The 71579-nt window shown below is 45.0% G+C and overlaps 3 protein-coding genes and 2 long non-coding RNA genes across 7 annotated transcripts in view; 3 read left to right on the top strand and 2 right to left on the bottom strand.

Moving 5' to 3' along the window:
* The window catches only part of LOC118218824 (protein bicaudal D homolog 1-like), a 17864-nt gene extending 16560 nt beyond the window's left edge, over positions 1-1304 (top strand). The window contains exon 9 of the mRNA XM_035401529.1: positions 837-1304. The gene's annotated coding sequence lies outside the window, so the exon portion shown is untranslated. The remainder of the gene's footprint in view (positions 1-836) is intronic.
* Positions 1305-1667: 363 nt separating this feature from the next.
* LOC118218725 lies at positions 1668-7630 on the bottom strand. Its single transcript, XR_004763532.1, has 3 exons — positions 7498-7630; positions 3559-3651; positions 1668-2965 (listed from the first exon to the last, which is right to left on the bottom strand). It is a non-coding gene; the product is annotated as an uncharacterized LOC118218725 (long non-coding RNA).
* On the top strand, positions 4324-9790 carry LOC118218726. Its single transcript, XR_004763533.1, has 3 exons — positions 4324-4383; positions 4786-4846; positions 9494-9790. It is a non-coding gene; the product is annotated as an uncharacterized LOC118218726 (long non-coding RNA).
* A 27272-nt stretch (positions 9791-37062) lies between these two features.
* LOC118218659 (ubiquitin-conjugating enzyme E2 H) lies at positions 37063-43327 on the top strand. The gene is made up of 7 exons (XM_035401235.1): positions 37063-37337; positions 39318-39394; positions 39973-40047; positions 40990-41029; positions 41517-41569; positions 42152-42280; positions 42556-43327. Exons 1-7 carry the CDS (start codon positions 37285-37287, stop codon positions 42678-42680), a joined length of 552 nt encoding a protein of 183 aa, XP_035257126.1. The 5' UTR covers positions 37063-37284; the 3' UTR covers positions 42681-43327.
* A 24833-nt stretch (positions 43328-68160) lies between these two features.
* Positions 68161-71579, bottom strand: part of LOC118219386 (kxDL motif-containing protein 1-like) — a 5166-nt gene continuing 1747 nt past the window's right edge. For 2 of the 3 annotated variants that reach the window (XM_035402530.1, XM_035402531.1), the window contains exons 2-5: positions 70925-71027; positions 70470-70622; positions 69817-69863; positions 68161-69579 (exon numbers count right to left, since the gene is read on the bottom strand). In XM_035402530.1, coding sequence (XP_035258421.1) covers positions 69341-69579; positions 69817-69863; positions 70470-70622; positions 70925-71027 — 542 coding nt within the window. In that variant the 3' untranslated portion in view covers positions 68161-69340. Of the gene's footprint in view, positions 69580-69816; positions 69864-70469; positions 70623-70924; positions 71028-71448 lie in introns of all 3 variants that reach the window. The other variant, XM_035402532.1, reaches the window with a different exon arrangement.

Raw genomic sequence — 71579 nt, 5'->3', positions numbered from 1 at the left:
TTATGCGGCGGGGAAGAATCAGTACAGGTAAACCAGCAAGATTAAGTCTGAGGCACTGTGGTTTTAATCGATGTTTAAAGATGGTAGGGAAACACCCAGGTGGGTATGACAGTGTGGCATGGCTGCGACGATTGTACAAGTTATTATAATGTAAACTGCAGGAAAGTAAGATGGTATTGAACGTTATTTCAGAATTAGGAGTTTCTTTTTTTTGTAACTTTGCTTGGTTCAGACCAGAAGAAGCAGTAACTATTTGACATGAAAGTTGGATTTGTTTGTATGCAACGGGACTATATGTGCACGGATGCATCTGAGGATCAGTTGAGGTTATTTTAACGACCAGCAGAGGGCAGTAATGAGCCTGGAAGCGTTTAAAATGCCAGAATCATACAAAGAGAAGAAGAAACTGAAGCGTCACTCAAAGCGGTGTAAAGTAATTAGTAATTTTTGGACACAACTAATTGGCCTTACATGATTATTAAAAGAATCCATGTAAAACCCAGGTATTAGATAAATCATGTTTTTTTTTAACCATGCAGACGCTTAATCAGAATATTGTTTAAAACTTATTTTCGGGGTGTTTGTGTGCACGTTGCTGTAAATCACCTGCATGTTAAGGATTAAGGTTAGTCTTCACTTTTCCAGGGTAGCAGACGCGCACACACATTTCACTGGTTTACCTCTGTTTAGTGTGTGACTAAAAACTAAATTACACAGCCTAATATGTAGATTGTACTGTAGATTGTAATGTAATGCATCTCACTTCACATACATTGGTTTGATTATCAATTCATCTTATTTTTAAATGCTTTTAAATGGTCCTTTCTGTTTTAAAGGAGCTGAGCAGACTCGGGGAGTGCTTCAGAGGCATCGGTGCTGGGCTTCATATGTCCCCTGGTTCAGAATGCTGCTCCCCGACTCGTCTTCAACCTTCCCAAGTTCTCCCAAGTCACTCCTCTGCTGAGTTCACTCCACTGGCTCCCGGTCGCTGCCAGGACCAGGTTCAAAGTCCAGATCCTCGCCTACCCTGCAGCCAACAGGACGGCCCCCGGCTACTTACAGGACATGATTTAATCCTACACGCCAGCTCGACCACTCCGCTCTGTGGAAACAGGGCCACTTGCACCCCTGCCATTCGGATGAATCTGGGATAATTTTTATCACTTAAATTCTCCTCTTTTATGCTACACATATACCCCCTGTGCCAATTTCATGTTACCTGTACCGCCATCCAGCACTTATACTGTACTTTGTATCATTATCTTGATGTTGTAGCTTGTCATGCCTCCTAGTTTTACTTAGCAGAGGTTAGGTCAGAGTAATTTTTAATGTGTGAACTGGACTTAATGTGGCCATGGCTATGAATAACTGTTACAAAATGAGTATTGTGCCTTATTGGATCTGTGTTTTGTAGTTGTTCCAATGACCTTTATGCACTTATTGTACGTCACTGGATAAAAACGTCTGCCGAATAATGCAATGTAATGTCAGGAATTTGCCTCCCTCTGCTGGACAGAAAATGGCATTACAGCAGAGGAAATCCGATGAAAACAATGTTGTAATGTACAAGTCGATTTTTTGTATGGTTATCAAATGTATGTGGATTTTAATGCTGCACACAAGTTGCCCTCTGGGGATAATAAAGATCTACTGAAACCGAAACTCGCTGTTCTTATTGTGCATTATTTTTATTCAGCAATGGCAGCACAACTTTCAAGACTGAAATGGAATTGCAGAATAAAATTCCAAAACACAATTAATTTCATTTCATTATTTAAAAGAAAATAAAATGCATTTACAAGCCCTGTCCCCAATACATATCCACTGCAGTTTATAAAAACAGAATATGAGTGTTCTCCATAGTACATTACTGGCTAGATTAAATCTAATTTTTCATCCTTGTGAAAGAAAACATTCAAAGGCATAAAAAATATAATCACTTTCATGCACACCTATAAGATGCAACAACATTACACCTTTAATTAGGTCATCTGTTTGAACGGGACTTGTCAATCACCTGTTGTTCTAATTATAAATCACAAATGCAAAGGAATTCCTTCGATGAATCAAAAGCTTTATTTAAAGAAGCCAAAATATGTTAGGGTGTCAGTTTATATTTTGCCACAGTTTCTTAGAGTTCATTTTCGGAGAGCACCTAATTGGATCTGTATGATTCAAAGCTGAGCTCTTACTGTTTATTTCTGATGGGTCTGAGAATAAGTTCACTAATGAGCACCCAGGAACTCTTGAAGGGTTTTGTGGCGCAAGACAGAGTACCCTGTTCCACGAAGCCCAAGGTAGCAAGTTCAATCCCCTGTCTGTCTGGCTCTTCCCCTATCTCACCTCTCTGCTGTGGCTCTAAGAACCAGCTGTAAGACACAGGTAACAAGGTTCATAGCCTTCAGGTCTGAAGTTAGTAGATGAAGGCAAAGTTTCTGTTATATCAAAGTCTTATATCCACTGAATCAGCCTTCAAAACAACAAAACCACTGTGGTGTAGTGGTTAGTGACTTAGTCTCTGGACCAGAAGCTCGAGGGTTCAAGTCCCGCATAATTTTATTAACGGTAGCGTTTCTCATCAGCTTCCGGTCACTGCATCACACCCAGCAGATTTGAGCCAGCCACGGCTGGGGGGGTTCCAGCTTTTTTTTTTTTTTTGGGAAATATTTCTGTTGCGTCATCTTCTTCTACCCACAGAAGAGCCGGCCGATTCACAGAAGAGAAGGTGGCACAACGGTATTGTCTTTGCCTACGGACGCAGAGGTTGGGGGTTCGAGCCCCCCTTTGTCTTTGTTTCGCTTATACTTGGGTTGTCTCATCATCAGGCCACTGCTGCAACCGCGCAACCGCTAACACGATGGTGGCATAAAGGTATTGTCCAATGCTTGGCACGCTGAGCTTGAGGGTTCGAATCCCGGTTCGTCCCTTCAGTTTCTACTTCTGAGGTCTGACTGTCTTCATGTCACTGCAGGAAAAAAAAAAAAAAAAAACATCAAAGTTACAGTGGTGCAGAGGAATGGTTCTCGTTTTCCACTACCAAGGTCAGCGGTTCAATCCCTGCTTTCCCCTTTTCAGTTTGCGCAGCTTTTGTCCGTTGTGCTGTGTAAGTGCACAAAAAAATGAGCGATAAATGCGAAGGAGTATGTGGCGTAGGGGGCTGAACCGATCCTCAGGAGGTAGAGGTTGATGGTTCGAGTCCCCGAGACCGCACCTGAGCAACGTCGGTGGTCCCCAAGGGTGGGGGAGGTGTGTGTGTGGTGTGAGTGGACGGGCAGGCAATCTGGCCCCCCGGAATTTCCCAGAATACAACATGGGGGTTATAATATTTTTTTGCAAATTCAAAATTTTCGGAAGGTAAAAAAAAAAAAAATTTTTGACAGGGGCCCCACTCTCCATTAGTGCATTACTACTGACAGTCCGCCATACTACTACGCAATCAAATGAACTCATTTGATTGCAGAAAGGTAGCAGTATGTAAGACTGGCAGTAGTAATGCACTAATATACACCAAATGTGGTGCATAGAAACAAAAACAAACAAAACCAAACTCATGCTTACACAGTGCCTCCATCTGGGGACTTCCTGCATGGTCAGCCCATCTGTTAGACAGCCACAGTGCTACCCTGATCAGCTCGTTGGGCTGCAGACAAGCTGGAGAGAAAAAAGGGGGGGATGCTTAAAATCACCAAAATTTGTTACATATGAACATACATTATGTAAATGCAACAGATGCATGAACATCTTTGTTCAAAGGGAGTTGGAAGGACTGCATAGGTGGAATCAGTGTATGGTGCCACACTTTAAAAGCCTTTAAAAAATAGACTTTAATGTTATGGTGGAGTTCTGATACTTGCTCTGCTGTAATGCCATTTTTTGTCCAGCAGAGGGAGGCAAATCCAGGTGAAGGAAGTGCGTGTGCATACATACATATATGTATATTGTGGAGTTTTGCAGAGAAAAACGACTGGCTTGGGTTTCAAGTATGCAAAAATAACTTTATTCGAGCAGATCACTCTGGAAAACATGCAATCAGACTGCCACGTCAGGAAGCTCTGCTCTCCCTCGCTAAACCCCCGGCTTATCTCTCCCTCCCGGCTGACGCGTCACCTGTCAGGTGAGTCTGGGAACGTGGGCGTGTTGCCACAGGGGATTCTGCCTCTCTCCCCCCAGTGCTCACTACAATATATGTGCGTGAGAGAGAGACAGCAAAGACTGTGCGTGTGAATTCTACACCCAAAACCTTATAAACAATTCGCTTGTAACAATTATCAGACGCAATCAAATGCGCGTGTGCCCGCACGCTATCACGCAAACCGAGTTTGTAATGGCGCTAATCGCATTCGCCTTGAACATTCCGATTCCGTCAAATTGTTTTTCTCCTCGGTAAGTTTCAAAAGTTCAATTCTGAGTTAGCTAACATTTTATGTGTATTTACTAAGCTGTCTGTTAAGCAGGATTAGCTGTGTGTTGCCTTGGTGGACTGAATGGCTGTTTTTAGCTTCTCAGGCAGGCATCACATCAGAAACTGTGTAAATCAGCTGAAATTAAGCGAACTTTAGCAGCCAGTAACTGTTAGCGCACATAAAGCATAAACCTACAAGCCACATTCCTCATGAGAAAAACTAACGTTGAACGGACGTTAACTTCTTGTGGAAGCGGCCGCTTTCCCGTGTTTTGTTCGGAACACGATGAGTTTACGTTTGTACAATAAGTGGAAGATATCTAAGTAACTTGGATAACTGGCAGTTTTTAGTTAACTTAAGCTCATTTTGTTCATTCATTCAGAGTATCAACAGTCAGTTTTAACAATGAAGAGGAAGAGGACCCTAAAATATTTATTTTTTTGGTAAGTGTGGTCGCTTTGCTTAAAAAAAAAAAAACAGTAATGCTGAATAGGAATGAAAACAAAGACAATATTAAAGCTCAAAGTCATGTGTAGAATAAGAGACTCCCCCGCCCCCCCCCCCCCCCTCCTAAAGGGACAGGGGAGCTGCATGGCCCCCCTCCTCTCCCCAGGCACAGGAGAGCTAGCAGAACTGGGGACAGTGAATCTGGGACTGTGTACAAACTACAACACCCTGTATGTACTATCTCTGTGCATGTTCCACCGTGAGTGTGTGTGTGAGAGAGAGAGAGTGATAGAGAGAGGACAGACTGTGTCTGTGTCTGTGTGCGTGTGTGTGCAATGCATGTATGTGTGTGTGTGTGTGTGTGTGAGAGAGAGAGTGAAAGAGAGAGAGACTGTGTGTGCGTGAGAGAGAAAGAGAGAGGAGAGTCTGATTGTGTGTGTGTGTGTGTGTGAGAGAGAGTGAGAAAAAGGAGAAACTGTGTGTCTGTGTGCGTGTGCGCAATGTGCATATATATGTGTGTGTGAGAGCAAAAGAGAGAGTAGAGACTGTGTGTGTGTGCGTGGATATATGTGTGTGTGTGTTTGCGAGAGAGCGAAGAGACTGTGTGTGTGCATATATGTGTGTGTGAGAGAGAGGTAGAGGCTGTGTGTGTGTGTGAGAGAGAGAGGAGAGACTGACAGTGTGTGCGAGAGAAGGGACTGTGTGTGTGTGAGAGAGAGGAGAGACATTGTGTCTGTGCATAGAAATATGTGTCTGTGTGTGTGTGAGAGATATATATGTGTGTGCGAGTTTGTGTGCATGTGCAATGCATACATGAGTGTGTCTGTGTGCGAGAGAGGAGAGACTATGTGTGTGAGAGAGGAGAGATTGAGTGTGTGTGTGTGCGCATGTGCATATATAGGTGTGTGTGTGAGACAGAGAGAGAGAAGAGACTGTGTGTGTGCCTATATATATATATATGTGGGTGTGTGTGTGCATATATGTGTGTGTGTGAGAGAGAGGAGAGACTGTGTGTCTGTGTGTGTGAGAGAGAGAGGAGAGACTGAGAGTGTGTGCGAGAGAGAAGGGACTGTGTGTGTGTGAGAGAGAGGAGAGACATTGTGTCTGTGCATAGAAATAAAAATGTGTGTGCGAGTTTGTGTGCATGTGCAATGCATACATGAGTGTGTCTGTGTGCGAGAGAGGAGAGACTGTGTGTGAGAGAGGAGAGATTGAGTGTGTGTGTGTGCGCATGTGCATATACAGGTGTGTGTGTGAGACAGAGAGAGAGAAGAGACCGTGTTTGTGTGTGGTGAGAGAAAGAGAGAGGAGAGTCTGCTTTTGTGTGTGTGTGTGTGTGTGTGAGAGAGAGAGAGAGGAGAGTCTGCTTTTGTGTGTGTGTGTGTGAGAGAGAGAGAGAGAGAGAGAGAGAGGAGTGTGTGTGTGCACATGCATGTGCATATATATGTGTGTGAGAGGCAAAGAGAGAGAGAAGAGACTGTGTGTGCGTGAGAGAGAGAGAGAGAGAGAGAGAGAGAGAGAGAGAGAGAGGAGTGTGTGTATGCACATGCATGTGCATATATATGTGTGTGAGAGACAGAAAAGACTGTGTGTGTGTGTGTGTGTGACAGAGAGAGAGAGAAGAGACTGTGTGTGTGCATATAAATATGGTTGTGTGTGTGTGAGAGAGAGGAGAGACTGTGTGTCTGTGTGTGAGTGTGTGTGCGTGCGTGTCTGTGTCAGACAAAATTCATAAAATAGGAAAACATTTCATATAACAATCCACAAGTCTCAATATCTACAAATGGCATAATTTCACATCCATTTAATCTACATTCAGGCATGAAACAGGGCTGTCTGTTGTCACCACTACTGTATGTACAACATACACTATACGTACAATACTTACTGTATACATGACTACAATAATAATAAAGTCTGGAACATTAAGATGGAATAACGCCTGACACTAAAGATTTAAATTTACCTGCTAATCTGTAAGTGTACTGTAAACTAGTAACAAAAATGTCAGACCAATCAATTCAGCCAAGGCAACAAGCTAGATATTGCTGCTAACAAGTGGATCACTGTACACACGACCGCTATACAATTTATAGAAATTTTAGGGACAGTCAGAGATAGCAAACATGCCGACCATCAGGTTGAGTTAGCTAAACGGACAGTGGCTTATAACGAGAGAGTTATTTAAGCAACACAAATAAATAAAAATAAATAAAATCTCGCTCAAAAAAAAAGAATCGAAATGTTTTTTTTTTTTTTTCTAATGCTAGCCAACAGATGTTGAAATAATAGAACAGGTGGCTGGAAACAAGACACATTTATGATGGAGTATAACGGAACTTTGTCATAGAGACTTGCAGACTTCACGACGTGAGGAGAAGCATTAAATATTAGCCACATTAACAGGAGGGGTGTGGCATACCTGCTTATAACAAACTAGTTTGCTTACGTCAGCTAGCTTGTTTGCTATCTAGTTAATGGTATCTACAGCTCGCTAGCTTGTTAATTTATTGATGCAAACTGTTTCTCGCCAGTTGGGTTAAATGTATGGACATTATCGGACATCACCGCGAAGTGTATTTCCAAATAAAGTTAAAGTTAACTGGCAATCATACATTAACTTCGGTGCGACAAAAAATGAACCTACCTTTCGGTCGCGCAGTTGTGTGGAAATATTTACAAGTTTCAGATGGCACCGCATGGCGTTTCGACAATGGCTTTTTCGGGAAATGAAGTCCAACGCCAGATCCGATTCAGCAATCACAACTACTTATTGACTACAAATCCCATAAGCGCTTTCAAAAATACAAAAATTGCGTTACGGTTTGTCAAACCGTATTTATTCGAATAAAGGGGAAACACTTATTTTATTTACCTTCTCAGTGCATTTCATGTACTGGAGCTACATTGCGGTTTCCGCATAATTTTGAACGGATGAAAAAAATGGATTAATTTTGTAATTAGATCAAGATTAGACTATGGAAGTATCGTATATGGATCAGCAGCAAAATCTGTGCTGGCGGACCTAGATGTTATACAAGCTCGGGCTTTACGAGTGTGTTTAGGAGCAGTTAAAACTTCCCCAGTGTGTGCACTCCAAGTGGAAGCAGGTGAGATGCCACTGTGGTTGTGTCGGAAACAGCTGGTGGCTAACTACTGGGTTAATCTAAGGGGGCATGGAGATAGTCATCCAACAAAAAGGGTACTGCAGACAAGCTGGGAGAAGGAGAGGATGGAAAAAACAAGTTTTGGATGGGCAGGAGATCAAGTGGCAAGAGATATGGGAGTATATGATAAAGAGTTTGGTGAAACTGTGGTGTGGCCTGTTAGACCTGTCTGGGAGTTAGAAAGTGTGGGGGTAGATCTGGAATTACTTAAGATTAAGCATAGTAATAAGAATGCGGACTTAGTTAGTGAATATTATAACTATAGGGACTGTAAGTATAAAGGCAGTGTTCAGATTTTTACAGATGGATCAAAGGATCCGCAGACAGATGCGACAGGGGCTGCAGTTGCTGTGCCTAGTTACCAAGTGGGAATTAGCAAGAGAACATCGGATTGTTTAAGTGTGTATGCTGTTGAATTGTTTGCCATATTGATGGCATTAGAATAGGCTGAACGGGGAAGGGTTAACAAAATAGTAATATGTAGTGATTCTGTGTCGGCCATTGCAAGTATTAAGACAGGTACAGCCAGAAATCACCAGGATCTGCTGTATGAAATCTTGTTTGCCAATTCAAGAGTGGTTAGGCAAGGGAAAAATGTTACATTAATGTGGGTCCCAGCACATTCAGATATCCCGGGAAACGAGAGAGCAGATACTTTGGCAAAAGAAGCAGTCAAAAAGGAAAGTGTTGAAATCAATATCAAGTTATCAAAATCAGAGGGAAAGGGCATTTTGTGGGGAAATATCAATAAAGAATGGTAGCAGCACTGGGATCAGGAGAGAAGGGAGAGACATTTACATCTGATACAAAATAGAGTAGGCAGTGTAAGAAAGAGGGGAGGAAACAGAAGAGAGGAGGTTGTAATATCAACATTAAGAATAGGACACAGCAATTTACACAGCACGCTTCATCTTATAGGTAAACATCCAACCGGTCTTTGTGAAATCTGTCAGGTACCAGAAACTGAGGAATGTACTGGAGTGTGGTGCTAGTGGGCAGGGGAGGAGATGTTTTATTAACTACCTTCGGGGAACGGGACTGTAAATGAAAGTGTGACAGTCAATAAGCTGTAGGAGTTAACTTACTCCGACTTAAGTTCGCATGTCTGTCCTTTCCCTCTCACGCGCGCACACACACACAGTCTTTCCTCTCTCTCACTCACAGTGTGTCCTCTCTCTGACGCACACACATACACACAGACATAAGTCTCTCCTCTTGCACAGTCTGTCCTCTCTCTCACACACACAGTCTCTCAAATTCAAATTTATAGGCATGAAATACATTTGTAGATATTGCCAACGCGTACACATAGAAATAAAGAAATGAATTAGAACATGAACATAAATTGAACCGAACAATTGTTATATCTAACTCAAAAACAACAGACACTATGATGATGATGATGCCCAACCACTGTCCCTCAGATTGTGGCAGGCAGAGATGTACTTTGCTGTTTCAACCCCTTTTTCACTCCAGCTTGTCTGCAGCCCCACACGCAGCTGTGGTCCTCATCTATCAGAGCTGACCATGCGGAGGAGAAGCTGTGTACATATGAGTTTTTTTTTTTGTTTTTTTTTGCTATGCACCACGTTTGGTGTAGATTAGTGTATTACTACTGCCAGTCTTACATACTTACATACTTACCTTTTTGCAATCAAATGACTAAAACTCATTTGACTGCATAGTAGTATGGGGGATTGTCTGTAGTAATGCACTTATGGAGAGCGGGGCCTGGACAATTTTTCCATTTTTTTTTACTTCCCCAAAATCAGGACCCCACACCAAAATAAAAATAATACAACCCCCGCTGTATGTTCTCTGATTTTTCGGGGCGGGGGGTAAGTAGGTATAATGAGAAGTATAATTAGAAGTAAGTATAATTAGAATTAGAAGTAAGTATAATTAGACGTATAAGTAGAAGTAGGTAGAAGTAGGTATAATTAGAAGTATAATTAGAATTAGAAATAAGTAGGTATAAGTAGAAGTAAGTATAAGAAAGGCAGGAAAGGCCTAAGTAAGCAAGTCAGTACTTGCATAACCCCTTTGTTTGAAGACCCAGGCACACATTGGAATCAGGCCCTGGTCTTAAAAAGCCACAGTCTCTGCTGGTTTTTGTTTTCACCCTCAAATCAGTACCCGTTTCAGACCCAAGCAACCAGGTGAAGTGAGCATGGTTCATCATTGTGCAGGAAAACATCATTCAAAGCAAAGAAATCTTCAACAAAGAGAATCTCCTTCATGCGCAGGTGAAGGTGACCAAGATAAGGTGGAATGACCTGGAGAAGTTGGCCCAGAATCAGATGCAGTGGGGAGGACTTATGCATGGCCTTTGCTTAGTGGGGGATGACAGGCCTAAGTAAGCAAGTCAGTACTTGCATAACCCCTTTGTCTGAAGACCCAGACACACGTTGGAATCAGGCCCTGGTCTTAAAAAGCCACAATCTCTGCTGGTTTTTGTTTTCACCCTCAAATCAGTACCCGTTTCAGACCCAAGCAACCAGGTGAAGTGAGCATGGTTCATCATTGTGCAGGAAAACATCATTCAAAGCAAAAAAATCTTCAACAAAGAGAATCTCCTTCATGCGCAGGTGAAGGTGACCAAGATAAGGTGGAATGACCTGGAGAAGTTGGCCCAGAATCAGATGCAGTGGGGAGGACTTATGCATGGCCTGTGCTTAGTGGGGGATGACAGGCCTAAGTAAGCAAGTCAGTACTTGCATAACCCCTTTGTTTGAAGACCCAGACACACGTTGGAGTTCAGGCCCCTTTCATTAGTTTGTACACTCTTGCCATTGAGAGCCCTTGTCCATTCCTGTGCTCAGCTGCCGGTCTGCTATAACCTTAAAGCCACACCCAAGCGCCCACACACACATTCACGCACGTGCCAAAGAGCGAGCTACAGCTTTAAAACACACCAAAGAACTCAGACTCATTCTATCGTAACAGTTGTTATGCACTGGTGACGTTGCAACCCCTACTGGTGATCCTGTGCCTTTCTCTCTCCCTGGTGATTTGGTGCCACACCCTGATTAGTTGCTGATGGCCTAATTGCCCCCACCTGCCTTTGGACCAACATTGAGAAGGGAATTCTCATCTGTCGAGTAGACATTGGTGGCTGTCCTACCATTTCAGACAGACTGTTTTATGGCTTAACTGTCGGTGGTTTCTGTGTTAATCTGGTGCTGCTTCTTTTATGGTGTTTCCATGTACCTCTAATGTTCAGTTTCTTTTTATTTTTTTATTTTTTTTTTTTATGTGCGCTTTTGTTTTGGTTGCAGATTAGAGCCAGAAATCTGCAGAGGACCCACCATTTTGTTTATCCTCGGGAGCAAGAATAACTACTATAGGGGTTCATTCCAAACATTTTTTTATTTTTCAAATCCCTGCTTCTTTTCCTCGTGTCCCCTCATTGCTGCATAGCTCCAGCTAATGGAGGACATGAGCAAGAGATGCATGGTTGAGATATGACGACGGAGGAATCGAGGGAACAGGTATTAGGTCAGGGGTCTGTAACCCTGGTCCTGGAAAGCCACAAGCTCTTCTGCGTTTTTGTTTTCACCCTAAAATCAGTACCCGTTTCAGACCCAAGCAACCAGGTGAAGTGAGCATGGTTCATCATTGTGCAGGAAAACATCATTCAAAGCAAAGAAATCTTCAACAAAGAGAATCTCCTTCATGCGCAGGTGAAGGTGACCAAGATAAGGTGGAATGACCTGGAGAAGTTGGCCCAGAATCAGATGCAGTGGGGAGGACTTATGCATGGCCTGTGCTTAGTGGGGGATGACAGGCCTAAGTAAGCAAGTCAGTACTTGCATAACCCCTTTGTTTGAAGACCCAGACACACGTTGGAGTTCAGGCCCCTTTCATTAGTTTGTACACTCTTGCCATTGAGAGCCCTTGTCCATTCCTGTGCTCAGCTGCCGGTCTGCTATAACCTTAAAGCCACACCCAAGCGCCCACACACGCATTCACGCACGTGCCAAAGAGCGAGCTACAGCTTTAAAACACACCAAAGAACTCAGACTCATTCTATCGTAACAGTTGTTATGCACTGGTGACGTTGCTACCCCTACTGGTGATCCTGTGCCTTTCTCTCTCCCTGGTGATTTGGTGCCACACCCTGATTAGTTGCTGATGGCCTAATTGCCCCCACCTGCCTTTGGACCAACATTGAGAAGGGAATTCTCATCTGTCGAGTAGACATTGGTGGCTGTCCTACCATTTCAGACAGACTGTTTTATGGCTTAACTGTCGGTGGTTTCTGTGTTAATCTGGTGCTGCTTCTTTTATGGTGTTTCCATGTACCTCTAATGTTCAGTTTCTTTTTATTTATTTATTTATTTTTTTAATGTGCGCTTTTGTTTTGGTTGCAGATAAGAGCCAGAAATCTGCAGAGGACCCACCATTTTGTTTATCCTCGGGAGTAAGAATAACTACTATAGGGGTTCATTCCAAACATTTTTTTATTTTTCAAATCCCTGCTTCTTTTCCTCGTGTCCCCTCCTTGCTGCATAGCTCCAGCTAATGGAGGACATGAGCAGGAGATGCATGGTTGAGATATGACGACGGAGGAATCGAGGGAACAGGTATTAGGTCAGGGGTCTGTAACCCTGGTCCTGGAAAGCCACAAGCTCTTCTGCGTTTTTGTTTTCACCCTAAAATCAGTACCCGTTTCAGACCCAAGCAACCAGGTGAAGTGAGCATGGTTCATCATTGTGCAGGAAAACATCATTCAAAGCAAAGAAATCTTCAACAAAGAGAATCTCCTTCATGCGCAGGTGAAGGTGACCAAGATAAGGTGGAATGACCTGGAGAAGTTGGCCCAGAATCAGATGCAGTGGGGAGGACTTATGCATGGCCTGTGCTTAGTGGGGGATGACAGGCCTAAGTAAGCAAGTCAGTACTTGCATAACCCCTTTGTTTGAAGACCCAGACACACGTTGGAGTTCAGGCCCCTTTCATTAGTTTGTACACTCTTGCCATTGAGAGCCCTTGTCCATTCCTGTGCTCAGCTGCCGGTCTGCTATAACCTTAAAGCCACACCCAAGCGCCCACACACACATTCACGCACGTGCCAAAGAGCGAGCTACAGCTTTAAAACACACCAAAGAACTCAGACTCATTCTATCGTAACAGTTGTTATGCACTGGTGACGTTGCAACCCCTACTGGTGATCCTGTGCCTTTCTCTCTCCCTGGTGATTTGGTGCCACACCCTGATTAGTTGCTGATGGCCTAATTGCCCCCACCTGCCTTTGGACCAACATTGAGAAGGGAATTCTCATCTGTCGAGTAGACATTGGTGGCTGTCCTTCCATTTCAGACAGACTGTTTTATGGCTTAACTGTCGGTGGTTTCTGTGTTAATCTGGTGCTGCTTCTTTTATGGTGTTTCCATGTACCTCTAATGTTCAGTTTCTTTTTATTTATTTATTTATTTATTTTATTATGTGCGCTTTTGTTTTGGTTGCAGATTAGAGCCAGAAATCTGCAGAGGACCCACCATTTTGTGTATCCTCGGGAGTAAGAATAACTACTATAGGGGTTCATTCCAAACATTTTTTTATTTTTCAAATCCCTGCTTCTTTTCCTCGTGTCCCCTCCTTGCTGCATAGCTCCAGCTAATGGAGGACATGAGCAGGAGATGCATGGTTGAGATATGACGACGGAGGAATCGAGGGAACAGGTATTAGGTCAGGGGTCTGTAACCCTGGTCCTGGAAAGCCACAAGCTCTTCTGCGTTTTTGTTTTCACCCTAAAATCAGTACCCGTTTCAGACCCAAGCAACCAGGTGAAGTGAGCATGGTTCATCATTGTGCAGGAAAACATCATTCAAAGCAAAGAAATCTTCAACAAAGAGAATCTCCTTCATGCGCAGGTGAAGGTGACCAAGATAAGGTGGAATGACCTGGAGAAGTTGGCCCAGAATCAGATGCAGTGGGGAGGACTTATGCATGGCCTGTGCTTAGTGGGGGATGACAGGCCTAAGTAAGCAAGTCAGTACTTGCATAACCCCTTTGTTTGAAGACCCAGACACACGTTGGAGTTCAGGCCCCTTTCATTAGTTTGTACACTCTTGCCATTGAGAGCCCTTGTCCATTCCTGTGCTCAGCTGCCGGTCTGCTATAACCTTAAAGCCACACCCAAGCGCCCACACACACATTCACGCACGTGCCAAAGAGCGAGCTACAGCTTTAAAACACACCAAAGAACTCAGACTCATTCTATCGTAACAGTTGTTATGCACTGGTGACGTTGCAACCCCTACTGGTGATCCTGTGCCTTTCTCTCTCCCTGGTGATTTGGTGCCACACCCTGATTAGTTGCTGATGGCCTAATTGCCCCCACCTGCCTTTGGACCAACATTGAGAAGGGAATTCTCATCTGTCGAGTAGACATTGGTGGCTGTCCTTCCATTTCAGACAGACTGTTTTATGGCTTAACTGTCGGTGGTTTCTGTGTTAATCTGGTGCTGCTTCTTTTATGGTGTTTCCATGTACCTCTAATGTTCAGTTTCTTTTTATTTATTTATTTATTTATTTTATTATGTGCGCTTTTGTTTTGGTTGCAGATTAGAGCCAGAAATCTGCAGAGGACCCACCATTTTGTGTATCCTCGGGAGTAAGAATAACTACTATAGGGGTTCATTCCAAACATCTTTTTATTTTTCAAATCCCTGCTTCTTTTCCTCGTGTCCCCTCCTTGCTGCATAGCTCCAGCTAATGGAGGACATGAGCAGGAGATGCATGGTTGAGATATGACGACGGAGGAATCGAGGGAACAGGTATTAGGTCAGGGGTCTGTAACCCTGGTCCTGGAAAGCCACAAGCTCTTCTGCGTTTTTGTTTTCACCCTAAAATCAGTACCCGTTTCAGACCCAAGCAACCAGGTGAAGTGAGCATGGTTCATCATTGTGCAGGAAAACATCATTCAAAGCAAAGAAATCTTCAACAAAGAGAATCTCCTTCATGCGCAGGTGAAGGTGACCAAGATAAGGTGGAATGACCTGGAGAAGTTGGCCCAGAATCAGATGCAGTGGGGAGGACTTATGCATGGCCTGTGCTTAGTGGGGGATGACAGGCCTAAGTAAGCAAGTCAGTACTTGCATAACCCCTTTGTTTGAAGACCCAGACACACGTTGGAGTTCAGGCCCCTTTCATTAGTTTGTACACTCTTGCCATTGAGAGCCCTTGTCCATTCCTGTGCTCAGCTGCCGGTCTGCTATAACCTTAAAGCCACACCCAAGCGCCCACACACGCATTCACGCACGTGCCAAAGAGCGAGCTACAGCTTTAAAACACACCAAAGAACTCAGACTCATTCTATCGTAACAGTTGTTATGCACTGGTGACGTTGCTACCCCTACTGGTGATCCTGTGCCTTTCTCTCTCCCTGGTGATTTGGTGCCACACCCTGATTAGTTGCTGATGGCCTAATTGCCCCCACCTGCCTTTGGACCAACATTGAGAAGGGAATTCTCATCTGTCGAGTAGACATTGGTGGCTGTCCTACCATTTCAGACAGACTGTTTTATGGCTTAACTGTCGCTGGTTTCTGTGTTAATCTGGTGCTGCTTCTTTTATGGTGTTTCCATGTACCTCTAATGTTCAGTTTCTTTTTATTTATTTATTTATTTTTTTAATGTGCGCTTTTGTTTTGGTTGCAGATTAGAGCCAGAAATCTGCAGAGGACCCACCATTTTGTTTATCCTCGGGAGTAAGAATAACTACTATAGGGGTTCATTCCAAACATTTTTTTATTTTTCAAATCCCTGCTTCTTTTCCTCGTGTCCCCTCCTTGCTGCATAGCTCCAGCTAATGGAGGACATGAGCAGGAGATGCATGGTTGAGATATGACGACGGAGGAATCGAGGGAACAGGTATTAGGTCAGGGGTCTGTAACCCTGGTCCTGGAAAGCCACAAGCTCTTCTGCTTTTTTGTTTTCACCCTAAAATCAGCACCCGTTTCAGACCCAAGCAACCAGGTGAAGTGAGCTAACTGTGTAATCAACTGCGCTAATTGATTAATTAAGTGCAGAATCTGTGGCTCTCCAAGACCAGGGTTACAGATCGCTGTAGTAAGCAAATGGAACATCCCTGCTCGATCAAGCGTCTGTTTGAGGTGACATCAGTACCTAATGACGCGTTGCGCCGCTGTATCACCTGTCACCGGGCTGGTATCAGATTGTAAAGTTATTTCTTTGCATTATTTTCAATGATTTCCGCCCATGGAACGTGACAGATGTGAAAATAAAATTAGAAATAGCATAGATGTTGTCCTTCAATTACCCTGTATCTAAGGTGTTCGACTAGCACTGCCTCAATAAAATAGATAAAATAAGCGATTGAAATGAATCCCTGGTCTGAGTAGTCTTCTTTAGGCTCAACTTTGGTCCACTCCTATCACACCCAGTGCCTAATGACTATTTGTATGCATTTTATATTGTTGTGTGTCACTTTGAAATAAACATGTTTGGGACGGCACGGTGGTTAAGTGAAACTTAAGTGGTGTGTGGGCCTGCCTTGCAATGGATTGGAGACCTGTTGAGAGTACAATCCTGCATCTCACTCACTGCATGCTTGGATAGGCTCCAGACCGCGCCCGCCCCAAGGAATGTCTAATCACCATCATGCGCACCTGAAAGCGTTTCTGTGTTCTGTGTTCGTTTCCTGCATCTCATTCAGGTGTGTCTTGGGTGTCTGTGATCTCATCTTCTTCTACCCTCTGAAGCAGCCGTGTGTCTACGACGATGTAGGTGGCGCAACGGTATCGCCGTTGTCTTTCAATGCCAAGGTTCCCGGTTCGAGTCCCGGGTCCCCTTTATGTTTGTCTTGGATGTTTCACACTGTACGCTTTATAATGCTGAATAAGAGGTGGGTAGCTTGGGTGCTGGAGTGGCTCAGCGGGTAAGTGTGCCGGTCTCAGAAATTCAGAAATTCAGAAATTGTGGGTTCAAGCCCCACTCCTGCAATGTGCCTTTGTCTAATCCCTGTTTCTCATCCACAGGTCCTGATGCGTGAGCAGATCCAGACGGTGTCCGAGAGGGTGTGGCGGCGGCGGCAGCGGAGGCGGAGAGGTAAGTTGGGGGGGAGGGGTAGAAGGGGGGCGCTGGCCCCCCGGAGGAGTGGAGGAGGAACGGTGGGGGTGTTGGAGCAGGGGGGAAGAGAGAGGGGGGAGTCTTAGTTTGCTGGCCGGGCCGGCCCCCCTATATATAAAAATTATATAATATAGGGGGGCCGGCCCGGCCAGCCAGCAAACTAAGACTCCCCCCTCTCTCTTCCCCCCTGCTCCAGCACCCCCACCGTTCCTCCTCCACGCCTCCGGGGGGCCAGCGCCCCCCTTCTACCCCTCCCCCCCAACTTACCTCTCCGCCGCCGCCGCCGCCGCCACACCCTCTGGGACACCGTCTGGATCTGCTCACGCATCAGGACCTGTGGATGAGAAACAGGGATTAGACAAAGGCACATTGCAGGAGTGGGGCTTGAACCCACAATTTCAGAATTTCTGAGACCGGCACACTTACCCGCTGAGCCACTGCCGACCTCTGGCTCCAGGGCTGCAGAGGGTAGAAGAACCAGTGAGACCAAAGAGGCCCAAGAAAAACCAAATGGAACACGCGGGATCGAACTCACGAGCTTCGCATTCAAAGACATCGACAGTACCGCTACGCCACCAGTCAGGCAACAGAACCAAGGGTGCTGCATCGGGTAACAGAAGATGAGAACCCAACAACACAAGAATATCTAAAGTAGACGCGAGATTTGAACACCGAAGCTTGGGTTCCAAAGACGGCGACAGTACCATCGCGCCACCCGCAATCGAGCCGAGGCAGAGGCGTTTCAGATGGTAGAGGAAGATGAGAACAGAGAACCGCAAGCGAAAAAGAGGCCAAGAACAAGGCTCGAACCCTGAACGCGCTGCATCGCGAACCGAAGACGGCACCACTAGGCCACGGCGGCCGTTACGCTCGCGCCAGATTTTTAAATATTTTACTGTGCAGAACTGGAGTTCTTCCACAGGAGGGGAAGGTGAGACGCATTACAAGTGACACAGCCTGCTTCAGTTTTCATCGCGCAAAGGATTTCAGTTCTTGAGATGATGTGGTTAGCCTGCTTTTTCTTCTTCTACACATAGACATTTAGAGTCTTGGTTTGTAATGTTGTGTTGTGAATTATAATTTCTTTTTTTTCTTCACAAATGAGGTCTGAGTCATTTAGAAGTTTTAGGCAACAGTGAAGCAGAAAAACAATCTTGGGCTCCAAATGGCAAAGGGCGTACCATCCTACCCACACGAGGTGCAACCTGTGGCCCCAAATTATTTAATCTAAAAACAGGTATATTTAATTATTGTGCACTCTTAGCCATCTAATTAATAACAAATTGGGAGTTCCCCGCTCAGGGTAGTAAACATGTACAGGCAAACAGGCATGGTAGAGAGGGTGTCCCTATGTCAGATGATCAGACCGCTGTCACATCGCATCATATTGTGGTTGCGGCAGAGAATTGACTTATCCCCCTTTGTTTTGGCAATTTACAGTTCTTTGACAAAACGCCAAAAAAGTTATCAGTTTCCAAATTGTAATGCTTACAAGTTGTCCTTTGCACATGTTGGCATACACAGAAAATAGCAGGCAATCACATTCGTGGGTCGGTGATGATAAACAAAATGCATTATGGGTATCTAATCTGTACAGACACATCTTGAGGACGACACATAAAGGACTACACATTGGAATTCAGGCCCCTTTCATTAGTTTTTACACCCTTGCCATTGAGAGCCCAAGTCCATTCCTCTGCTCAGCTGCTGGACTGCTGTTACCTTAAACCCATAACCAACCAACGCACACACGCACTCACAAAAGAGCAGGCTACAGATTTAGGCTACAAAAACGTACTCATCCTGTGATCACAGTTATGTAACGGCGACTTTGCTACCCCTACTGCTGACCCTGTGCCTCTGTCACTCCCCGCTGATTTGGTGCCACACCCTGATGAGCTGCTGATGGCCTAATTGCTTCCACCTGCCTTTGGTCCAACATTGGCCCTGCTTTAGCTGAAGAAGGACATTCTCATCTGTCGAGTTGACGCTTGAGACACACAGTTTTCTGGCTTAACAGTTGGCGGTTTCTGTGTTCGCAACCTGGTGCGCCACTGGCTCGATTTACTGTCCATCTCATGGTTCATCATTGTGGAGGGAAACATGACTCAAGGGAAAGAAAACTTCAACAAACGAATCTCCTTCATGCACAGGTGAAGGTGACCAAGATGGGGTGGAATGACCTGGAGAACTTTGTCCAAAACCAGGTGCAGCGGGGGGGGGGCTTGTGGATGGCCTGTGCTTAGTGGGGGATGACGGGCCTACGTAAGCAAGTCAATACTTGCATAACCCCGTTTGTTTGAAGACCCAGACATACGTTGGAGTTCAGGCCCCTTTCATTAGTTTTTACACTCTTGCCATTCAGAGCCCAAGTCCATTCCTCTGCTCAGCTGCTGGACTGCTGTTACCTTAAACCCATAACCAACCAACGCACACACGCACTCACAAAAGAGCAGGCTACAAAAACGTACTCATCCTGTGATCACAGTTATGTAACGGCGACTTTGCTACCCCTACTGCTGACCCTGTGCCTCTGTCACTCCCCGGTGATTTGGTGCCACACCCTGATGAGCTGCTGATGGCCTAATTGCCTCCACCTGCCTTTGGACCAACATTGGCCCTGCTTTGGCTGAAGAAGGGAATTGTCATCTGTCGAGTTGACGCATGAGACAGACTGTTTTCTGGCTTAACAGTTGGCGGTTTCTGTGTTCGCAGCCTGGTGCGCGGCTGGCTCGATTAACTGTCCATCTCATGGTTCATCGTTGCGGAGGAAAACATCATTCAAAGCAAAGAGAACTTCAACAAACGTATCTCCTTCATGCGCAGGTGAAGGTGACCAAGAGAAGGTGGAATGGCCTGGAGAAGCTGGCCCAGAATCAGATGCAGTGGGGAGGAGTTATGGATGGCCTTTGCGTAGTGGGGGATGACAGGCCTAAGTAAGCAAGTCAGTACTTGCATAACCCCTTTGTCTGAAGACCCAGACACACGTTGGAATCAGGCCCTGGTCTTAAAAAGCCACAATCTCTGCTGGTTTTTGTTTTCACCCTCAAATCAGTACCCGTTTCAGACCCAAGCAACCAGGTGAAGTGAGCATGGTTCATCATTGTGCAGGAAAACATCATTCAACGCAAAGAAATCTTCAACAAAGAGAATCTCCTTCATGCGCAGGTGAAGGTGACCAAGAGAAGGTGGAATGGCCTGGAGAAGCTGGCCCAGAATCAGATGCAGTGGGGAGGAGTTATGGATGGCCTGTGCTTAGTGGGGGATGACAGGCCTAAGTAAGCAAGTCAGTACTTGCATAACCCCTTTGTCTGAAGACCCAGACACACGTTGGAATCAGGCCCTGGTCTTAAAAAGCCACAATCTCTGCTGGTTTTTGTTTTCACCCTCAAATCAGTACCCGTTTCAGACCCAAGCAACCAGGTGAAGTGAGCATGGTTCATCATTGTGCAGGAAAACATCATTCAACGCAAAGAAATCTTCAACAAAGAGAATCTCCTTCATGCGCAGGTGAAGGTGACCAAGAGAAGGTGGAATGGCCTGGAGAAGCTGGCCCAGAATCAGATGCAGTGGGGAGGAGTTATGGATGGCCTGTGCTTAGTGGGGGATGACAGGCCTAAGTAAGCAAGTCAGTACTTGCATAACCCCTTTGTCTGAAGACCCAGACACACGTTGGAATCAGGCCCTGGTCTTAAAAAGCCACAATCTCTGCTGGTTTTTGTTTTCACCCTCAAATCAGTACCCGTTTCAGACCCAAGCAACCAGGTGAAGTGAGCATGGTTCATCATTGTGCAGGAAAACATCATTCAAAGCAAAGAAATCTTCAACAAAGAGAATCTCCTTCATGCGCAGGTGAAGGTGACCAAGATAAGGTGGAATGACCTGGAGAAGTTGGCCCAGAATCAGATGCAGTGGGGAGGACTTATGCATGGCCTGTGCTTAGTGGGGGATGACAGGCCTAAGTAAGCAAGTCAGTACTTGCATAACCCCTTTGTTTGAAGACCCAGACACACGTTGGAGTTCAGGCCCCTTTCATTAGTTTGTACACTCTTGCCATTGAGAGCCCTTGTCCATTCCTGTGCTCAGCTGCCGGTCTGCTATAACCTTAAAGCCACACCCAAGCGCCCACACACGCATTCACGCACGTGCCAAAGAGCGAGCTACAGCTTTAAAACACACCAAAGAACTCAGACTCATTCTATCGTAACAGTTGTTATGCACTGGTGACGTTGCTACCCCTACTGGTGATCCTGTGCCTTTCTCTCTCCCTGGTGATTTGGTGCCACACCCTGATTAGTTGCTGATGGCCTAATTGCCCCCACCTGCCTTTGGACCAACATTGAGAAGGGAATTCTCATCTGTCGAGTAGACATTGGTGGCTGTCCTACCATTTCAGACAGACTGTTTTATGGCTTAACTGTCGCTGGTTTCTGTGTTAATCTGGTGCTGCTTCTTTTATGGTGTTTCCATGTACCTCTAATGTTCAGTTTCTTTTTATTTATTTATTTATTTTTTTAATGTGCGCTTTTGTTTTGGTTGCAGATTAGAGCCAGAAATCTGCAGAGGACCCACCATTTTGTTTATCCTCGGGAGTAAGAATAACTACTATAGGGGTTCATTCCAAACATTTTTTTATTTTTCAAATCCCTGCTTCTTTTCCTCGTGTCCCCTCCTTGCTGCATAGCTCCAGCTAATGGAGGACATGAGCAGGAGATGCATGGTTGAGATATGACGACGGAGGAATCGAGGGAACAGGTATTAGGTCAGGGGTCTGTAACCCTGGTCCTGGAAAGCCACAAGCTCTTCTGCTTTTTTGTTTTCACCCTAAAATCAGCACCCGTTTCAGACCCAAGCAACCAGGTGAAGTGAGCTAACTGTGTAATCAACTGCGCTAATTGATTAATTAAGTGCAGAATCTGTGGCTCTCCAAGACCAGGGTTACAGATCGCTGTAGTAAGCAAATGGAACATCCCTGCTCGATCAAGCGTCTGTTTGAGGTGACATCAGTACCTAATGACGCGTTGCGCCGCTGTATCACCTGTCACCGGGCTGGTATCAGATTGTAAAGTTATTTCTTTGCATTATTTTCAATGATTTCCGCCCATGGAACGTGACAGATGTGAAAATAAAATTAGAAATAGCATAGATGTTGTCCTTCAATTACCCTGTATCTAAGGTGTTCGACTAGCACTGCCTCAATAAAATAGATAAAATAAGCGATTGAAATGAATCCCTGGTCTGAGTAGTCTTCTTTAGGCTCAACTTTGGTCCACTCCTATCACACCCAGTGCCTAATGACTATTTGTATGCATTTTATATTGTTGTGTGTCACTTTGAAATAAACATGTTTGGGACGGCACGGTGGTTAAGTGAAACTTAAGTGGTGTGTGGGCCTGCCTTGCAATGGATTGGAGACCTGTTGAGAGTACAATCCTGCATCTCACTCACTGCATGCTTGGATAGGCTCCAGACCGCGCCCGCCCCAAGGAATGTCTAATCACCATCATGCGCACCTGAAAGCGTTTCTGTGTTCTGTGTTCGTTTCCTGCATCTCATTCAGGTGTGTCTTGGGTGTCTGTGATCTCATCTTCTTCTACCCTCTGAAGCAGCCGTGTGTCTACGACGATGTAGGTGGCGCAACGGTATCGCCGTTGTCTTTCAATGCCAAGGTTCCCGGTTCGAGTCCCGGGTCCCCTTTATGTTTGTCTTGGATGTTTCACACTGTACGCTTTATAATGCTGAATAAGAGGTGGGTAGCTTGGGTGCTGGAGTGGCTCAGCGGGTAAGTGTGCCGGTCTCAGAAATTCAGAAATTCAGAAATTGTGGGTTCAAGCCCCACTCCTGCAATGTGCCTTTGTCTAATCCCTGTTTCTCATCCACAGGTCCTGATGCGTGAGCAGATCCAGACGGTGTCCGAGAGGGTGTGGCGGCGGCGGCAGCGGAGGCGGAGAGGTAAGTTGGGGGGGAGGGGTAGAAGGGGGGCGCTGGCCCCCCGGAGGAGTGGAGGAGGAACGGTGGGGGTGTTGGAGCAGGGGGGAAGAGAGAGGGGGGAGTCTTAGTTTGCTGGCCGGGCCGGCCCCCCTATATATAAAAATTATATAATATAGGGGGGCCGGCCCGGCCAGCCAGCAAACTAAGACTCCCCCCTCTCTCTTCCCCCCTGCTCCAGCACCCCCACCGTTCCTCCTCCACGCCTCCGGGGGGCCAGCGCCCCCCTTCTACCCCGCCCCCCCAACTTACCTCTCCGCCGCCGCCGCCGCCGCCGCCACACCCTCTGGGACCCCGGCGGGATCTGCTCACGCATCAGGACCTGGGGATGAGAAACAGGGATTAGACAAAGGCACATTGCAGGAGTGGGGCTTGAACCCACAATTTCAGAATTTCTGAGACCGGCACACTTACCCGCTGAGCCACTGCCGACCTCTGGCTCCAGGGCTGCAGAGGGTAGAAGAACCAGTGAGACCAAAGAGGCCCAAGAAAAACCAAATGGAACACGCGGGATCGAACTCACGAGCTTCGCATTCAAAGACATCGACAGTACCGCTACGCCACCAGTCAGGCAACAGAACCAAGGGTGCTGCATCGGGTAACAGAAGATGAGAACCCAACAACACAAGAATATCTAAAGTAGACGCGAGATTTGAACACCGAAGCTTGGGTTCCAAAGACGGCGACAGTACCATCGCGCCACCCGCAATCGAGCCGAGGCAGAGGCGTTTCAGATGGTAGAGGAAGATGAGAACAGAGAACCGCAAGCGAAAAAGAGGCCAAGAACAAGGCTCGAACCCTGAACGCGCTGCATCGCGAACCGAAGACGGCACCACTAGGCCACGGCGGCCGTTACGCTCGCGCCAGATTTTTAAATATTTTACTGTGCAGAACTGGAGTTCTTCCACAGGAGGGGAAGGTGAGACGCATTACAAGTGACACAGCCTGCTTCAGTTTTCATCGCGCAAAGGATTTCAGTTCTTGAGATGATGTGGTTAGCCTGCTTTTTCTTCTTCTACACATAGACATTTAGAGTCTTGGTTTGTAATGTTGTGTTGTGAATTATAATTTCTTTTTTTTCTTCACAAATGAGGTCTGAGTCATTTAGAAGTTTTAGGCAACAGTGAAGCAGAAAAACAATCTTGGGCTCCAAATGGCAAAGGGCGTACCATCCTACCCACACGAGGTGCAACCTGTGGCCCCAAATTATTTAATCTAAAAACAGGTATATTTAATTATTGTGCACTCTTAGCCATCTAATTAATAACAAATTGGGAGTTCCCCGCTCAGGGTAGTAAACATGTACAGGCAAACAGGCATGGTAGAGAGGGTGTCCCTATGTCAGATGATCAGACCGCTGTCACATCGCATCATATTGTGGTTGCGGCAGAGAATTGACTTATCCCCCTTTGTTTTGGCAATTTACAGTTCTTTGACAAAACGCCAAAAAAGTTATCAGTTTCCAAATTGTAATGCTTACAAGTTGTCCTTTGCACATGTTGGCATACACAGAAAATAGCAGGCAATCACATTCGTGGGTCGGTGATGATAAACAAAATGCATTATGGGTATCTAATCTGTACAGACACATCTTGAGGACGACACATAAAGGACTACACATTGGAATTCAGGCCCCTTTCATTAGTTTTTACACCCTTGCCATTGAGAGCCCAAGTCCATTCCTCTGCTCAGCTGCTGGACTGCTGTTACCTTAAACCCATAACCAACCAACGCACACACGCACTCACAAAAGAGCAGGCTACAGATTTAGGCTACAAAAACGTACTCATCCTGTGATCACAGTTATGTAACGGCGACTTTGCTACCCCTACTGCTGACCCTGTGCCTCTGTCACTCCCCGCTGATTTGGTGCCACACCCTGATGAGCTGCTGATGGCCTAATTGCTTCCACCTGCCTTTGGTCCAACATTGGCCCTGCTTTAGCTGAAGAAGGACATTCTCATCTGTCGAGTTGACGCTTGAGACACACAGTTTTCTGGCTTAACAGTTGGCGGTTTCTGTGTTCGCAACCTGGTGCGCCACTGGCTCGATTTACTGTCCATCTCATGGTTCATCATTGTGGAGGGAAACATGACTCAAGGGAAAGAGAACTTCAACAAACGAATCTCCTTCATGCACAGGTGAAGGTGACCAAGATGGGGTGGAATGACCTGGAGAACTTTGTCCAAAACCAGGTGCAGCGGGGGGGGGGCTTGTGGATGGCCTGTGCTTAGTGGGGGATGACGGGCCTACGTAAGCAAGTCAATACTTGCATAACCCCGTTTGTTTGAAGACCCAGACATACGTTGGAGTTCAGGCCCCTTTCATTAGTTTTTACACTCTTGCCATTCAGAGCCCAAGTCCATTCCTCTGCTCAGCTGCTGGACTGCTGTTACCTTAAACCCATAACCAACCAACGCACACACGCACTCACAAAAGAGCAGGCTACAAAAACGTACTCATCCTGTGATCACAGTTATGTAACGGCGACTTTGCTACCCCTACTGCTGACCCTGTGCCTCTGTCACTCCCCGGTGATTTGGTGCCACACCCTGATGAGCTGCTGATGGCCTAATTGCCTCCACCTGCCTTTGGACCAACATTGGCCCTGCTTTGGCTGAAGAAGGGAATTGTCATCTGTCGAGTTGACGCATGAGACAGACTGTTTTCTGGCTTAACAGTTGGCGGTTTCTGTGTTCGCAGCCTGGTGCGCGGCTGGCTCGATTAACTGTCCATCTCATGGTTCATCGTTGCGGAGGAAAACATCATTCAAAGCAAAGAGAACTTCAACAAACGTATCTCCTTCATGCGCAGGTGAAGGTGACCAAGAGAAGGTGGAATGGCCTGGAGAAGCTGGCCCAGAATCAGATGCAGTGGGGAGGAGTTATGGATGGCCTTTGCGTAGTGGGGGATGACAGGCCTAAGTAAGCAAGTCAGTACTTGCATAACCCCTTTGTCTGAAGACCCAGACACACGTTGGAATCAGGCCCTGGTCTTAAAAAGCCACAATCTCTGCTGGTTTTTGTTTTCACCCTCAAATCAGTACCCGTTTCAGACCCAAGCAACCAGGTGAAGTGAGCATGGTTCATCATTGTGCAGGAAAACATCATTCAACGCAAAGAAATCTTCAACAAAGAGAATCTCCTTCATGCGCAGGTGAAGGTGACCAAGAGAAGGTGGAATGGCCTGGAGAAGCTGGCCCAGAATCAGATGCAGTGGGGAGGAGTTATGGATGGCCTGTGCTTAGTGGGGGATGACAGGCCTAAGTAAGCAAGTCAGTACTTGCATAACCCCTTTGTCTGAAGACCCAGACACACGTTGGAATCAGGCCCTGGTCTTAAAAAGCCACAATCTCTGCTGGTTTTTGTTTTCACCCTCAAATCAGTACCCGTTTCAGACCCAAGCAACCAGGTGAAGTGAGCATGGTTCATCATTGTGCAGGAAAACATCATTCAACGCAAAGAAATCTTCAACAAAGAGAATCTCCTTCATGCGCAGGTGAAGGTGACCAAGAGAAGGTGGAATGGCCTGGAGAAGCTGGCCCAGAATCAGATGCAGTGGGGAGGAGTTATGGATGGCCTGTGCTTAGTGGGGGATGACAGGCCTAAGTAAGCAAGTCAGTACTTGCATAACCCCTTTGTCTGAAGACCCAGACACACGTTGGAATCAGGCCCTGGTCTTAAAAAGCCACAATCTCTGCTGGTTTTTGTTTTCACCCTCAAATCAGTACCCGTTTCAGACCCAAGCAACCAGGTGAAGTGAGCATGGTTCATCATTGTGCAGGAAAACATCATTCAAAGCAAAGAAATCTTCAACAAAGAGAATCTCCTTCATGCGCAGGTGAAGGTGACCAAGATAAGGTGGAATGACCTGGAGAAGTTGGCCCAGAATCAGATGCAGTGGGGAGGACTTATGCATGGCCTGTGCTTAGTGGGGGATGACAGGCCTAAGTAAGCAAGTCAGTACTTGCATAACCCCTTTGTTTGAAGACCCAGACACACGTTGGAGTTCAGGCCCCTTTCATTAGTTTGTACACTCTTGCCATTGAGAGCCCTTGTCCATTCCTGTGCTCAGCTGCCGGTCTGCTATAACCTTAAAGCCACACCCAAGCGCCCACACACGCATTCACGCACGTGCCAAAGAGCGAGCTACAGCTTTAAAACACACCAAAGAACTCAGACTCATTCTATCGTAACAGTTGTTATGCACTGGTGACGTTGCTACCCCTACTGGTGATCCTGTGCCTTTCTCTCTCCCTGGTGATTTGGTGCCACACCCTGATTAGTTGCTGATGGCCTAATTGCCCCCACCTGCCTTTGGACCAACATTGAGAAGGGAATTCTCATCTGTCGAGTAGACATTGGTGGCTGTCCTACCATTTCAGACAGACTGTTTTATGGCTTAACTGTCGCTGGTTTCTGTGTTAATCTGGTGCTGCTTCTTTTATGGTGTTTCCATGTACCTCTAATGTTCAGTTTCTTTTTATTTATTTATTTATTTTTTTAATGTGCGCTTTTGTTTTGGTTGCAGATTAGAGCCAGAAATCTGCAGAGGACCCACCATTTTGTTTATCCTCGGGAGTAAGAATAACTACTATAGGGGTTCATTCCAAACATTTTTTTATTTTTCAAATCCCTGCTTCTTTTCCTCGTGTCCCCTCCTTGCTGCATAGCTCCAGCTAATGGAGGACATGAGCAGGAGATGCATGGTTGAGATATGACGACGGAGGAATCGAGGGAACAGGTATTAGGTCAGGGGTCTGTAACCCTGGTCCTGGAAAGCCACAAGCTCTTCTGCTTTTTTGTTTTCACCCTAAAATCAGCACCCGTTTCAGACCCAAGCAACCAGGTGAAGTGAGCTAACTGTGTAATCAACTGCGCTAATTGATTAATTAAGTGCAGAATCTGTGGCTCTCCAAGACCAGGGTTACAGATCGCTGTAGTAAGCAAATGGAACATCCCTGCTCGATCAAGCGTCTGTTTGAGGTGACATCAGTACCTAATGACGCGTTGCGCCGCTGTATCACCTGTCACCGGGCTGGTATCAGATTGTAAAGTTATTTCTTTGCATTATTTTCAATGATTTCCGCCCATGGAACGTGACAGATGTGAAAATAAAATTAGAAATAGCATAGATGTTGTCCTTCAATTACCCTGTATCTAAGGTGTTCGACTAGCACTGCCTCAATAAAATAGATAAAATAAGCGATTGAAATGAATCCCTGGTCTGAGTAGTCTTCTTTAGGCTCAACTTTGGTCCACTCCTATCACACCCAGTGCCTAATGACTATTTGTATGCATTTTATATTGTTGTGTGTCACTTTGAAATAAACATGTTTGGGACGGCACGGTGGTTAAGTGAAACTTAAGTGGTGTGTGGGCCTGCCTTGCAATGGATTGGAGACCTGTTGAGAGTACAATCCTGCATCTCACTCACTGCATGCTTGGATAGGCTCCAGACCGCGCCCGCCCCAAGGAATGTCTAATCACCATCATGCGCACCTGAAAGCGTTTCTGTGTTCTGTGTTCGTTTCCTGCATCTCATTCAGGTGTGTCTTGGGTGTCTGTGATCTCATCTTCTTCTACCCTCTGAAGCAGCCGTGTGTCTACGACGATGTAGGTGGCGCAACGGTATCGCCGTTGTCTTTCAATGCCAAGGTTCCCGGTTCGAGTCCCGGGTCCCCTTTATGTTTGTCTTGGATGTTTCACACTGTACGCTTTATAATGCTGAATAAGAGGTGGGTAGCTTGGGTGCTGGAGTGGCTCAGCGGGTAAGTGTGCCGGTCTCAGAAATTCAGAAATTCAGAAATTGTGGGTTCAAGCCCCACTCCTGCAATGTGCCTTTGTCTAATCCCTGTTTCTCATCCACAGGTCCTGATGCGTGAGCAGATCCAGACGGTGTCCGAGAGGGTGTGGCGGCGGCGGCAGCGGAGGCGGAGAGGTAAGTTGGGGGGGAGGGGTAGAAGGGGGGCGCTGGCCCCCCGGAGGAGTGGAGGAGGAACGGTGGGGGTGTTGGAGCAGGGGGGAAGAGAGAGGGGGGAGTCTTAGTTTGCTGGCCGGGCCGGCCCCCCTATATATAAAAATTATATAATATAGGGGGGCCGGCCCGGCCAGCCAGCAAACTAAGACTCCCCCCTGCTCCAGCACCCCCACCGTTCCTCCTCCACGCCTCCGGGGGGCCAGCGCCCCCCTTCTACCCCTCCCCCCCAACTTACCTCTCCGCCGCCGCCGCCGCCGCCGCCGCCGCCACACCCTCTGGGACACCGTCTGGATCTGCTCACGCATCAGGACCTGTGGATGAGAAACAGGGATTAGACAAAGGCACATTGCAGGAGTGGGGCTTGAACCCACAATTTCAGAATTTCTGAGACCGGCACACTTACCCGCTGAGCCACTGCCGACCTCTGGCTCCAGGGCTGCAGAGGGTAGAAGAACCAGTGAGACCAAAGAGGCCCAAGAAAAACCAAATGGAACACGCGGGATCGAACTCACGAGCTTCGCATTCAAAGACATCGACAGTACCGCTACGCCACCAGTCAGGCAACAGAACCAAGGGTGCTGCATCGGGTAACAGAAGATGAGAACCCAACAACACAAGAATATCTAAAGTAGACGCGAGATTTGAACACCGAAGCTTGGGTTCCAAAGACGGCGACAGTACCATCGCGCCACCCGCAATCGAGCCGAGGCAGAGGCGTTTCAGATGGTAGAGGAAGATGAGAACAGAGAACCGCAAGCGAAAAAGAGGCCAAGAACAAGGCTCGAACCCTGAACGCGCTGCATCGCGAACCGAAGACGGCACCACTAGGCCACGGCGGCCGTTACGCTCGCGCCAGATTTTTAAATATTTTACTGTGCAGAACTGGAGTTCTTCCACAGGAGGGGAAGGTGAGACGCATTACAAGTGACACAGCCTGCTTCAGTTTTCATCGCGCAAAGGATTTCAGTTCTTGAGATGATGTGGTTAGCCTGCTTTTTCTTCTTCTACACATAGACATTTAGAGTCTTGGTTTGTAATGTTGTGTTGTGAATTATAATTTCTTTTTTTTCTTCACAAATGAGGTCTGAGTCATTTAGAAGTTTTAGGCAACAGTGAAGCAGAAAAACAATCTTGGGCTCCAAATGGCAAAGGGCGTACCATCCTACCCACACGAGGTGCAACCTGTGGCCCCAAATTATTTAATCTAAAAACAGGTATATTTAATTATTGTGCACTCTTAGCCATCTAATTAATAACAAATTGGGAGTTCCCCGCTCAGGGTAGTAAACATGTACAGGCAAACAGGCATGGTAGAGAGGGTGTCCCTATGTCAGATGATCAGACCGCTGTCACATCGCATCATATTGTGGTTGCGGCAGAGAATTGACTTATCCCCCTTTGTTTTGGCAATTTACAGTTCTTTGACAAAACGCCAAAAAAGTTATCAGTTTCCAAATTGTAATGCTTACAAGTTGTCCTTTGCACATGTTGGCATACACAGAAAATAGCAGGCAATCACATTCGTGGGTCGGTGATGATAAACAAAATGCATTATGGGTATCTAATCTGTACAGACACATCTTGAGGACGACACATAAAGGACTACACATTGGAATTCAGGCCCCTTTCATTAGTTTTTACACCCTTGCCATTGAGAGCCCAAGTCCATTCCTCTGCTCAGCTGCTGGACTGCTGTTACCTTAAACCCATAACCAACCAACGCACACACGCACTCACAAAAGAGCAGGCTACAGATTTAGGCTACAAAAACGTACTCATCCTGTGATCACAGTTATGTAACGGCGACTTTGCTACCCCTACTGCTGACCCTGTGCCTCTGTCACTCCCCGCTGATTTGGTGCCACACCCTGATGAGCTGCTGATGGCCTAATTGCTTCCACCTGCCTTTGGTCCAACATTGGCCCTGCTTTAGCTGAAGAAGGACATTCTCATCTGTCGAGTTGACGCTTGAGACACACAGTTTTCTGGCTTAACAGTTGGCGGTTTCTGTGTTCGCAACCTGGTGCGCCACTGGCTCGATTTACTGTCCATCTCATGGTTCATCATTGTGGAGGGAAACATGACTCAAGGGAAAGAAAACTTCAACAAACGAATCTCCTTCATGCACAGGTGAAGGTGACCAAGATGGGGTGGAATGACCTGGAGAACTTTGTCCAAAACCAGGTGCAGCGGGGGGGGGGCTTGTGGATGGCCTGTGCTTAGTGGGGGATGACGGGCCTACGTAAGCAAGTCAATACTTGCATAACCCCGTTTGTTTGAAGACCCAGACATACGTTGGAGTTCAGGCCCCTTTCATTAGTTTTTACACTCTTGCCATTCAGAGCCCAAGTCCATTCCTCTGCTCAGCTGCTGGACTGCTGTTACCTTAAACCCATAACCAACCAACGCACACACGCACTCACAAAAGAGCAGGCTACAAAAACGTACTCATCCTGTGATCACAGTTATGTAACGGCGACTTTGCTACCCCTACTGCTGACCCTGTGCCTCTGTCACTCCCCGGTGATTTGGTGCCACACCCTGATGAGCTGCTGATGGCCTAATTGCCTCCACCTGCCTTTGGACCAACATTGGCCCTGCTTTGGCTGAAGAAGGGAATTGTCATCTGTCGAGTTGACGCATGAGACAGACTGTTTTCTGGCTTAACAGTTGGCGGTTTCTGTGTTCGCAGCCTGGTGCGCGGCTGGCTCGATTAACTGTCCATCTCATGGTTCATCGTTGCGGAGGAAAACATCATTCAAAGCAAAGAGAACTTCAACAAACGTATCTCCTTCATGCGCAGGTGAAGGTGACCAAGAGAAGGTGGAATGGCCTGGAGAAGCTGGCCCAGAATCAGATGCAGTGGGGAGGAGTTATGGATGGCCTTTGCGTAGTGGGGGATGACAGGCCTAAGTAAGCAAGTCAGTACTTGCATAACCCCTTTGTCTGAAGACCCAGACACACGTTGGAATCAGGCCCTGGTCTTAAAAAGCCACAATCTCTGCTGGTTTTTGTTTTCACCCTCAAATCAGTACCCGTTTCAGACCCAAGCAACCAGGTGAAGTGAGCATGGTTCATCATTGTGCAGGAAAACATCATTCAACGCAAAGAAATCTTCAACAAAGAGAATCTCCTTCATGCGCAGGTGAAGGTGACCAAGAGAAGGTGGAATGGCCTGGAGAAGCTGGCCCAGAATCAGATGCAGTGGGGAGGAGTTATGGATGGCCTGTGCTTAGTGGGGGATGACAGGCCTAAGTAAGCAAGTCAGTACTTGCATAACCCCTTTGTCTGAAGACCCAGACACACGTTGGAATCAGGCCCTGGTCTTAAAAAGCCACAATCTCTGCTGGTTTTTGTTTTCACCCTCAAATCAGTACCCGTTTCAGACCCAAGCAACCAGGTGAAGTGAGCATGGTTCATCATTGTGCAGGAAAACATCATTCAACGCAAAGAAATCTTCAACAAAGAGAATCTCCTTCATGCGCAGGTGAAGGTGACCAAGAGAAGGTGGAATGGCCTGGAGAAGCTGGCCCAGAATCAGATGCAGTGGGGAGGAGTTATGGATGGCCTGTGCTTAGTGGGGGATGACAGGCCTAAGTAAGCAAGTCAGTACTTGCATAACCCCTTTGTCTGAAGACCCAGACACACGTTGGAATCAGGCCCTGGTCTTAAAAAGCCACAATCTCTGCTGGTTTTTGTTTTCACCCTCAAATCAGTACCCGTTTCAGACCCAAGCAACCAGGTGAAGTGAGCATGGTTCATCATTGTGCAGGAAAACATCATTCAAAGCAAAGAAATCTTCAACAAAGAGAATCTCCTTCATGCGCAGGTGAAGGTGACCAAGATAAGGTGGAATGACCTGGAGAAGTTGGCCCAGAATCAGATGCAGTGGGGAGGACTTATGCATGGCCTGTGCTTAGTGGGGGATGACAGGCCTAAGTAAGCAAGTCAGTACTTGCATAACCCCTTTGTTTGAAGACCCAGACACACGTTGGAGTTCAGGCCCCTTTCATTAGTTTGTACACTCTTGCCATTGAGAGCCCTTGTCCATTCCTGTGCTCAGCTGCCGGTCTGCTATAACCTTAAAGCCACACCCAAGCGCCCACACACGCATTCACGCACGTGCCAAAGAGCGAGCTACAGCTTTAAAACACACCAAAGAACTCAGACTCATTCTATCGTAACAGTTGTTATGCACTGGTGACGTTGCTACCCCTACTGGTGATCCTGTGCCTTTCTCTCTCCCTGGTGATTTGGTGCCACACCCTGATTAGTTGCTGATGGCCTAATTGCCCCCACCTGCCTTTGGACCAACATTGAGAAGGGAATTCTCATCTGTCGAGTAGACATTGGTGGCTGTCCTACCATTTCAGACAGACTGTTTTATGGCTTAACTGTCGCTGGTTTCTGTGTTAATCTGGTGCTGCTTCTTTTATGGTGTTTCCATGTACCTCTAATGTTCAGTTTCTTTTTATTTATTTATTTATTTTTTTAATGTGCGCTTTTGTTTTGGTTGCAGATTAGAGCCAGAAATCTGCAGAGGACCCACCATTTTGTTTATCCTCGGGAGTAAGAATAACTACTATAGGGGTTCATTCCAAACATTTTTTTATTTTTCAAATCCCTGCTTCTTTTCCTCGTGTCCCCTCCTTGCTGCATAGCTCCAGCTAATGGAGGACATGAGCAGGAGATGCATGGTTGAGATATGACGACGGAGGAATCGAGGGAACAGGTATTAGGTCAGGGGTCTGTAACCCTGGTCCTGGAAAGCCACAAGCTCTTCTGCTTTTTTGTTTTCACCCTAAAATCAGCACCCGTTTCAGACCCAAGCAACCAGGTGAAGTGAGCTAACTGTGTAATCAACTGCGCTAATTGATTAATTAAGTGCAGAATCTGTGGCTCTCCAAGACCAGGGTTACAGATCGCTGTAGTAAGCAAATGGAACATCCCTGCTCGATCAAGCGTCTGTTTGAGGTGACATCAGTACCTAATGACGCGTTGCGCCGCTGTATCACCTGTCACCGGGCTGGTATCAGATTGTAAAGTTATTTCTTTGCATTATTTTCAATGATTTCCGCCCATGGAACGTGACAGATGTGAAAATAAAATTAGAAATAGCATAGATGTTGTCCTTCAATTACCCTGTATCTAAGGTGTTCGACTAGCACTGCCTCAATAAAATAGATAAAATAAGCGATTGAAATGAATCCCTGGTCTGAGTAGTCTTCTTTAGGCTCAACTTTGGTCCACTCCTATCACACCCAGTGCCTAATGACTATTTGTATGCATTTTATATTGTTGTGTGTCACTTTGAAATAAACATGTTTGGGACGGCACGGTGGTTAAGTGAAACTTAAGTGGTGTGTGGGCCTGCCTTGCAATGGATTGGAGACCTGTTGAGAGTACAATCCTGCATCTCACTCACTGCATGCTTGGATAGGCTCCAGACCGCGCCCGCCCCAAGGAATGTCTAATCACCATCATGCGCACCTGAAAGCGTTTCTGTGTTCTGTGTTCGTTTCCTGCATCTCATTCAGGTGTGTCTTGGGTGTCTGTGATCTCATCTTCTTCTACCCTCTGAAGCAGCCGTGTGTCTACGACGATGTAGGTGGCGCAACGGTATCGCCGTTGTCTTTCAATGCCAAGGTTCCCGGTTCGAGTCCCGGGTCCCCTTTATGTTTGTCTTGGATGTTTCACACTGTACGCTTTATAATGCTGAATAAGAGGTGGGTAGCTTGGGTGCTGGAGTGGCTCAGCGGGTAAGTGTGCCGGTCTCAGAAATTCAGAAATTCAGAAATTGTGGGTTCAAGCCCCACTCCTGCAATGTGCCTTTGTCTAATCCCTGTTTCTCATCCACAGGTCCTGATGCGTGAGCAGATCCAGACGGTGTCCGAGAGGGTGTGGCGGCGGCGGCAGCGGCGGCGGAGAGGTAAGTTGGGGGGGAGGGGTAGAAGGGGGGCGCTGGCCCCCCGGAGGAGTGGAGGAGGAACGGTGGGGGTGTTGGAGCAGGGGGGAAGAGAGAGGGGGGAGTCTTAGTTTGCTGGCCGGGCCGGCCCCCCTATATATAAAAATTATATAATATAGGGGGGCCGGCCCGGCCAGCCAGCAAACTAAGACTCCCCCCTCTCTCTTCCCCCCTGCTCCAGCACCCCCACCGTTCCTCCTCCACGCCTCCGGGGGGCCAGCGCCCCCCTTCTACCCCTCCCCCCCAACTTACCTCTCCGCCGCCGCCGCCGCCGCCGCCACACCCTCTGGGACACCGTCTGGATCTGCTCACGCATCAGGACCTGTGGATGAGAAACAGGGATTAGACAAAGGCACATTGCAGGAGTGGGGCTTGAACCCACAATTTCAGAATTTCTGAGACCGGCACACTTACCCGCTGAGCCACTGCCGACCTCTGGCTCCAGGGCTGCAGAGGGTAGAAGAACCAGTGAGACCAAAGAGGCCCAAGAAAAACCAAATGGAACACGCGGGATCGAACTCACGAGCTTCGCATTCAAAGACATCGACAGTACCGCTACGCCACCAGTCAGGCAACAGAACCAAGGGTGCTGCATCGGGTAACAGAAGATGAGAACCCAACAACACAAGAATATCTAAAGTAGACGCGAGATTTGAACACCGAAGCTTGGGTTCCAAAGACGGCGACAGTACCATCGCGCCACCCGCAATCGAGCCGAGGCAGAGGCGTTTCAGATGGTAGAGGAAGATGAGAACAGAGAACCGCAAGCGAAAAAGAGGCCAAGAACAAGGCTCGAACCCTGAACGCGCTGCATCGCGAACCGAAGACGGCACCACTAGGCCACGGCGGCCGTTACGCTCGCGCCAGATTTTTAAATATTTTACTGTGCAGAACTGGAGTTCTTCCACAGGAGGGGAAGGTAAGACACTTATTGGACCTTTATAGTAATATAATGCAAACTATGCATTTTCCAAATCCACAGAATTTGACTGTTTTCATTCTTAATAAAGTTACTACACAGAACCCAAATTACAAAGCACAACTAAAACGTACATACAATAAATGTATCTGAATCATGTTAGAAATAGCCTTAATATTTTTTTAAATGTGGATTTTATTAGGAGCGGTGATATAATATTGAAATAATTTTGAAAAGATTCTTGTTCCGAATTGAAATTTAATTAATCAAATGTGGGGAGTTTGCCAATCCCAATATGATAGAATAAAATGTTCATTTTTTCAGTTTTTTATTTACTCTGTAAAATATACATAGTAAAGCATTCTGTGACAACCTTTCTGTAAGACAGTGGTTCTCAAACTCAGCTCTGTGTATACTTGTTTTGTTACATTACTTGCTCAGTTAAGGTTGTTGAAAGCAAGGGTTTTAGTTCTTTCACAATTTGCTCCGTAAACTTATTCACATCATGCATAATTTCCTCATTATCATTTGCTTTGTCTTTGAATTCTTCATTATCTACCAAATGGTTAGGTTTAGTGACCATGTGCCCATATTTCCATCAATTAGGAACCTATTGAGTCACTTAATTATTTAATCAGTTTAAAGTATGTTACACCTTTTTATGTAATCGTTTGCAATACAGCATGATTACCACAATGCGAACATGGGACTTTATTCTTCATGGCATGGCATGAATATTTTTGACATAACGTGCCTTAAGATAGTAAACAATCCCTCAAACGTGAAAAGCATATAATTTAAAATAAATGAACATCTTGTTAAAATTCTGGAATTGCAACTGCAGTTTGAACAAAAACCAGCATAAAAGTGACCCCAGGACGGAGTTTGAGAACAACTAGCAACAATCAACTCATATATTTCGCATTTATTCCGGCGGTTACGTAAGGTTGGGGGGTCTCTTAATGTTTCTATTCCAAAACCAAACAACGTATCTTTGCTCGTAGAGATCAGGCAAATGAAACCGCACAACTATAAAAACTACAAATCCGAGCACGCCATTTAATTTGACGTTAGGCTCTTACCTATGTGCTGTCGGCCCCGCAATATTACGTTTTCGGCGGAGGGATCGAAGCTTCAGGACAGAAGAGAGGAGAGAAGCAGAGATAGAGAAATTGATGCGGACAGAAAGTACGGGGACGTGGGAACATTTCAAACGATCTGCTTTTGTGCAGACAAATGAAAAATAATTGAAATTACAAAAGTAAAGTGGCTACATAACTGACAGAGGAGACTACTGTTTTATTCCGAAGAGGGGTAAAAAATGTCGTCTCCGAGTCCGGGTAAAAGGCGAATGGATACCGACGTGGTGAAACTGTATCCTTTTCAGAACATAAACAACAGAAACAAAAAATAATCTGCACATTTTGTAACAGAGAAGGCAGTGACAGCTGTTTAACAATCGTAGTGCTAGCGTCTGTAATACACAAATACTATATATTTTGCTGAAATGTGTTCATGAACAATTTATAACGTCTGTAGCTACGGTAGTTGAGGTTATTATGACAACAAAAGTGAAAACTGCTGCTTTTACGGTCACCAAAGATTCCACACAATGGCTGGCCAGCTAGCTAACGTTAACTCAATGAAACATCTGGATAATTTTGTTTTATTTTGCTACTATACTTAGCTGGCAAACCCAGTGCAGCGTAAAACATCATGTAAAGGCTTTGTTATTTGTTTTCCGAGTATAGGCTTAAAACTGGCTAAAGGTGTTGTGGCATCACAAGTGCCTTATCAGCATTGCCAACTCATTTGTGCTATCAACGTATTTGATTTTTATAGATAGCAAGCTTGTTCGTGCACACGCAACTACACAGTTAATAGGCTAAATAATGAAATAAACAGTTAGCTGCATCCGAAATAAACAAACTGTGCACTGTAACAGCAGATTTGAGCTAACTGAGCTAAAGCTGAAGTTCTAAATGTTATGACATGAACTCTATAGTTCACATAAGTTCATTTGTGAGATCCGAAGGCAGTTGGCTAGTTAACGTTAGCTACCAAGCTAGCTCGTGTAACAACAGCAAAACCAAACACGATCTTTAGAGAAAAGCTCAGTGGTGGGATATTTTAAGCTGATAACGTTTTGTTACCATCAGATAGATCATAATGACAAAAACTAATTCTTGCTCACTACCTGAAAAAAGGACACGGAGCATGAATAATTGCATATGGTAACTTCTATTTATCATGTGGGCCGACATCCGACAAACCTTTTTAGCAAGCGATGTGGACGCAAATTCCCCTATTGTTGTTATAACGTAAATGACCTCTCGATATCTGAACATAGTTGTTTAAAGTTGGGTGTGGGCCAACGGTTAAGTTCCTATGGTCAAAGCGAGCCAAGATAACTTAAAAAAATTTTTTAATTTTTTTTTTTACTATAGATCTGACATTTATTGGCGTCACAACGTGTATTTTCAGCAGAGCTGTCACTTTGCTAACTTATGATAAAATATTATGAACGCAAAATCGTTGCTTAGCATTTGCTTACATATGATGGTTTTGTTAGACATTTTATGTTTAAACGTGTATAAAAGGTTACACTTGTTAATGTTCAAGTTACATGGAAGTGTCAGTGAGTTGTTTTCTTTTCGCCCTTTTGCAGCAAAACTAGCATGCCGATTGGCCCTGTTGTTACTACCCGGAAACAGAAGGTGGGACTATATCAGGGGTGTCCAGTCCTATCCGAAATGGCCCGATGTGGGTGCAGGTTTTTGTTTTACACCACTACGACACTGAGTTTTAGCTCGGCTAAAACAAAAAACCTGCACCCACTTCGGCTCTTTTCATACAAGACAGGACACCCTTGGACTAAATGAACATCTGATGGACTTAACAAAGCTTTTTTATTTGAGTAAAAGATTGGTCCAACATCACCGGACTGCAGAAGTACCAGCAATAAGCTCAGATAGCTGTCTTGTTGTGCATAACCTAATTTCTGATATTTAATGTGCAAATTTCACATTATATTTTTCAAAGTATTTACAATGCTGGGCTTATGAAGGGTACATCTCTGCCCAAAAGAAAAAATGAGGCTTTTAGCACAATGTGAAAAAAGGTTCCTTAAAATAAAATTGGTTGGAAATAACAAGCCTGAAAAAGAAAGGTTGGCACTGTTATTGGCACTTTGTGTATCCTTAATGCATTAAAATATACCAAAATGTTGTTCCAGACAGGATTGTGTGTCAATGTTAATGTACAAGTGCTAGACTAAAACAAAAAGGTTTTAACCTTAGCTGGTGTTCAGGGGCACAATTTCAATTAAAGCAGAACTCCTTAACCTCTGCTCAGGATCGAGAGCAAACATGAAGTCACGATCCTGAGTGGACTCAACGAATTTGTAGTAAAGTTTTATGGACCACAAGGAAGTAAGTATAGTTTGTTTATTCATTCATTCATTTATTCATTTAAATAGCCCTTTTTTGTGGTCAATGTTATCTGCATCATCTCTAAAGAGGCTACTAAACAGTGTCTAAAATGGTTACTTTCAGACACAAAATAAACAATTTTTCACAAAACACCATTAGCCAGCTCAAGTGTTTCCAAGTTTCACAGGTACAGCTCAGGTATGCTCAGGTATGTACAGATGCCTCCAATGCCGGAGTTCAAAGGGGTGTCGGTAAACATCTTGATTTGTTTACATACAAGACTATGCAGTTAAATACTGTTGATCATACACCTTTCAGTTCAGCTGGAACACTTTTTTTTTTTACTGTTCTTTTTTATCTGTTTTTTAAAGTATTTGTTCGTGTTGACATTCTCTGGGTAGTAACGTGTTTGTGAGCTTATTTCTGTGATTGTACTCGTCTTTGTTCCTGTGTGAGCATGAATGTGGATGATTCCTGTACTCACCTGCCTTGTTCGCAGTGCATCATGGGAGAGTATGCACCTCATTCAGGCTGGCTTGTGCCCTTTGACCCTTTGATGCTCTCCTCTGTCCTTTTAGCTCCGTATGAAGGGGGCGTGTGGAAGGTGCGCGTAGATCTACCGGACAAATACCCTTTCAAATCTCCGTCTATAGGTACTGGCGTGGATTTAAGTTGTCAGAATGTACACCGTTGTGTGTGTGTGTGTGTGTGTGTTAGCTCTGTGAATTCCACTGTTCTGGACATTCATTCATGGCCACGTATTCATTATGCCTGAGTTGGATTTGTCCCGGCTAACGCCGAACGCTCTCACAGCGTTGCTGCTACTCAGTGGCAATGTTTATAACGTTGACAAAACATTCCAGCAACATTGTGAGAATGTTCTGCGTTAGCTGGGCAGGGGAAACCTGACCTGAGAATAGCAGGCCGGCTCTGAGATGCTGCATGGCACTGTGCCATATCTGGAGATACTTGTCACCAAAACTACGTCCATACACGTTTGGTGATCTGACATTGTTTTTATCAACCCTCTGACTCTCTGAGGCATGGTTAAACAATCCCAGCATCCCTTGCCAGTGACCTTGAGGGGAAGTGTTCCCCTCACAGGCACCCCCCCCCCCCCCCCCCCCCTTACAGGGACTGGGCTCGTTGGCACTAGGACTCAGATGGATTATAAGGTTGCAGTGCTTCATTCAATCTGTCTCTTCAGCCTAGAGAGTAAATTTGGGAAGATGATCCCACAGACAGACTGAACAGGTCACTGAAACCAGTGAACCTTTAAAAATGTTAAAGGGTTAACATCACTCACTCAAGGCTCTCAAAAACATTTTTTTGATTATAATGTAAGTGGAGATTCATTTGCACACCAAAATTATTTATATATTTGATTTCATATTTCAAATGTCATATAATTTTATATAATTTCATATAAGTTCATATTATACACTTGAATTTCTTAACAGATCATCATGTTTTTGAAATCACTGAAAGTAGCAATAAGCAGTTTCCCAGTTTTAAATTAATATGATGTTTTCTCTCCTCATTCATCCATGCATTTCACTTAATAAACTGCTTTGTACCTCTCTCTTCCCTTGTAGGATTCATGAATAAAATCTTTCATCCCAACATTGATGAAGCGTAAGTTGAGGTTTACCCTTGTAACAACCATTAGATGGGAAATGTTGTCCCTCTCAGACTTACTCTGATGAACTAATTAACCTCAGAAAGGAGATTTAGAGCACAGGACTGACTCTAACCCAGTCATTGGCGCACTCAGCATATTTAGTCAGGGACTTGATATGACCTGTGAACAGTTGGCATACTTTAACCCTGCATAGAACATGGCGTGGGTTTGACTCCTGCCATCTGTTTGTCTCGTCGATCCAAAACATTTGTAATAAAATAATAAATAATAATTTAAAAGCCTATTTTGGCCTTGAATATTTTTACTTGAATCTATTTTCTGTTTTGCATGTTGAGGCCACAGCATGTGAAGCCCTTATTGGGTTAAAGTGCGAGGGTAATGCCCAAGGGGCCCGCACCACGATGGGAGATCAGGAGAGCAGCTTGGGGTATGCTGTGGAACAGGGGGTTCTTTCTGAACGCTGCTCTTGTTTGTTTTCAGGTCAGGAACGGTGTGTCTAGATGTAATCAACCAGACGTGGACGGCATTGTACGGTGAGTGGATGGGAAGGGGGAGCCTGGTGGTAGACGGGGCTGTGGCGTGGGGTTGTGTGTGTGTGTGTGGGGATGCAGGGGTGCGGTACGGTTCTGTCTGTGCCCAGCCCAGGATGCCCACACTGCCATTAATACACATCACGGTGTAAGATCACTAGTAAGTAATAATATAACAATATTTAAGTAATCACCATTCATTCATCTTAGATAAGTAAACAGTAACACCGAACAGTGCCACCCAGTGGAAGTCTGCAGTACTGAACTGAAAAAGGGCTGCGCAGTGTACACAGGTCTGAAAAGAACTGAAAGGCCTCTGAAGAGTTTAGGGTCCTTAGCGGTGGTGTTGTCAGGTTTTAGATTATGCTTAAAATCACCAATTAACATCCAAGAAATTAGATCAGGTGAAGTTAAAAAAATTAAAATAAAACCGCGTACCCATCAGCCCTCCATGACCAGAAACGGGGACCTCTGGTTTAAATACCGACCATATCTTTCACTCTAAACGCTGTCACGGTTTACACACTTTGATGCACACATACGTAGAGTAAATTGTATCACTTTCCTACCTGTTTCCTTTGGCAGATCTTACCAATATTTTTGAGTCGTTCCTGCCTCAGTTGCTGGCGTACCCCAATCCCATAGACCCCCTGAACGGAGACGCTGCAGCCATGTACCTCCACCGGCCTGAGGAGTACAAACAGAAGATTAAAGGTGAGCCGTACTCTGCTCAGCTAACGGTGAATTTAACATATTTCCTTTTTTTTAAAAAAAGCAGATGACAGGAAGAGGATGTGGTGTGCTGGTTCACCACAGACTACTCTTAAATTATTACTGCCAAGTAATACACCAGGCGTGTGTCCTGTGGTCTTGATAAACCACAGCATGATGCACTCCTCCTGGTGCAGTTCCCTGTGGAAAAAAAGCTTGCTGCTGCTGCTGTGTTTTGAATGACTGCTTGCGTCTCCTCTCCTCCCCTCCCCTGACAGAGTACATCCAGAAATATGCAACGGAGGAGGCGCTGAAGGAGCAGGAGGAGGGCGCCGGTGACTCCTCCTCGGAGAGCTCCATGTCGGATTTTTCGGAAGATGAGGCGCAGGATATGGAGTTGTAGTGAAACGAGGAGGCCCTTAACCCAGAGACAATACGACTTTCCTAACCCACGAGAAGCAGACTATAATATTCATATTTAAACAAGGCGATTTTTTATTACTAAAAAAAAAAGAAAAAGAAAAAAAAAAGGATTTTTATGGATATAGCGTTTGGTGTGTATCTCATCCCTCTGTCCTGTGTGATCTTCACCACCAGTTCTCAGCCCAAGGCCCATTTCCACTGTTCATGCGGTAGCTGTGTAGCTTGGATGCATGTGACCACTCTCCCCCCCCCCCCCCCCCCCCTCCCCGGTCTGAGCCCACTTGTGACTGGACTCTACAACAAAATGTGGGCTTTTGTTTGCAGGGCCAAGGAGAGGCACGTCAGTTCTCTTTGTGCCCTAGCTCACCCAAGGAAAATCAAGGATTTTATTGGCAAGTCATGATACAGCTACGGTCCAAAGTTTCAGTTTCCCCTCCTAATTAAGCAATTCACATGGCCTGGATATGTGAAACACTTGTGTGGCAGGTTCACTGATTAATACTGTCTTGCACTTGGCAATTATCATCATTATTTTTAAACTGCTGTTAGTGGGGTTCTTGGTCATGAATTTCATGACACGACGGGTGTACTTAAAGCTATAAAAGAGAGAGGTGGCAGCTCTAACAACCCTGTTTCTATCACACCTGTCTGCTTTCCTGAGAATGGAACTGAAATCTGGCCACGGTTCCTTTGGGTTTACCTACCGGCACACCTTTAGTTAGTTTGTTTTATTAAGTTACAAAAACGTTAAGCGCCACGACCACCATCAACACAGAAGTACAGCCAGTACACTAAGTAAATATTAAAACGCCCTCTCCCCCCTCCCATTGAAGTAATTTAATTTGAATGAAAACATACAGCAGTTCCAGATAATGTACCGCTGACAGCAGAATAAGTGTATTTTGGATAGCACACACTGCACTGCACGCTGCCACCAAATATTGGGGGTGTTGAGCCCTGCCCTTTTACCATGTGACACGTCCCCTTCAACGACAGGAGAGGAGCGGCCATGGAACATGGGATACCAGCACCCGTGGGCTTCCACGAGGTTTTAAAAAATGAGGAATGGTCAACAGGCCCCTGACGACAGAGCAAACACGCTCACCGGAACGGAACTGGGAAACCGAAGACGAGCCAGCGGAATCTGTCCTTACTCTTTTCTGTAATTATTATTCTTATTTTTTATTTTTTGTCTCTGCCAGTTTTTAACATCGAGGGCTTCTATCTGACCTTATTGTGCACTGCATTATGTTACAGAAATGGCGTGGCACAAATTTTTGAAGTATGGTACAAATCGAGATACTCACACTTGTTTCTCTGGAGGCTTTCGGTATACGAAGGCTATTGTTTCAGACAGGAAGTGTAGGCTGAGTACTTACTCTTCACTAGTGGGTGGGGGCGCAGGTCCTAATCCAACTTGCCTCTGGCTTGTGCTACACCAGTGGTAAGTAACCAAACCTGTTCCTAGAGATCTATCGTCCTGTAGGTTTTCACTCCGACCCTAACAAAGCCGCACCTCACTCAACAGCTAGAGATTTCGTTGAGCTGCTAATTAGTAGAATCGGGTGCGCCAAATTAGGGTTGAAATGAAAACCTACAGGTTGGTAGACCACCAGAAACAGGGCTGGTTACCACTGTGCTATAGTACTATACTATAGTAAGTGTTCAGCTCGTGTAGGGGTAGCTGCATTTACTGGACCGTGAATACAACTGAAAATATATTGTTTCTACAACGCATAGAGATGGCTTGTGTGACCTATTTTTGTGCAAATGAAAAGGTAACTTCATTAGATTTGACTTGATCTATTCTATGATTTCCAAAAACATATATATCCAAAGACTCCAAAAGCATGCCCTGTGTATGTTCCCTCATGCAAAACTCCTCATTAGTTGTAAAGATTGTGATTTCTTGCAAAAAAATTCTGCTCTCTATTAGTGGACGCAGGTTTGAACATCAGTGTGCTGGATTTATACCCTTGTAAGACTTCAACATTGGATTGAGTTTGAATGCTGAGGCCTGAAGTTATACCCACTTGATTTGATCACTAACAAACTGGGACAAAAGCTCCAGTGTTCACCAAAAGCCTGTTGAAGGCAACTGGATGTTCCACTCTGGTCTGGATTGGGATGAGAGTGACGGGTGGTCCTGCCCTCCCCACGGTACACCCCCTCAGTGATGGAGCACGCAGAGCCGAAAGGTGTTGGGCTGCACTGTACCTCAAACTCTCCTAAAACTCGAAAGAGTGGCTTTAGTGCGATTCGACCATCGATGGACACCAACAATTAAATACCAGTTTGTGCAGAACGCACCAGAGGAGAAGAGCAGACTTGAACATTTTCTTCCTTTTTTAAGTATAGGCAGGATTTTCTGTTTTTGTTCAGATTTAAGCAGTATTGTATTCTGTGACAAGACAAAAAAAAATTGGAATGTGATGTTGTGCATGCTAAATTGGGAAGCCTGACAGTGCCAAAGGGGAGCAGCTCTGTGTTTCGCCCCCCTAGAGGGAGCTGTAGAGCCAGGGCCTGTTGTGATTGGTGTAGTTTGCGGTCCTCAGTAGAGACTGGCTCTTTTTTCACACTGCTGTGAAAAACGGTCCGATTAGTAACAGCAAATATGGGGGGGGGGGGGGGGGGGGGGGGGGGGGGGGGGGGGGCAATCTGTGTCATCAACACCGGGTTTCAATTATAACATTTCTGCACCCCCACCCAAGGGTTTTTTTTTTTTAAAGAAATTTTTAAGTGAATTGACAGGAGGGACACACAAATGCTTTCCACTGTATCTTAAATAAAGAACGTGTAAAAATATGAGACCATGTCTGTTCCACGACCCCCGGAGTAGTTTTGTGAAACCGTCTACATCAAGTATTATTAGCAACAATGTATGTCCCCCCCCCCCCCCCCCCCCCCAGTAAACACACACACACACACACACACAGCACGGCTGAGCCCCTTCTTTGGGCAGTGGGAAGAGAAACTGTCGTCCATCTGGGATGCCCCAGTGACCTGGCTTCCGTGTGTCTGGTGTGGACAGGAGGCTCCAGCGCATTCGCTCTGGTGTTTCTGATTGGCTTCTGGGCCGCGAAGCCGCTGACATCATGTTAGGGGGCGGGGGGTGCAGTGGGCATAACAGCCATTTATTCTTTTTGTTTTTTTGGGTTGCTGACAAAATCTGTCTTGGTACCTACTGAGCGATACTTGAAAAGTCAAAAGGGTGCTAATCTGCCCCCAAGTTTTAACAAATTCTCATCCCTCCCCCTTCCCTAAGATTCTCCTTTTCTTTCCATTTATTTGCATTGTGATTTTTGTAGTGGGCAAACTCGTCACTAATGACAAATGCCTCCTATCCACAGGATTATAACCTCTTGAATAGTTCTGTATAAATTAACTGTAATAACTTCCTTTTTTAATAAAAGTATTAAATGTCTACAAATGTGGAGAAGGACGTGTCATATGTTTGGGAGGGCAGTGGGTGATGTGTTGTTCGCACAAAATTTCTGTTTCCTAAATTTTTGGTTTCCCAATGTGGTGTCCTTCATGACAAATTTTACAGCACACATTAATCAATAACAAATCTGAGCAAGACTAGAGATACAAAAAATATCCAATAAAATCTCTAGAATTTTTGTTTTATGATACCCATGTAGTATTCTCTATGATATAAATATTTTAGAAAGATACAACAGTAAAGCAGCAATGCAATCAGCAGGATTACCTCTTTTTATAAATACTGCAGAGGGAAGTTAGTTTTCTGATACTGGTTTCCTAAGAACTGGATGGATCCTACCAATCAGCCTGAATAGCCACCTCCCATCTACAGGCCCATCTACACAAGATCGAGATTTGTCAGAGGCAGTAAATGACTGTCAGCTTATTAGCAAGGCACAACCCTGGAAATTAGACAGTTATCTTGTGTCAGTGTGCACCTAGTCAGGCTCAGAGTACCATAAGAACAGGGATCTGAAGTGCTGGAGCACCACAGTGTCTGCTGGGCCTTTAGATTGTTATAACACTTCAGTGCTTCAAGTCACTGATTGGTTAAACCTTGTTTCCAAGGCACAAAATGGCTGCTGATTGAAAGAAAACTACATTACCTTGCAGACACTGCAGCACTCCTGGACTAGAGATTGACAACATGCTTATGAGCCTAACGAGAGGCTAGAGAAAAATGAAGACTCTCTTGAACTTGCAATATTGTCCACGAGAGGGAGGTAAAACGCCACTGTTCACAGAGTACCGGCGGGTAAGCGTTTGACAAGACCTGGGCTTCAACTTCGACAGACAGGATGATGAACTCTGCTTCTCACTTCGGGGAATCTTTATCTTTACTAATTGAATTTTTTTCCAACTGCTGATAGTAAAAATATTACTTTAAAAAACTGGGTAAATGGGAAGTTATGAATCGTTTTTGCCTTTAAAATGAACCTCTTCTTGTAAAAAGAAGCAGATATGATCAGACCACATGTACAGTCACACAGCAGCACAGTCCTACAGCAGCACTGTCCCACACCAGCACAGTCCCAGAGCAGCACAGTCACACATCAGCACAGTCCCAGAGCAGCACAATCCCACACCAGCACAGTCCCAGAGCAGCACAGTCACACATCAGCACAGTCCCAGAGCAGCACAATCCCACACCAGCACAGTCCCAGAGCAGCACTGTCCCACACCAGTACAGTTCCAGAGCAGCACAATCCCACACCAGTACAGTTCCAGAGCAGCACTGTCCCACACCAGCACAGTCCCAGAGCAGCACAGTCACGAGGCCCCAGGCTCTGGCCCAACAGCTGGGGGAGGCGGGGAAGCCATCCTGAAGGTCTGACCTGCTGCTTTACAGAAACCCGATCTCCTCAATGAAATATTTAGGGCCGGTTTATCCGCAGTGCGCCGGTCCGGTGGGCTGGGCCAAGGCTGCGGGCCCGATGATGTAATGTGAATCTGCAGGCAGCCCCACCGATTGGACACGCTGACACTCAGCCATCATGTGACCTGTCACAATGGGCGCTGAAAACACTAAAATAGCTTTAAGCTTTAAGACAGCAGTCTGCCTCCATTTGTGATGCGCTTCACCATTAGCAAGACACGATACACATAATACAGACAAGAAATCATATATTTATCCGATGTAAAAACATCCCACATATCCCAACAACATTTTTATCCTATTTATATTAAATTAGATAATGAAACTGTTTGGAACGTTTTTAGGATGTTAGGACATTTAAATAAGCATTAAGTAACTATTAATAATTTTTCGGTAACCGAAGCTGGCCTAGATGCGGGGGGTTCTCATCGGGGTCCCCAGGGGACTGGAGGAGGAGCCCATCTCAGCCGTGTTGGGGGGGGGGGCTGCAGGCCAGAAGGAGGCTCGTCCCGCAAACAGCCATTTTCTCACAGACGACGGGGAAGAAGAATTGCACCACGTTACGAAGGCTGTGGGCCATGCATATGAAAATCCCACCCGCTGCATGACCAAAAAACTGCATGTCTGCATGAAACTGCATGAAAACGGAAAAATTTCAATGGAGTTTGCAAATGTGTGAATGTCCTTCTTTTTGAATTTATTAAAAACGTTATTGCCTCAAGCACTTTTTCAGAATTTTCCTGATTGCGCAGTAGTTCCCTTTATCAATAAACATACTTTTAAAAAAAATTGTGCCGTTTGGAGGTGACCCCCCTACATCAGTTTTAGCCCTGAAAAGTCCAGTTGCCTGTCTCCTAGTTTATGTTAACTAAAATTAATTGAATACAGCTAGAGCATAAGGCCTAAGTTAAAAGTTCTTCTTTGCAGTTTTTCTGCTTGCCAGTTTGTTATTACTACCCATCGCTTTTTTAAAGGCAAAAATCAGGTTAATATAATTAATAGAAGCAAGGCCTGATATTGGGCCATCAATTAATTTAGTGCATTACTGCAGAAATAATACTTGTCTTTTTATTTATTTATATATTTATATAAAATTAGACAATTCAATAGCCTTTACATAAATGCACTTTTCTTATAACAAGGGCCATCATCTTTCTTATAATCTTATTTATACATCAGAACGTTTAAGTTATTTGTCTATTTAATTTGACACATTTCAATAATTGTTTTATGTATAGTTATTAAGTTGGATTTTATATCAAATAAATGTAACGTTATCATCGTCCATTTTTGCAATAACAGTAACAAAGCGCTTCACGAGCTTCGGGGTGAGCAGATAAGACGCGTCAGCAACTCAAAATTCTAATCTTCGATATTAATCATTATAGTCAGCATTCAATCCATGAATAAAACACACACACGTGCCCGCACTGCAACGTAAAACGAAACCGCAGGACACAATATCGTCGACATAGTTCGATGAGCTATGCTTTAAAATATGAATGCTTATATTTTATATCAACTTAAATGTAGAATATTTAGTGATAATGAATAACATAACTTCCTTAGTAAACGAGCAAGGTGAGAGAAATCCCACTGTCCTACTACAAAATCATTCGTGGTTTGTAAACTAAATAGTGTTATTTTGCCTACACATTTAAATTTTGCCATTTAGGGTTTACTGAAAACATTAAATTCAACTTGATACAACGATGTTTTCGTTATGTTTTCGTGGTTTGTAAAATCTTCTTCACTGAACCCGGCAATTCGGCATTTATAACTGTTAACTCCTGGGTGCTGGAATATACAGAATATAGGGTTATGGTTTACATGACATTCATAACATTTTCATAGCTGCTTTAAATATTTCAAAATATTTCTGAAATTTGAAATATTTACCGATATGTCTTTATAGTGTCCATTGCCATTACAAAATAGGAAACGGCTAGAACTAGCCTACTGCAACTTCTTACTCATTTTATAGTATCTAAACTGGTGGATAATTTAAAAATAATATGTAAACCATGATTTATCTTAAAAATTTCTTAATAAAAATAATAACAATACTTTTAAATGGTGGTATTTTTTTTTTTGCTTCCTCAAAACCAAACAAAACCCAACAAAAAATCGAAACAATCCATTAATAGTCCTCTAACTTAAAACAATTTTTGATTACTAGACGTCCTAACCTGTTGTTTTGATAAATTAATATTAAACAGGTTTGATCAAAAACAATTAGAATCAAATTAGCCACGAGCATAATGATGAATAAATATTAAAACCCTCAGACCTTTAATATATCACTATATTTTACTTCCAGTGTTACATTTACATCTACATGTGTCGATATTCCTATAGTTTCCACACATATTTAATGTATTTTCGTCGCAAACACGACTGAATCACTAAATATTTGCTCTGCTTCTGTTTCCAAATGATTTGTAGGGGATGACATATTTTCTTCCATTTCTTTTTTGTGTGTAACTTTGCATTGCATTACCAAATAGTAACCTACATCATCTGCGCACCACTTCTGTATACAGAATATATTATGATGTATGCATAATATAGTTCTATATGAATATCGGGGACCCCATCTTGCGATACAAATTAATCTCCGGATGAATTGTGGCAACCCAAATTTGAAGACGCAACCAAGTTGCGCACAAAAATAAAATGGCTCTTTCTTGATCTCATGAACCCGCTGTCAAACCAGTTCACTGATAGGACTGATTACGATCGGCTCGAGAATTATGGTTTTGTTTGCTGTAGTGGGTTAGGCTACTTATTTCACCACGTCTTTCCCACGCGCAAATCCATAACCACATTTTAGTGTTGAGGTATTATTTCGGTCATCCCTGGGACGACAAGGCGACAAATCTAGGATAAACCGTCATCTACGGTCTTCAAGTGTCACAACTCCTCAGCACCACCCCCAGGAGCACATTCTGGTGATTCAAAACATGAATCTCTTCGTGGTGCCCTAAGGCCTAGGTCTGCCAACAAATACAAGATACTTCAAAACAAATGATCCCCAAATGATGGCACCAAGGAAGAAGACACCTGCACACGACAAATGGCAGAATACGGAGGCTATGGGCTACGGTTTTCAAACAGTTTCCACAATGCTGACAATCACAAAGTAATGAGGGGGGAAAGTTTGTCCCAATAGGCAATTGTGCCATGACGTGGTATTATTATTGATGCCAAGTTTTCGGCATCTTTAACATAATTTATTTAGCACGGTCCTATCGCATAACGTCGGAACAAGAGACAGGGTTCTACAGGTACACTTGTATTACACCTGATACCTTTCGAGCAGATGTGAAAGGCTAAACCACACCATCATACGAATTCGGGCGTGTGGGCAGGCCTTCGTGAATATTTCAGATATTCATGAGGATAGCTGAACTTCTGTCGTCTGCCTCATTCAGAGCAGAGCCACGCTTGAATTTCAACTTCTCCAGAAGTTAATCAGGTGGAAACCTATTGGATGGCCTCAAGATGCCCGGAGAAGCTCAGTTTCACGACTGCCTGCTCCCTGTTTTAAAATGTACAGCGCAGACAATGAGCTCTGGTGGATGGATTTCGCCACAGTCATTCGGTCTGAGATCGGGTAATTCGACCTCTGACCAGCTCTGAAAGTATGGGGGTCTTTTTCCAACAAAGGTGTCTCTCTAATTATCAACATAAGGTAAATGGCCTGGTGTTAACAAGCAGAGAGGAGTATGGGTAGGTCTTGTCTGCATATATTGGAAACGCAGCGCCCGAAATGACAGTTCCCTATGTGCTTCATAGTATGATCTGCACGTGCTTTCTGGCCATATAAAGCCTACCTGCTCAACATTTTTGATGCCTCGCAAAGCAGCAAGTCATTTACGCGACGTCTTCGCCTGTATCCTGAATCGAAGACAAGCTCGGGGCTCCTGAATCTCAGGTTGTATGAATTAGCTACTTCTTTTTCTATAGAAATGCGAAAAGCGCAGAATCTTCAGCGCTGAAATTCTCCATTAGATTGGTTTTATTCCTTGATTGCCATTGTGAGAGTCCATACAATTTAAAATCATTCTGAAGATCTAGGCCTCTAGGTGTATGAGTCAGCGGGCTGCCAAGTATATACCTACTACTGAATTTAATTAGTATGAAATTTGCTCATTTGATTCGCAGTTTGTGTCTCGCATGATACACTTGATTGCACCGTAGAATGAGTGAATAAACAAAAATAATACGCAGTAATTACATTTACGGCTACGTGCTGTGCATTCGTAGGATTAAAAGTAAAAACTGCATTGCTGGTACATTCCCGAAGGACTAGCCGCAGAGTTCAAATACATTAAATATAGGACTGAGTAGCATGTTCATTATTGGCCATCTGGATACGGCAATTTGATCCCGCAGAAATCTTTATCAGGGTAGAAACTGCAAGCTGAACAATATGTCAGCTCTGTAAAAATCTACTCCAGCGGAGTGGGACGTGAATATATTATTGTTATCATTATTATTAGTAGTAGTAGTAGTAGTAGCAGTAGGCCTAGTAGTAGTAGTATTGCAGAATGTTTGCCACGCGCCATGGTAATTAGAAAGAACCAACCATGGTAATAACGTGAGCGAGTGACAAATTTATATTGCCGTTGGATTCGGTTTTCTCTGTCTCTTTTTTATTTAAATAATGATATAGTTTAAAATCAAAATAATAATTATATTAAAATATAAATACATATAAACACATTTTAGCATATGGTTGCCCTTGTACATGTCCCCCGCTTCCACTTCCCTTCAGCTCGCGCAGCAGACAGAGTCTCTTTGTCTGTTCACGAGGCAGGTAAACATCTGTGTCGTCCTCCATCACACAGACATGCTATAGAGGTCTGACTGAAAGCATGTCCTTAATTTACTATTTACAGAATTACTGCCCATTACAAATGTGTTGACATGCATTTGATTAATTTGTATTTCCCAATAACATATTGTGGTGCTATGTTGGACACTACTGAAAATTGAGATAGGCCATCCTTACAAACAGAAATGGAACTACATAATGAATATGAAGCATTCTGCTGGAATAAATAAAATCAAAAAGATAGGCCACACGTTTGAAGTTACAAACCAAACCAGGTATTACCAACTTGGTAAGGACATGTATGTCTTAATTTTATTGTTTTTGTTTTTTTTTTTATTTTAATTGTCAGACTGGGAATACGGGGTGTGAAATAGGGTTATTCGTCTTAGGATAAGTTAGCAAGAAATAGTTCTATGTTGCGGTGTAAAATAAATTCATCAGAAAAGCAGATGGCCGTCTGCCAGCTGCCTTCGTAGCGATCAGTCTGCCAGGAGTACGAGAACAGAGCGCTTTACATGGCCAGGCCTCCATGTGCTCCACCTTAAAAAGAAAGAACCCCCACCCCCCACCCCACCTGAGCCAGTGACATAGCAAAATGAGGGAGACAGGGGCCGTATTAGTGCATCGCCACTGGGTAAGATGCTTACAAACTAATTATCTTTCCAAAGGCAAATCCCTGCCTTCCCAACCTAAACAGACAGAGCTGGGCGGGGACAGTGGAAGAAATGGTTTGTCCAGGAGAGGGGGAAAAAATCGGGGTGTTTTATGCACCTTTGATACTCCTATAGGTGCAACGGGAGAGGCCCCGGCTGAAGCTGTCTGCAGGTAAACGCGAACGCGGGAGTGGAGGGAAAGACGCGTACGCGGGTAGAAAAATCAGTGAGCTAAATTGTCATTTGATATCCAGGAAGTTGGCAACGCAGTCTTGATTTCTTTGTCTCATTGAGATTCTCTGGTTTTGCTACTAGTTGCTTCGATAGTTATGCGGTGTTAACTGGCGGAGGCGGGACGAATCGAGATGCAGTATTTACATTCGGAGAATCCGCTCGCTCGTTTGTGATTGTTTTTTTGGCAGACCTACAGAATGCGTTCTTTGCGTTCGGCCGCGAGGAGGTCAGAGTATTCAGACGCAAAGGAGCATGCGGAACTGTGCAGGCCAGAGTCTCAGTTTATACACTTGTTTCGGGACAGTATTTCTAAGATGTATTACCTAAATTCTTTCAGCGGTTTCTACTCTCAGCGCAAGCTTTTCTTAAGCGAGCGTCGTGTATATTTCCCTTGTGAAATTGTCTGTGGCGTGTCAATTCGCCTTTAGCAGGTAAGTTATTTTAATTTGTAATGTAGAATAGGAAAACTTTATTTAAAAAATGTCAGAATGTAACCCAAGGGCATACATTAAGAAAACGAAAATAATGCAATGTTATAAAATGTTGATTTTCATTCAATAAAATATGCAGAATATAATCCTATAATCCTTTAAAACCATTTACTAACTATTACTATAGACGAGTCTATTTATTTAAAATTATGAATAAAAAAAACTTCGAAGTGGCAATGTCTACAATACAAAGCGTCTTTTGTGATATAACGTCTCCAAAAAGGAGCATTATTGTCATTACGGGAGAACTTTGTGTGAAGATTTACGAAAATACAATAGGGTAATATCCCTTTGTAAAATTTTCCCTCTCTTGTTAGATTTCTATTATCATTATTCAGAAATTCGTTTTTAAATGAACAGATTGTCGCAAATTATCGTTCGTTAAGTGTATAGTTATTTAAGCTACCTTATATTCTATATGCATGAGACGGCTTTTAGATTATGCTAAATGTACTAAAGTATGAATTATATCCAATGCCGTCTATTGGTCTGGCAAAATTTATACTGCAAACTGAATTGCTTGCATTGAAAAATGCCATTTAAAGTGGCGTTTATCTTACATGCTGATCCCTTAACTACATATAAATTACACAAATATAAAATGTTAATTTGAAGCAGACTTTTACAGAATTAATCCTATACCTATAGTTATATTACTCATTTGAACTCATTTCCTAAGGAGAATTTTCAAATCGCTCCTAAAATATCTCAAGTCGGAGGACTGTGCTGCAGACTCCATAATCACGGGCAAATGCGATTTGTCCAATGGGCTTTGCTGTTGTCATCGTGGCAAATATAAAGACAGGCCACTGGAACAGATTTGGAGCATCAAGGGACGCAGTACAGACTGTTTTTTTGCGCTGGTTGTGGCGATTATTAAACTCACGCATATTTGGGAAGATTGTTTAACTCGAACAAAACAGAATGAACTGGGTAAATGTTTTCACTGATTTTTGATACTTCGTTTATGTTTGCATAGGTCTATATTTATGTTCTCAGTCTTGTGTAACAGTAGACTTTGGTAGACTGATTTTGACTATTAAAGAAACAATACCATTGTTGTATCGGTCTCCCTGCAGAGCCAGTAATAATATCAAAGTCTAGAGCGATGGAGATCACTGCTATTATAGAGCATATTAAAATTAAAGGTAGCCTCAAAAAGCCATAAATTAATATTTTAAAGTAAATTATAGATTTTTAATTTCTTGTTCAACACGTCATTATTTTACATGCAGTGCCATTAGTTATCTTTTTTTCCTAATGGGTGGTACTCTAACACTGATTGCCTTTGAGCATTTCAAAAGATGTATATTTAAAAAAAAAAACTCAAATATTTTCATGAGATATTTAGTTTGCGCACCATATTGGCAACGGAATTACTGGAATCTCTTCCATTTGGGGAGTTATTACTCCTTCACCATGGGGAAAAATACTAGGCGTACAATTCTGGCCCGACGACGGTTCTCCTAGCCGGCTTTTTAAAAAGTATTGATTTCTCCCGGAAATGGATGGAGTCGTCCTGCTCGGGGAGCCATTTGGGGCGTCTCAGAATCACTTAGAACATCATTTCAGAGCCGGGATCAATGCGCGGGCCCAGTCCACTGCGGGGCCTGAGGGGGGCGAGGAAGCTAATGGCCGCTCCCCCAGTCCGCCAAGGCGGGGGCCGGGCCGGGCCGGGCGGGGAGGGAGGCGTGCGTGTACCGCCACCGAGCAGTCAAGAGCAGATGGCGCAAGAGAGAGATTAATCTGCAATTTCAATGAGGGAAAATAGGTATATTTAACGGCCGTATAATCGGGGTCTGTGTATATGGACTGTAATCGGGGTCTGTGTATATGGACTGTAATCGGGGTCTGTGTATATGGACTGTAATCGGGGTCTGTGTATATGGACTGTAATTGGCATACTGTATTTGTGGGGCCTCCTGTATCGCTGCCGGCTCCGAGGGCCGGTTTCAGGCTGGCTGGGTACGGAAAACAAGATGGCGGCTTTTTTGAGGGTGGGTTTGTCCTCCGTGTCCGTGCCCCGGACTCTCCCTACAGTGGTGCAGTCAGGGCTCCGCACGGTAGAAGTGTCCCGACAGACCAACGCTGCTACAGGTTCAGGTTCGCTTGCATCCATAGGCTCTTAAATGGATATGCGTCAAGTGCGGTCTGTCCAATCCCGCCAACTGCGCCGCTTACAAGAGGCAATGGGGTGGGCGCAAGCCAGAAACCTGCCCCATTGGGTCCTGGGAAATGAGAATGTACCTTTCACCCAGATAGAGAAGCCACTGCCAAGCAGACAGCGGCCTTGTCAGGTCTGTTAGACAGGATAGGGCTGCACTAAGTGAGGGAGATGTTCCATGGAGAAAGGAAGGGCACACCTCCTCCCCCCCACTCTCCATCCTCCTCCCTCCTTACATAAATGCAATGTGCTGCACTAGAGGGCAAACAGTATGCGGACCTTTTGCTAAATATAATGAAAATATATTTCACAGTAATGTATTTTTTTTTTAAAAACTACATTTCAATATCTGACAGCAACGTGAAATTGTACATTTGCCCTTATTTTGTGAAGATTTGTAATATATTTACTCATCTTGAAAATATATGCAGTATTTCAATATATTGCAGTATGATCTTTCAATATACTGCAGCATGTTCTCTTTATGAAAGGGCAGTACTGTTTCGTCAGCGAAATTTTGGAGTACTGACGCATCTCAATGTTTTTCTTCCGTGCCTGGGGCAGAGTGAATTCCTTTACCAGATGAGATTAGGTGAGGGAGACTTAAACTGGTGTAGAACAGGTCAGATCTAATAAGGTCTACACGCATGGGGACAAGACAACAAACTCTGAGTGGCCTGCATGAGAACAGTACAATGTGGCAAACGGGCATTTCTCTAAAGCTCAGATTTGAATGCTGCATTATGGTCCTTTCAATGCCCTTCAGCAATAACCCGCGCTGGGCGAGAGGAGACACTGCTGGAGAATGACAGAGATGCTGCAGTGGGGCTGTAGTCCTTTCTAGCGTCAGCTGCACAACTTCAGCTACCTTCTAATGACGTCTGGCATCGTGTGTGCGCGTGTGTGTGCGCGTGTGTGTTTGTGCGTTTCTGCGCTTCTGCGTCTCGACAGTGCAGTACAACCGACAACAGGAACGGTGACACCCCCAGAGCAGAGCAACGGGGAAAATGATGTCGTTTTTCCAGCCATTAAGTGCTATAAATACCACTGGATCGGAGCCCCGTTGGGCACAGCGGTTGGGATGCACGCTCGCATCGCGGGGACATATCTAGGAGACCGCAAGCACTGACGCAAAGCTGAGGCCGATGTGCTGATGCACGCTGCGGAGTTTACATCACCGTTTACCGCGGCTGATTGAAAAGACTGAGAGTCGAGCCGTTCAGGGGTTACTGCCATCCATGCAAGGGACAGTCAGTGAGCTACAACCCCAGCCTCTGCTGAGAACTACAAGCAGATGAAGTTCAATCTCAAGGAATTTATAACTAACATAAACTCCCACAGTGCAGTCCCAAACTAATGATCTTTTTTACTCCTTACTGCATGTGCAGACAACAGTATGCTGAACCAGCGCCAATCTAACATGTTTAATCCAGAGAAATAGGCCACAAACAAAAGGCAGTGAACAACAAGCGAGGTGATGCTGTGCTAAGCTGTCATTTGGACAGGTGTGCATGCACCTTAGGAGACAAATTGTGTCTCTCTGGAATCGGTCCACACAGTAACCATAGAGATCGCATTCAGATGGCGATGCCACAAGAAAGAAGACATAGGGCCTTTTAACAAATGCTCAAAAGAAGAAATTTTTACCCCTTGATTTTGACCTTGAATGTGGTCATTGAACGCAGTCATATTCAGATGACAGCTTGGTGGCAAATGTCTTCTAATGGTTTTCCTAATGTGTAGAGAGCAAAGGGGGGGAAATCGCAATAAATGTATGAATATTTGCAGAAATATATATCAATAACCTCCTTTCATAAGTCAATGCCTTTCAATAATGCACTGTCATTTTCCTTTAACAACATAGATAGCAGATCAAGTGCACAGTAAGGCAGTTCAGAATTAGGTTCTTCATGTGTACTAAGTCAACATGGTCTGATTCAAGCATTTCAAAGGTAACAATCCCCCCTCCCCCCAGATCTCTGCTCACAGGGCTTCTCTCCTTTGAGCTGTGTCACCTGTGTCAGGTGGTAACACACCAGGAGACTCCCACCGCCCCCCTCCCCTCACCCCAAAAAAAAAAAAAAAAAACACAGTTCCCTCTATGTGTGTTCCACCTGTGTGGTCTGTTTGGGTGGGTGGGGGCAGAGAGGTGTGGTAAAGACTCCTGTTCTGTGTATGGCACTGGTAGAATTCACTGTGAAACCGCACCATCAGTGAATTACCATAGAGCCATAAACAGAGCAGAGAAAGAACCGCAAGGATACACCGTCTTTCAAATCCATCCCACCCCCCCCCCCCCAGCTTTTTGTAGGGAGGGGGAAATACGCGCTAGGGTTCAGATGCCTTGGTCCCAGGAAGTCATAAGTGCATAAGCCGTAGCCTCTAGCAGTTCCGTCGCAGTTGACGAGTACAGAGGCCGAGCCCATTTTTGTCCTTGCCCATTTTGGCACTAGCACATTTTTGCTTCTGTATAAATCTGTTGAGCAATTATGTGTGGTGCCAATATAGGAGAAGACATACATGCATCACAGTCTGATGTTCAGCGCTGCAAAGTGAATCAGCCAGCCAGCACCATCAGGTAACAGGATGTGCAGCTGGTTGGGTATTAATAATAATCGATTCCTGATGGACTCATCACTCACAAAAGTTGTTTATCCCCTGAACTAATGTTATAATAATGCTGACGTCTAAATGCGTGCTGTAAGGTACTACTGCTGTTTGGAAACATCACTTATTTTTTTTAAACTTGACAAAACTGCCTATGTTATGCAAGGGAGATGAGTAGAGATGAACAGCTCTCACTAATTGTACTCCAATTCTGTCAGGGGCTTACTGTACTACACAAACTACCTACCACTTTCTCTTCAGTCATGTGTAGTGAGTGATTCCCCATAATTATTTTACTGCGTTTAGACAAATCAACAGAAGGACAGACCAGATTGATCCCCCTTGACCTCTGTCCCCTACTCTAGGTCAGTACAGGTCATTTTCTAAATTTAGATTTTAGTCTAGAGTAACCAGAGCCTCTGATGGAAAGAGTAAGCTGATGCTGGATCATACCTAACAGACACTGCACAGCTTGAATTATACATCATTTTATTTTTTATTTTATTTTAAGTTTTCCTTACAACTAAAAGCACTGAATGGGCAAATGCCAGTGGCCAATATAAAACCATGTTAAGAATGTATATATAATGAACATATATATTAAATATGCAGTCGTTCAACTATCTCAAGATACTGAATTATTTTCTACATAATCTGATGCAGTCGGTCTTTGACAACTACCCTGCAGAAGACTTCCCATAAAAACTCAAGGAAAAACAGGGGCCATGTACAGAAGAAAATGACCGTTGCAACTCATACTGAATAAAATATACCACCTGTGTATAACCTCCGTCTCACTGGCGCTACAAAAAAAAATATATATACCCATGTGCATGAGATGCTTTAGACCTGTTAGGACTGCATTGTGCGCTCCCTGTTGGAAGATTCCTGGATGGACTGTCTGGCTACCCTGTGGTGTTTGGCAATGGTAGAACTCACACTGGTGAGGTAGAAGGATCCGGTGGTTCTAGACTTGCCAACTACCACGGGAGAGTCTCAGCCACCTCCCAGGATTTGGGCCCCCCCCCCCCATCCCACCTAGAGACCAACATGTGGGCGGAGCCTGTGATGAGCCCCCCGAGTGAGTGGCTGTGGGGGTCTGCAGATTGGGGTGAGACAGGAAGTCCCCATGCAGCCCCCTCAGTCTCAGAGCTTCAGATTTGGGTCCCGCTCCCGCAGGTACGCCCTGCCGAGGGACAGCCCTGCTCTTCACAGGCTCAGCTTCTCCCCCTTTATGTGGTTTTCCAAAAAAAAAAAATCAGGCTTCCAGTCTTCCACGTTTTCTTGTGCTCAGTATGGGGGATCATGCTAAATGCTTTTTTTTTCCCTTCGCAAAATAAGTTGCTAGATGCCAAGACTGGAGTAAAAACCATAAAACTGTACGTGCACTCAGTGAGAGAGATACCAAGCACGGCTAAGCCACAGAATCACAGCCCACAAAACATTTTAAAATGGAGCCCAGGTTTGCCCGATCTTTTGTTACGAAGCTAACTGGGGGGTACACCACCTCTATGTCCAAGTGATAACTAGCCAGCCATACGGCGGCATCTTTCACTCCTCGTCGGAGGAGAAACTCAGACCTGACGGGAAGAAGTGCCAGTCGCTTTTGTCTGAGCGAAGCGCAAACCGTTAGCAGCCTGTGCTATAACGGGCCGGGAGGGGGGGCGGGGGGCGAGGAGACTTAATGTAGCCGAGCGGAGGCTGTGTGGATTAATACCACATTATCTGCTCTTACTCAAATCTGTGCCGCGCGCTGCACTGCGGCTAATATGATTTGTATTGTCATTAATTTGTCTGGGGCGGAATTTGATCGGGCCCGTACGTCATGGCGGGTCCCGCGCGGAATTTCAGCGGCGAAGGCACAGCTGAAGGCCCACTACAGCGTCAAGAGGGCCAAATGGGGAGAGAAAAAAAAAAAAAATGAACACTGGCTTTTTGAGAACCCCATATCAATTACATTGTTTTTTAAAAATTTCTATTTAAAAAAAAAAAAAAAAAAACGTATTTTCAAGTTTACCATTTCATTATGGCAAGTAAAAGAACTCCTATTGCCAGTAAATGATGTCACTGAATAAAAATATTTTTTGTTTTTTTCCCTCCACTAACCGTACGGGAACGCATTGCAGTGGTGATGCCCTGTCCCCTTTTTGTCAACAACGCCCGCCTTCCGCTGTTTTATTCTGCAAATCGTATGCCAGCATGCAAATCAATCTATTCAAAAGGAGGACACAGATTTAGATTCCCTGTGGAGCACATCTCCATTCCACCGCAGTACTGCCAATGCCTGTAGCCGTTTGAAGCACGAGCATCTCTTTATTCTTAAACCGTAAACCAAGATTTTACAATTAAATCAGCTCAGATTTGTAGCAAGTAGCGATATATTCAGCTTCCCAGCTCTGATTGCTTTTAACATTTTTAAATTTTTTTAATAATATACGCTTTTGTCAGAGCGGTCGGTGCTTTGCCCAGAGAATAAAGATTAATCCACAGGAGATGGATTAGTGGTCGTTGTGGTGGATTGTAATTGCAGAATACATACAGTATACGGCAAAAACAAAACAGAGTTCTCAACTGACCTGCCTGGTTTTAAAAAAGAAAAACCCGAAAAAACCCCACATCTATCAGAACATGTTTTTCCCCAAAAACAACGTGTTCTATTGTGGTTCTCCTACCAACCATGTCTTTCATGTCTGTCGTGTGCAGCAATAGTCAATTCAAAGCAAAGCGTTTCCACAGCATATAGTTCATTGTACACATTTGCACATACAGCACACGTCGGCCCGGTGGATGCTGTGTAGTGTCGTTAGGACATGTTCAAAGCCTCCGTTGTGTGAGTATAAATGTGTGTGCGTGTGTGTGTGTGTGGGGGGGGTCTGATTTCCCGCGGCCCTGACCCCGGTGCTGGGGGAGGGAAAACAGGGATTAGTCCACGTGCTCCAGCGAGCAGGAGGAGGGCCCTGGCGGGGGTGTGGGGGTGCGGGCCGCGGCTCTGGCATTAAGAAACGATTAGTAGAGATTAAAGCTCTGCTCTAGTGTCCGCGGCAACAAGAAAGAGGCCTGACGCCCGGCCAGCACCGTGCTCCTGGCACCGTGAGAATCGATAACCCCCCCCCCCCCCCCCAACCATCCGAACCACCCACCCACCCTGGTCTACGCTCCACACACTTTCACCCTCCGGTGCCACCCCCCACAACCAGTGATTGACTGGCCGACTGACTGAAACTCCAAACCTCAGTGCAGCACCCAGTCATCTGCCAGGTGCCACTCACTGGAAGTCTGCAAGGCCATTAGCTGATTAAACCTGCGCAGCTTCATACCCAACCTGAGCCTGTGTACTAGACTGCCACCGCCACCCCGACACCAAGCACTGAGCCGACACCGATGCACACATGCAGTCGATTTGGAACGAGGAGAAATAAGACTTCAGGATGCTGACTGTGACAGGGCCTCAAGCCGAGAGAAAGGTTACTCCACATTTAACGAAACCCAAATGCTACGACATAGTCGGTCACAAAATGTCAAACGTGCCACAAAGTGTTTTCAAAATGTCAGATATTTCTGTAAAAAAAGGAAAAAAAAAAAAAAACACCATCAATTGATTCCAAGAAGCAGAGTAAATACTTTGTACGAGATCTGAAATGTACGAGCCACCTTGACATGGAGTATAAAGTACACAGTATGAAGGAACAGTCATCACATAAATATCACCGTCATTATCATCTCCGAAATATCATTAGAATAAAATTATTACTTTTATATAATAGTTTACATAATGGCTTCCTGTGAGTCTTGAAAAACATAGTAAGATTATTTAACAGATTTTAAAGGAAAATGTAGACCAACACACAAGTACGTAAGAGCTATACTTTTTCCCCAAACGAGCCTAGTCTTTAACTCAAATCATTAGCTGCTGGTATTCTGCAAACTTAAAAACACAACATACATCAGTACAGCTCTTTTGCATTCGTGTTGTTCCTAATTTACTGCGTCCATACTCTCAGTGGTTTGGATGAAATGTGTATGGGCACTGCATAAGCAGGGTGAAGAGGAAGGTGGCTGTGCCTTTTTGGCTTCACCCATACGAGGTCAGATTAGCCACTGCCTCTTTGAGGTAGCAGGCAACGCCATGCACTGGCGTGGGGATTCTCAGGGAGAGCGCTAACGTCGCTAATCCGAAGCCACCGAGTGACGCAAACGTGAAAACCGCTTGCCGTGCTAACTGGAAGCGCAGCGTGCTTACACGCCCGCTCTGTTGACTCTCTGAACTAAGCCAAGCTGAGGGTTTTCCTCTCAAACGCAGGGCCCTGGGTCACATGTGACTAAGAGCTGCATCCAAATCAGTTTTGAGGAAAAAAAATAAAATAAAAAACACTATCTTTCCCTTACCAGTTCTGTTGGCATTGCCAAGCAGCAGTTGATAGTGCGGAATGCATGAAGTTGGCAGAGTTTAGAAATATTACTCATCTTAATTCATAATGTGGCACACTGTCTGGTTGACAAGATCAGTAAGGAATAAATTGTGGGCACCAGAACTATAGCAAGAACTCTTTTTGTGAGCCGGTGAAGGGGATATGAGAGGTGACCATGGAAACAAGTTTACTACCCTACCTGTGGGTGTGTAACTGCACTGTTTAATATTCAAATGTGCCACGGACCATCATAAGGTCATAAATTAAGAAAACAGTCTTACCTTCTGAAGGCAGGACCAGGCTTGTTATTCTGCTGAACTTGTGTACAGTATTTTTTCTTGGCCTGTGCCACTTCTGCTTAATATTCAGGATTCCCCACAGCCATATTTGCAGGTAGTCGTCTACATAAAAATAAAAAGCAACGCATTATACAATGTCAATTGCATTCTATAGCTGCTATAAGGCTCAAAATACGTTTCAACAGCGACATATGCTAGTCAAGGAAACGTACCTTATGTCATGTCATTTGTGTTTGACGGCTATAAAGTTCGGTGAAAAAACATATATTCATTAAAATATAATTATTGTAAAAATTACTGGTTAAAACCGTTGGTAAAATTCCTTCACTTACAAGGCAGCTAGCAGGGAAGCTGTTTGGCAATTTCTTAGCTCGCTTTTGATTTTTTTGTTTTTTTTGTTACCAAGTTAAGGTTAACTTAATGAAAACTTCTGGCCAAATAAAGCAAGCTAAATATATTCAGTTTGTCCACATAACTAGCCAATTTACAAACTCCAAGTTTTGTAAAATAACATTAACATTAGCTACGTAGCTGTGAAATTGTTTGAAGTGCCAGAATTGCGTAAAAAACACATACCAGTCGCGTACTCGCGAGGCGCACGAGCCTTTCTGCGAAGACCACCTTCAAGTCAACTTGAGCCGGCCACCGCCGAGACTGATTTCCTAAAGGCAAAACTAGCGTTAGGCCTTGTTTATTTATCTATTTATTTATGATCATGAAATTGGTTAATTATTGTGGAGTGCGTTGCCGGAGTTGAGCAACTGAATCCAACTCGCGAGCCATTTGAAAGTAAATGAACATACTTCTTACTAAACTGACCAATAATAATTTACAGGATCGTCTGCTTGGCAATCAAGATAATTTCCTCGATGACGTGGTGTAACCTATTCGTTTATTACTGGCTCAGATAAGCACTTAACACAAACACTGGTGTCAAACCCAAGGCGTTTGAAAGATGTGCTTTTATAGTTACATTTGTACTTTTTCTTTAAAAATGCAGCCCTCGGTGACAGTAACTTATAGAAGAAGAGAATATGGACATTTCTCTGGCGTTAGTGGCTGCTCTGTCTTTCAGTAGTCTAATGCTGTTAAAATGTCACTTCAACAGCCTCTTGAAATGGATGGGGAAGCACTTGGTGTGGCCAAAGATAGGCTTTGCAGAGTGGGCAGGGGGTTCATACTAGTGTACAAAATTTGTCCCAACTTGGGGGAGGGGGTACCGATGTCCACTCGTTTAAATGTGGTGTTAATACCCGCTAATCAGCTTTATTGTTCAAACACAGCCCTCAGGCCTGTCCATTCTCCTAATTGGGGACAGGGCCTGGTTGCAACGGTACGGTGGCCGACAGCTGGCACGGCGATTAGAGGGGAGTGATAATGGAGAGGAGAAAAGCTCTTTAAGGGGACCGCCAGCCGCCAGCCCCCAACTCCTCCCCACCTCCCACACACTGTGGGGAGTGGAAACACCCCACCACCAGCAGAGAGGGAAGCCCTTCAGGGTCAGTAGGGTCCAAGGAAGCTACTGTGACATCACAAACAGTGGACATCGGGTGCCTGTGATTGGGTGCCTGGAATCTTATCCATGATGTCACTGGGGCTGTAGGTGCTCTCCTTACACGGCCCACATTCAAAGCTGGTTCACATCCCCAGTTTACACATCCCGTCTCATTCCCAGAGTCTTCATCGCACTGTGTGCATGATTTTCGGACTGCTGGGCATGGACCCCGAAGAGGGGCACTGCCCCACCGCTCAGGCCCCCATGTGGATTAGGGGAACAGGCAGAGGGGCAGGAGTGCTGACACAAGTCTACAGAACTAACTTACTCGCCATCTGTCCCACAAGCGCCAAGTAGATTACAGCATACCAGCTCAGGCACTCACAGCTCCTAATAAAAGCGCTGTTAGAATTATCTAGTATTTATACACAAACTGCTGTTTGTCACACGAGCAGAAATCTGTTCATTTACAGGTGACAAGACAGAGGGTCAAAAATGGCAAAGTTACAAGGGGGTAACTGCAGCATGGACATCTTCCTCTCACAGCCCCCCACCCCCTCCTCCACCCCCACCTCACCCAAATCCAGCTCCAGGATTATAATAATCTGGGGCACGGTGTATTTTTAGATCTCTTCCACTGGCAGCCGGGACACAGGGCTGGGATGTGAGCGCTGACAGCGTGTCATGTGACCAAGAGAAAACCTGTGCTAGGCATGCCAGCGTTCCCCTGCGCGGGCCTCCAGACCCGTTACACAAGGCACTGCCCAGGACCCCACCCGTACCCCCTGCCCACTCTGACGGTGACGGCACCCGGTCGAAACCGCCCTGGCAGTGCAGGGTTGTACAGCTTCAGTTCTCTCTCGGGTTTCAGCAAGGTCACTCTGAGGTGAACCGCACGGCGGGCCCTTCGTTGACCAGCTGCTGCACACTGCCACCTAGTGGAGAGGATGATGTCCCACTAGGAATACCTTCAAACCGGACCTACGGATGAGGTGTGCCTGTTACGGCTCTCGAAGCACAGGTGAGGGGTCACGCAGGTACTCAGTGAGTGGCAGGTGAAACACAGAGGGACACATTCACAAACCCAAGCCTGAGAACGGAGTCCTAATTGTGCCTTGAGGCAGTCAGCGATCTGACTGCAGGGGGAGGGGGCAGGGCTATAAGCTGCTTTTCTGCCATGTCCTGCTGTGGGGATCTGTCATGTGACACGTCCTCACTGTGATGTCAGCACCCACACCCGGAAGGAAGGGTCTGAGTGACAGACTAAACCAGGCAGGGCAGACCAATAAGTCAGGGAACTTCCTTCTTGTCATTTACACATTCAGTGGAAAAGCACCCAAAGAAAGCGTATATTATTTTTCTGGTTTTGAGGAAACTATGATCTTGCCACTAGGGACATTTAATTACTGAAATACACTGACCTGCCTTTAAACCACGTCAATGGGCTAATACTGACATCTGATGAAGATAGACGGAACAAGAAATTGTAAACATTTATAGCATGTAGTACTGTATCGGCCTATGCTGTCACACAACCTCCACTTCAAAGGTGAATTTCCATTCTCATGACCAAATTAAGTCCAGTTAGTCAGCAAAACGCTCCACGTAAACACACAGTCCGTTCCTGCTTTTGCGCAGAAGCAGTATGGTGCTGCGCTCTGGGTTCATTTGACCTCACCTGTTGACCTTCACTCAGCATTGCTGACCTTCAGAGGGAGAGCAGAAGAGGTCTAATGTCATGTGTGTTACGCAGACGTGAGGAAGGGATGGGGGGGGGGGCGGTGATCAAAGCGCTACCCACGGTCCTCCCGGGAACAGCGGCCACGTGGGACGCACAGGTGAGCTGAAATAACAAGGCCCTGGGGTGGGGGGTGGGGTCTTGCAGTTTGGCGGGGCTGTGGTTATGAGGAGCATCTCCAGGGCTGGGATGGCGGGGGGAGTGTTGTGGAAACGGAGCTCAGGTGAGGGAGTATCTGCACATCGTACAGCACGGCCTGAACCCAGGGCTGCCCTCATCTCTCAAACACTATTTTTTTTTTTTTACTTTACAGTTTCAAAACAGATCAACAGCTGTCTAGATAACCAGAAGCATTTCTGAACTTATTTTGTCTGGAAATACTGGCTATGCTTTGCATTCTTGAGAACACTTGGAGACTAGCACACTCAGGCACTTGTTTACGTCTCTGTAAAATGCTGATTAAGTCGATCCTGCCTCGGCATCTTGCAGCCTGTGCCTGTACCCCCCCCACCCCATGCTGTGTACAGTACCTGTTCAGCGCCATGGCAACTCTCCCGGCTGTATCTCCCGGGTTGCTGCTACCACTGCATCAGCTAATAAGGGTCTTCACTAATAATGGGTCTTCACTCAGAAGTCAGAGGAGTCTGGATGGTCAAATCTCCATGTAAGATGGGCCCAGCTGTGATCCACCTGGCCAGCATGAGGGACCAACTGCAGACCAGGGAAGGGGGGGGGAGCATTTCTGAATAGGGAATTCTGGTTTTTGACACACGCCTATTAATTACCGAGTTATTGAAATAATTTCAGTACAACCTAGAGGAATCACAGATTGCAGGAAAAATAAAGGACTGTCTGGCCACATCAATGTAGGGGGGTGACAGATGTAGAGAGTCAGCTTTTGTGGGAATTTGACCAGGACACTGAAAACCACAGGACCTTCAGTAACAAGTCAGTTTTTAAAAATTTTTATTTAAAATGTCTCATCTGAAGGGGAAGACCTCGATACAGTACAGTTTTCTCTTTGCTGAGGGAGACCCTGATCAAAACAGCAACCGTGAGAAATAAAACACAGTACATCCCATGTACTGCATTTTACGTACGGTGCAGAACCGGCGCAGCGGCGGAGCCCACTTCCTGTCCCAGAGTGCATCGGGCCTTGGGCAGACAGGCGTGATCGTGGGAGGAGCTGCTGCAGTGAGGAGCGGCGCTGCTGGAAGCTCTCCTCAGCTCCGGCTCCAATCCACCAGGGAGCCAATCAGCAGCGTGCTGGAGCCCGAGCACGGGCTAATTGCAGGTGCTTTGCAGGTCCAGACCTCACCTGCCGTTCCCAAGAGACCCTGTCAGCCCCCCCCAAACCAAAGAGGCGAGGTGTGCAAGACAACAGGCCCACGGGGAAATTTTCCTTTTTCCTTCCACCCACTGAAAAACAACTATTAGACTTCCACTCTCCCCTCGAACCTTGCCAGAAGATTCAACCAACTCGTCATCAGAGGGGGCGGTTCTCATTGGCTGGCGCAACCAGTGCCACTGAATGAGATTATGGGGCCTGGGCCCCAGCGTAAAACCAAACTGGCCACTCCCTCCCTCCCCCTTCAGCTGTGACCTACAAACTGTGTTACAACATTAACCTTAAGATCAACAAAAATCAGTCATGGCTTTGTAATGATTCTGTCAATGCTAGTCAATAGTTTTAGCATATTTAATAATTTACTGGATTTGTAAAATTAGTTTAATACAGGCATTAATCACGTGGTCATATTTACTGTTCATAAAGTACATGTACAGGCAGAGAGCTCCATTACAACAATGTATTTCCCCACCACTTTTCTAGGGTATTTGGTAGCACAGAAACCTGAGGAGAGGCAACTGCACTCCATCACGTTACCTGGATTACCCATCATTCAGGGCACAGCGGAGTTCGGCAGCCAGGGGTCAGAGGTCACTGTGCACTTGCTGGTGATCCACGGGAGGCTTCCCTGTCTCCATTACTGCCATCAGCGTGTACTGAAGCTCAATATCTGAATAAACGTCATTTTCTTTAAATCTCCCCAAGTCACTGTTTAAAATTTACAATTACTAGTAAATCTAAAACCAAACACTTCCATCTATAACACTTTTTCACACACAAGTTACATTAACTTGTTTTCAAAAAAACAGATCAAAAAGAGAAATAAATCTAACTGTTCACATTTTGTGTCTTTGGGGTCAAAACATGAGTACCATAATTTTCTGTTGAGCATCAATAATGAGGCAACAGATTCCTATGAGTGGCAGTGTCATATCAGGCCCAGAGGGGGCGCTGTTGTCATTCTGTAGAGTAAAGTACTGTCACCAGAATTGCTATCACATACATCCAACTGCAGGACCATAGTGTAAAAACTGTGCTCTCTATGCTGTACAGGATGCAGCCATCTGGGAAACGGTTAGATTCAAAATGCTAGATAAAAACAAATACCAACCATGACCTATCTCATGGGGAATGAAAAATTAAATGGAGAAATGTAGGTCGCCAACAGATTTACCCTTTAAAAACATAATCCCATAAAGGTACAAAGGGCTACCTATTTTTCCCCCAGCTCCGGAAATGGAAAATACAACTGAGACAAAAGTATTAAAAAGCTGCCAACTGTAAATAGCACACTAATAGCAGTTTCGGCATTGCATTTGTAAGGATTAAATTAACATACAAGGAAAATTCAAGTATTTTCTTCTTGCGGCAGTTAGTGCTGAATGGCTTAAAGAGTGCAGAACAAAAAAAGGCAAAAAAAAAAAAAAACAGCCAATCGGAGCATCAGTCATACAGAGCAGCAGGTTAAGTCCCGCCCCTCCACACCACCCAAGTCAGGGGCCTAGTCGGGACCCTCATCCTGCAGCACCGCCCCGCCACACGGACCGTCCGAGGTGGGCGTGTCCGGCTGCTCCTGGGAGGGCTCCTCCGAGCAGCGGCTGGCGGCAGGGGAGACGACGTCGGGGCTGGAGTCGCACGACTCGGTGCTCTGCTCCGAGGTGGCCGTCGTGGTGGCCACGCTGGGCGGGACGGGGTCGAACTCGTCGTCCTCGTCCTCCAGGACGGGAGATTCGTGGACGTCTGTGTAGACGAGAGCCACACAAAGAGGGAGCGATCACAGACTCGCCGTAAAACCCAGATAGTCAGCTCCTGGGGTTCCTTCCATCCGCTCTACTTACTCACTATTGACAGATCCAGGGGGTAACATTAGGTTTCTGGGGGGGTACTGCACTTCCTGAATGTTAGCAATGTATGAGTTTCCCTGGTTTTGTCCTCACAAGATCAACATAAACAAATAACAAAAAAAGCACCACTTACTGCTGAAAGCATCTGGATACTGCTTTGCAATCTTGCTTTTCAGAGTCCTGTAGTGCATGAAAATAACATGGACACGTATATATCCTTTTTGTTAATATCATTACAACAGTCCTAGCAGACTCATTGCTGGAAGATGTACAAATCTTTTTCATAAAATATTTTATAAAATTTCACTGATGCGTGTCCATTTTTGATGTTTAGGTTTCTTCTTTGCACAACGAGTTCCTTAAAGAAAGTAGTTTGATCTATGAACCGTTTGTACTTTACATCTAAATATGACATAACTGCATAGCTCAACAATATTCATCTCCCTGCAGCGCAGTACTGAACTGCAATGCCCTGTTCACACTATATGAAAAAAAAGAAAGAAATTGAGCTACAGAGGGTCAATACCTTCTTGACAGACATGTCCTCTGGTTGTGTTATTGGTTTATCAGCCAAAAATATACATTATAATATAGGATTGCAAAACCAAGTCAATTAAAAAAAATCCACAGGAGACATTCAAGCTGCAATCAAGAGGGTGACAGCTGTCTGAAATCCTACAGCAGGAGGTGGATTGAGGGCCAGACTTGGGCAGGGTTATGAGGTACAAAACAAGGTGAAAAAGACCAGAGGATGCAGAGCTGTCTGTGTCCCGCAGGGGGCAGCACCTGATTCTCCTGAAGACGCTGTCCAGGTCCTTCTTCATCTCCACCAGTGTGCGCGTGTGGTGCAGGAAGCGCTCGTTCATCTGCTGGAGCCGCACGTTGGAGAGGCCATTAAAGTTCAGGAGCATCTCGTTCGTCTTCTCAAAGCGGTCCAGCCTGACGGCAGCGCAGACAAACTGTTACTTCATAACTTTAAGGTTGTGCATTTTAAACATATTAATACTACTCATTTAAAAAATGTCAAGTGGGAGACAAACCCATATTTCATTGTCAATTATGGCACAGGATTATTGTTCTTCAAATCAGTAATTCCCTAATGTATTAATACCCATAGAAGAAAAGCAACGTGATCCTATTCATTATGGGTAGACATACCTCAAACATACTATTTTGTGTAGATGCACTGCAATAGTGTACTTATGCCACCACTCAACACAGCATTACTTTCAGTCACTCACATGTGTCTCTGAGCTTGGATGATTGCATTCACATCCTCGGAATTGACCATACTGAGCATTCTGTCACAGAACATTCCAGAAGCAGTGGGCTCCATGGCACAGACTGAAAAAGCAAGAACACACACACTGATTAGAGCATAATACTGACCATACAGTAACACACATTGCTTGCATACCAGACCCCACTTTAAAATGACTATTCTTCTGCCATATTCAAAATGTCTCAATATGGTCATATATACACCAAAGTAATGACAGATCAATAGAACTGGTTTTATATCCACCGAGTCTTTCTTTTATGCTTTTAGAAAAGGATGTGGCAGTTGAATCTTGAGACTAAGGAGCAGCTTCACAGCAGTATTTAGGATTGTGCCTACTCCAATATGCAAAATCAGCATACAAATAATTTTAACATTTACAATTACAATTGAATGCTAGCACATATGTATGGAGCATTTACACATTGTCCTTATCTAGCCTCAACACATTAGGGAACACGTTTTGAAATAATACAAAAAGGTTACCAATCGAACTGTATCTAAGAATGGCAGAGGAACAGAAATCTGGCCGCTATTGACACCAGGGATCACTGTCAAGTTTGATGGGGTTACATCAATCGTCCCTTATTAATTTCTATTCGACAGAATTAATGCAC

This window comes from Anguilla anguilla, chromosome 19, assembly GCF_013347855.1.
Source record: "Anguilla anguilla isolate fAngAng1 chromosome 19, fAngAng1.pri, whole genome shotgun sequence".
In the NCBI taxonomy this organism is placed as follows: Eukaryota; Metazoa; Chordata; class Actinopteri; order Anguilliformes; family Anguillidae; genus Anguilla; species Anguilla anguilla.
The sequence above is the reverse complement of the archived record's forward strand: the minus strand, read 5'-3'. Positions and strand labels throughout refer to the sequence as shown.

Excerpts from the sequence above, each read along its gene's own strand:
- LOC118218659 (XM_035401235.1), top strand. The coding sequence starts at position 37,285 with ATGTCGTCTCCGAGTCCGGGTAAAAGGCGAATGGATACCGACGTGGTG. Across the intron at positions 37,338-39,317 it reads GATACCGACGTGGTGAAACT|GATCGAGAGCAAACATGAAG; the intron begins GTATCCTTTTCA and ends ACCTCTGCTCAG. Across the intron at positions 42,281-42,555 it reads GTACAAACAGAAGATTAAAG|AGTACATCCAGAAATATGCA; the intron begins GTGAGCCGTACT and ends CTCCCCTGACAG.